Source organism: Phyllostomus discolor, chromosome 2 (assembly GCF_004126475.2).
Source record: "Phyllostomus discolor isolate MPI-MPIP mPhyDis1 chromosome 2, mPhyDis1.pri.v3, whole genome shotgun sequence".
NCBI classification, from domain to species: domain Eukaryota; kingdom Metazoa; phylum Chordata; class Mammalia; order Chiroptera; family Phyllostomidae; genus Phyllostomus; species Phyllostomus discolor.
This window is the reverse complement of record NC_040904.2, coordinates 25,016,310-25,080,748: the sequence shown is the minus strand read 5'-3', so window position 1 is coordinate 25,080,748 and position 64,439 is coordinate 25,016,310. Positions and strand designations below refer to the sequence as shown.

Below are 64,439 nucleotides of genomic sequence, written 5' to 3'. Positions count from 1 at the left end.
AGAAAAACTATTGTAGGAACTGACCTGAAGAGAAGGTGGGAAAATAATGAACCATCAATTATTTGTGTATTTTCTCATTACAATATGTTGTCATTGTTTGATGTTAAACGTTGTATGCCCAGTTCAAGGAAGACAGTATTCTTAATGATTCCATTTGAGTCTCTTAGCGTCATCTCAAACCTAGTATGTCCAAAATACAGATCTGATCTTCCTCCCAAACACTTCTGCAGTCTTCATTGCATAAACGGGAACGTTGACTGCCCATACCAAACATGTTAGTCACTTTGACGGCGCTCTTTGACACTCCCTATCAGACAGCGTATGATATAGGCACCACCTTCAAAAACAGATCCAGAACCTGCGCCTTTTCCTCACCTCTCAAGCCCAGACACCTGGACAGAATTGCTGCAATTCCTTGCTGCTGTTCTTTCAGTTGTCAACACAGTAACTAAAGGACCCCTTTAAGCCAGATCATGTCATTGCATGTCAACACTCCATCCAGTGAATTCATTGTTGCTGTTATCTCTACTTTTGTGTAGGTTTGACATTTTTCATAACTGATTAAAAAAATCTGTAACGACTTCCCCTCCCAGTCAAAGCACCTAGCTGCAGGGCTCTGCTGGAGCAGCTGACAGTGCAGCTCTATTTCCCTTGCCCTTTTGCTCCAGCCAGGTTGGCCTCTTTGCTTAGCCTCACATGACCAGAGAGAGAGCTTGCTCTTCCCCAGATACCAGCGTGCTTCTTTCACTTACTTTCTCCTCTCTGTTCAAACAGCCTCTAGGTGAGATGTTCCCTGACCAACTCTTCTAAAATAGTAAGTTCCTCTGTCTTCTCACGTTACTTCGATTCCCTGCAGAGCATTTCTTACACATATCAAGACATTTAGATATCTGTTGATTGACTAGCAGGGAGAATGTCGGTTCCAGTTCCGTAAAGACATGATTTGGTTTTGTTAACTGCTGTATCCTTTTGCATGTGCAGGGTGCTCAATAAGTATTTGTTAAATGAATGAATGAATGAGACCAAGTGAATAGAAATCAGAGCAAATTACAAGGGACAAGAAGAAAAGCAAAGTCTCAATGATGAACTTTGAATTTACTCTTTGCATATCATCCATGTATTAATTTGCAATAAAGGGTTTATAAGCTGCTTTGATAAATCCATTAACATGGACTATAACTTTAAATAAACATTTTCATTTATACACTTTTAAATAGTCTTTATGTGTATTTGTCTAAAATATAAATTAAATACATAATTATGTAAATAGTAATAAAATTAAGGTTTTTATCTTAAGATAATTATGTTAAATAAAGTGTACCAATTACACTGAAATTACCACTTTAACAAAATTTCCTTCAGTAAAATTTCATACTCATTATGTTTTTCTGTAATTATACCAAGTGTATTCTGAATTATTTTAATATCATTTTAGCCAAAGTAGTCAATTTTTGTTTTCTCTACATAAAAAAACTGAAAGACAGAAAATAAAGCACTGTTTAACTCAATTTTTATGAGTACACATTATAGATTACCTCTGTTAGGTTATAAAGGGGTAAAATATAAAATATCACCCACCTATTTGCACATTGTGTTAATTCAGTCATAAAGTATAAAAATAAAGATAAATTGAAACTATCTTTAGTAACCAAAGATTTGTGTACTTTTACTTAGAAATTGTCCAAGTATCTAAGGATTAATTAACATTTCTAAGGTTTTGAAAAGTTAACTGAGGGTCTGAAAAACTAAATTAAGCTAAAATGTAGCTAGAGCCAGCTTTGCACTGTTAAAAGATAAACAGGCATATTTTTGTTTGAGCAAAATCAATTCCAATGGGTAGCATCAATCCACAAGTGACTAGCAGCTCTCCACCAAGGGCAGCAGCTGGGGAAAGACAAAGAGGCAGAAGCAAAGCAATGAAAGTCTTTGACTGGCTGTAGCTTAAGCCGTTGCCTTACTTACGAAAGCCCTTTGGCTGTTTGTGATTGGGTGTCTTTAGGTTTCGATTCTTCACCTTGAGCCATTACGGGCTTAGGTTTTACTTTGCTCACAGGGGCTACTGAGACATGAAAGCCACTTCAACCTAATGGCCTTCTTGTTTCATTAATAATGCAAATACGAGAGCATCCATGTAAAAGTCTAATGACCTTCCCTCCTTGAGAAGAGAGCTTAAATATAAGGTGTATAGTTAAAAAGCCCTGAAGCATGAAAATAGAAGATTCAACAGAAACAAAGTGTTCATCTTCAGATAAATGACATGGAGGCTTTGCGCCTGTATTTTTTAGTGTTGTCTTCTAACATGCCTCTCAAGGGAAAGTCTTCAACATGTCACAGTTCCCCAAGTGGTCACTGCAAAGCCTTGCTGAAGTTATGCAAGGTATAACAAATCTATTACCTGAGGTAATACAAATCTGTTAGCCAACAAACCCAGGAAGAGCTGTCTGATGTTCTATCAAAAGTAAGGCATTGCTATGCCCACCTCAGGCTGACTACTGACCTGAGAAACATGTGGTTAGAAGGCAACATGCATGGGCAGAAGGATTCTCCCAAAGCAAACTTCTTATACAAAGGCAAACCCAAAGTAAGTTTTCACGGACAAATAAGATGGTGGGAAAGCAGACAGAAGATAGCAGATGGTGTATAAAGCAAAATTCACCAGAGGACACCAAATCTATTAGAACTCTCAAACCTCAGCATGACACTGGGGCCAAAGAGATCATTAGAATGCAGATCACTGCAAAGCTATGTAAAAGGGGCCTTAAGAAGTATCAGATATGTACATTTTCACCACAATGAAGGTCCTATTCTTTGCAGTCTAGGTCGAGCCTCAGGAGAATCTCCCAACTGTCCTAGCCTGATCAGCTTGGGACCACTGTCTCAGTTCCTTCGGGCTGCTGTAACGAAAATACTGTAGACTGGGTGGCTTATAGAGATTTCACATAGTTCTGGGGGCTGGGAAGTTCAAGAGCAAGGCTGGGAGATCTGACATTGTGTGAGGAAATACTTGCTGGCTCAAAGGTGGTAACTTCACTCTTTGCTCACCTGGGAGAAAGAGCAAGGAAGCTCTCTGAGTCTACTTCAGGAAGTCACTAATTCTATCGGTGAGGGCTCCACCCTTGTGACCTAATCACCTGAAGGCCTCACCTCTAAATCCCGTCACACTGCCATGTGCATGACACCAGTTGTACCCCAATGTGCTCCTGGAAATGCCCTGTGACAGTACAGGACAATGGAGTCATGAAGGTCACAGAAACTTATCACTGGGACTTGCCGGCACCAGGAAAACCTTTTAAGTGGCAAGGAGCCTAAGTATGCAACTTGGCCTTATCATTAAGGCCACAGCCACCAATTTTCTAATATTCTTGCATTCCCAGAAGATCCAGAGTTCCAGAAAGATCAATGTTGCCCATTAAGGAAAAAGAATACAATATGTCAACTGCAAGCTACAGAGAGCCTTCTTTCTGATGCTGGTTGACTTCCGCACTATGGTAAAAATAAATTCTGAAAAAAAGACAATGTCAGCATGATGTGAACATAAAAGATTTGACATTTAATCTCTATATGTCTGGTGGCCCCTTAGGAAGCACTGTGGGATAAGAAATATATATACTTAGTTCAATTTTTATTTAATTTTAATGGTAAACAAACTAGGAAGAAAAAAGTATCCATGAATTCTCAAACTTCTACATGATGCACAGAAGTTATACTGTTTTAAGTACAATTATTTATTGAAGTGTTTTCATATTTGACTATAATGATTCCAGTTATCATGAGTATAATGATTTAGGCAAAAGGAGTATAATTACACTGTCTACTCTTGAGGTTTTGCTCTATCAAATGAATTTCTACAAAAGTATCCTTTAAAATTTATGCCTTTCAACAACCACCCAATTGTGATAGTATGTTATGAACACTAAAGTGTGTAGAAAAGAAAAGTTTTAAACATCTTTAATTCTTGTGCACTTTTTGTTATAAAAATTAATTGATACATATGCACCATATCTTAGCAACTAGTTAAAGGCATGAAACAATGACTAGTAAAATCAACAGAAGATGATGCAGAACACAGGAAGAGTATGAGCACAATCACATGATTCTACTTTCCAAGCAAAAAAAGGACGCTATTCGGACTGTAGAGCAATAGTGGATTTTCTGTTTTATTTTTCCCCTTGACACAACAAAGACATAAGGGATAAAGTTTTAGATTCTAATAAAGTTCAAACCTAACTTTTATAAAAAACAAATTAATGTTTGAATTCTAGAATAAAAATGCTAGAGCTGAATTTGTAAATGGTATAATTAAAAAGGGAACAACTGAATTATTAAATACCTTGCTCAAACACACACATCACCTGTCTTAAGAAATTTTGAGACAATCAATCATTTAGGTTTGCAGAATACCAAATGCATTTTTCTAAATGTCACAGGAAGGCTGAGCAGAGTCTCTTCAAGGACACTAACGTTAGGGTGTTAACAGAAGAGACAGATTAAGCTGTTTGTAAGAAAGAAGAATAGAAATGCCTACCTTAAGGAGTTACACAGAAAGGTCAATGTAAAGTCTAATACATGTTAAGAATATAGAACACAAAATACTATATAAAAAACTACAAGAAGGAAATTCATGAAAATTATAATTGAAAATATTTCTTTAAAAACAAACTATTTGATTGTTCATTTTCTTTATCAAAATAATAACTAATTTCTCATAAGACAGTACTAGTATAGTTTTGCTTTACCTTTTAAATAACTCTTTAAGCTGACTGGCTTTACAACACATAAATTTTGAGCTAAATAATTTTAACCTTTATTAACATGACTCTAGTGTAGTGTTAGTGAAAGTCAAGACCACCTTTTAACAATTTAACTTTCTCATAACTAATTATATAAAACTAGTTCCTCATTCAGTCTTGTATCAAAGAATACCTAGCCAATCGGAAAATAACTGGGAAAGCAAAACCAAGCCTGTGGACTTTAAGAACCACGGTGTTTTAAAGAGTTTTACAGAATGTTTGACAAATTGGCTGTGTCATTGAAAATCAAAGTTTTATTCTTCCAGTAGGACAATCATAAAGCTAGCACTTCCATTACATCGAGATATCAGAAGAAAGCTGCGAAGTACAGTATTGATTTAACAACAAGAGATTGGTCTTATGTGTATTCCCCAGCACCATTATTTTCTCTGTTAAAACAACCCAAACTAAACACTTCAAACGCAAGGCTATTTATTTTTTGTTGATTTTCACAGGTGAGCCTTTGATGTTGAGTTTGTCCACAAAAGCATTTGATCTTCTTCCATGTTCAATGGCGGGACTTTGATGAGGTCTCTCCCTGAGAAATGTACATATGAACATTAATACCATTTTTTAAATGGCCAGTGGTTTACAAATCAGTACAAACATGTTTAAAGCCACTGTGAGTTAAGCAAAGATTTATCTTAACAGTTCCTTAACGGCTCTGAAAAACACACGGTGGGAGGGAAGTGGGTTGGGTTGGGAGGGTGGGCTGGAATGGGAGTAAAAGGGAGAAAACTGTAGTTGAACAATGATTAACATAAAATAAAAATTAAAATAAAAAAAAAAAAAGAAAAACACATGGCGGACTATTTTGCTTAACATTTAAGGAAGCGGCAGCTGCCTTCCTGAGGCAGTGTTCACCGTGTACGGTTTGACCACGCTGCCCAACATGGTATATAGCCTTATCATTTATGCTTAAATTAATTAAAATAAAAATTTAAAATGCAGGTTCTCAGTGTACTGGCCACATTTTAAATGTGATTCAGTAGCTACATATAGGCTACATTCTGGGGCAGGAGAGAGATAGAACATTTTCATCGTTACGGAAAATCACTTCAGAAAGTTCTATCACATGGTACTAGCTTACAGAAAGTGCCCCTCGTAGGACCACGGATTTAGAGATCATCCATAAAGAATGTGCTTTCTTTCACTGGCACCTGGATTTCATAGTCAATCTTACCACTGGTAGGTTTTGATCAAGGGACTTTTCAAAGTGGGACAAATATTATCCAAAATTAATATGGCAGCAGATTTTCTATAGCAAATATTAGGGCTCTAAACTCCTAAAAAGTATTTTAAAATGAAAAATGCTAGCACATAAAATTCTGCACAAATTTTCTGATTTACCCACTGGTCCCCCACTGGCTGTGTGAAGCCCTCCGCCCTCTGCACCAGACCCCCCTGTACCTCGGACAGAGTTCTGTTTCAAGGCCTGTTGAGGTCTCTCTCGTGCACACGTGTGATTTCAATAGGTATTAGGTACTGTGTTCTCCATTCCCCCGCCCCAGAGACCCAAATTAAATTACACCTCTAGAAAATACACTAAATGCTAAACATTTATACACTAAAGAGTTATACTTCACAGCTATTCCAAACATAATTCCAAAGGATGATTAAATGTCTAAAAATGCATTTGCTATTAAATACTGCTTTTTGACTTATTAGGAAATTTTTGTGAAGCCTTTCAAATACAGTCCCTTATCCTTTACCACCTCTCTAGGTACCAGTGTCTTTACCTGACATGAAACGTGACTTCCACTCACTATATATCCACATTAAAACCTGTTTCACAAGAATAACTACATTATAGCACGCCACTGTTCCTTAGAGAATTCAGCCCTTATCTTCTGAAGGGTAATTTGAAGTGAGTTACTAATCATGTAATCCTGACATATTATTGGATTTTAGGTATAAAGTTAAATTTGTGTGGTATACCCAGATATAATGTAAAATTACATATTTCACAAAAGATACTGTTGACAACAAGCCACTAGGATGTTGATGAGAACTTCTTGATGACAGAGGTAAAATTACATAACTTTTTTTCCTAAGTCTTCTTCAAATAACACAATTTATTTTAGAAATAATGTTTACCTTCTTTTAAGTTCTCGGAATCCTGAATTCTCATGTCCAACACCGCGCATCCTGCTGTTTTCTAGATTGCGCCACTGTCCCCCTGGTTTGTACTTTAAAACCTCATTTTGCCACTCGTCATCAAAAGCATGAGCATCACCTACATTCAATATGGAAACAAAGGGATAAGTATTAAGGTGTCAATTGTCAGTGAATGCCTTGCTCCTTACCCACTTCACTCTACCCCGATGTTTCCATCCGCCTAACCTCAAGGTAGAGGCAGGAAACTGCTTCAACTATAAAGGTTCTGAGTCAGGGGAATACTGCCTTTTCTGTTTGTTCCTCTCCTGTTCCTACTGACAATTTTGTTTTTGATGATCTGGTTTTTCACATACCTGCCTGGATATCGTATTATTCTACCCAGTGGACCACTTGACCCAATTCACTGACTTACAGTCTTTCCAACTGGGTTTCCCGTAGTGATCACGTTTTTCTCTGCAGGTAAACACTCCACCTGTGGCCAGCACGTCCTATTAACCTCACCATTTTCCTATGCCACTTAGCCTCGCAAACTTCTGTTGTCAGTGTCCGAAGGCAGGTCACCCACCTCGACTGTCAACTTATGTTATTATGAAAAAGCTAATCTATTTTCCATAATAGCAGCAATAGGTAAATGACAATGTCCATTCTTTCAGATTACCTTTATCATAATGTACCCTTCACTAAATTTTTCTTCAACATGTTAATTACGGCGAAGTATTCTGTATATATTTCAACATGACACAATTATAGAGATTAAAATTACAGAAAGGTTAAGACATTGTGGCTTTCACCCCATTACACAAGAATAAGTTAATCAAACTCCAACCCTCAGAGAAATTCTTTTTCTAAAATTATACAATAATTCAAATGCTTTGCTATGATAAAATGTATTTATTCAGGATATTTTCTGAATATAGGAGATGAATATAACTTAAAAACAACAATGATAAGAGTTATGATACAGGAAAGACAAGTTCATGAATGAATATAAAATCTAGACAGAGAAGATTTTCTTGATATACACATAATATATTGTATATTTATAGTACATATTTCTAACAATACCAGATATTAAAATCTTATCTATATAAAAGTTTAAGCATCCAACAATATGGAATTTTTTAAATAAATTATGGCCTACTCATGATAAAACTTTTAGGAAACCATTTAGAACGCTTTGAAAAGTACAGATGACTGTTCACAATCATAGTGGAGAATTAAAATAAGCACAATATAAATTATGTAGATAGCAAAATATTAACTTTAAAAAAGTAGGTATTTATACATAAAATTATTAAGAAGAAATACTCAATATTTTGGATTGAGATTACAAATAATTTTAATTTTCTTCTTTATGCTTTTTTATATTTTTCAAATTACTTCTTTGAAAATCAGAAATATTTTATACCCATTTTGCTTTCTGAATCTTGCTAAATAACAATTCAGAATATTCCATTTCCCAAATAGAAAACAAAAAAATAAATGATACTGAGCATTACCAAAAATTACTATAAAAACAGATCTGTTGTGAATTATGAAATCACAATTACATTACTTTGATAAAGTATTTCCTACACATTCATAAACTACCTCAAAATGGCATCTTATGAAATGTTTCTATGAAACATGTTTAAGGTACACCAGTACAGATGCTACTTTGACTTTAAGAGCAGGAATGCCATCTTCTGTGATAACTTACTTTCATTCATATTGATGAACTCCTGGTTAACCTCTTCATCTCCAGTCTTGTTGTTCTTTGATTTTTTAATGACATGAGCTCGGTCATGGAGATGATGGCCAATAGCCATTTTTTCTAGTCCACTGTCAGAGTCTCTCAATGCCTTTCTAGTTTCCTTTATCTGTAAAAGTAAAAAATAAAAATTAGCTATTATTTATTATCTTTCTTTTACATTTTATTTATTTATTTTTAGAGAGATGGGAAGGGATGGAGGAAGAACAGGGATGAAACATCGGTGTGTTAGAGATACACTGATTGGTTGCCTCTCATGTCCCCAACTGGGGACCCAGCCCGCAACTCAGGCATGTGCCCTAACCTGGAATTGAACCGGTGACCCTTTGGTTCACACAGCAGCACTCAGTCCCCTGAGCCACACCAACCAGGGCAAAAATTTAACTACTATTTAAATATATATAGAATGGATATAATTCTAAACTCTTCAGGGACTGTTTACTGTAAGGATAAGACACTCTAGTAAAAATAAACAGTAACTCTACTGGTCTAAAAATAATGGGTACTCAGTTCCACTACCAACCTGCAGTAAAATTATGGTAATAGTTCTGATATTTCCTGAACTGCTTGAAATTAAAATTTCTAGGACAAATAGAACCAATACAATTTAACCTTTTTCAAAAGTGTAATCAAATACGAGAACAAAGAAAAGCAATGATATAAAACGTAGTGCCTTCAACACTGCCGTTACGCATGTGCTGGACCAGATGGGAACGCATCTAGCAGCGTGCCTACAAGTGAGAGCAAGTAATGGCTGGGCAGTCAGGTCGATGGGGCTGTATCTCATGACTCCCACCTATGAACTCTATGGGTTATTAGAATAGTGATGATAGCCCAGAACTGCTAACATGGTTTGCTGTGGGACATCTCATTTATATTCTGAAGCATGTCACTTATAGCAAGGTGAAATTATGACATCTGAGATGAATTAGCTGCACCATTGCAAAAGCATGATTAACAGGTATGCCTTATATGCAAGGACTAAAAAATGAACCACTCACATCATTGGAAAGGCAAAGCTATGTTTTTAATATAAGTACTAACAAAGATACAGAGAAATGGGAACTCTCATACCAGTTTGTGGAAGCTGACTGTTTCAATCATTGAGTGACAGTAATTTAGTAATTTCCAATGAAAATGATGCAAATCTACAAACCAACAATACCATTCCTAGACCCCTTGCACAAAGAGACATGTTTAAATATGAATAAATAAAAAATTAGAAATACCTGATTGCTTATCAGTAGAAAAATAGATTTTAAAACTGTGGTATATTCATATTTTGGATACTGTTAAGAAGGCAAAGAAACCAGATATACACATATCTACTTGAATAAATCTCAGAAGCATATCATCGAGCAAAGTCAAGTAGCAGAGGACATGTAATGTGAAGCCATTTATATAAAGTTTAGAAACCTGAAAATAATTCCTTATATTGTTTATGAATCATATGTAAATAATAAAATTATAAAAACATGCATAAGAACAATAAATTCCAGATACAGGATAACAGTTGTCTTTGAGGGCGAGAAAAGGAAAAAGGACCAGGAGGGAGGAGTACATTGGAAGCTTTAACTGCATCTGCAAAGTTTTTGCTTCAAAAGAAAATAAAAAAGAGACCATTTAAAGCAAATAGAGAACCACTGCACACAGGTCAGAATGGCCATCATAAACACACCAACAAACAGTAAGTGCTGACGAGGCTGTGGAGAAAAGGGAACCCTAGTGCACTGCTGGTGGGACTGCAGACTGGTACAACCACTATGGAAAACAGTATGGAATTTCCTCAGAAAACTAAAAATGGAACTGCCCTTTGACCCAGTGATCCCACTGCTGGGATTATACCCTAAGAATCCTGAAACACCAATCCAAAAGAACCTATGCACCCCACTGTTCACAGCAGCACAATTTACAATAGCCAAGTGCTGGAAGCAACCTAAGTGCCCATCAGTAAATGAGTGGGTCAAAAAACTGTGGTACATTTACACAATGGTATACTACTCAGCAGAAAGAAAGAAGGAGCTCCTACCCTTCATGACAGAATGGATGGATCTGGAGAATATTATGCTAAGTGAAATAAGCCAGACGGTGAAAGAATAATACCATATGATCTCACCTATAAGTGGAACCCAATTGACAAACAAACAAGTGAGCAAAACAGAACAAGAGACATTGAAATAAAGAACACACAGACAGTAACTGGAGGGTGTGTGGGGGGTAACGGGGAAAAGAAGGAGGAGGGTCATCAAGGAACATGTATAAAGGACCTGTGGACAAAGCCAAAGGCAGGGAGGATTGAGGGTGGGAGGTGGGGGTGGGTGGGGCAGGGGAAAGTGGTGTTGGGGAAAATGGAGACAACTGTACTTGGACAACAATAAAAAACCCAGAAAGAAAAGAAGAAAAATGTGATTTGATTAAACTGGGTGAAAGGAATATGGGTATTTATACTATTCTTTATATCCTTTCTGTCTAATTATAATACTTCATGAATTAAAAAATGTATTTGCTTCAAATATAATATATTAAAAGTAGACATTTATTTCATGAAACAGAGACTTCTTTCAGTGTCTATGCAACTGTAAACATGTAATGGTAATAAACATCAACAGATATTTACATGAAAAAAATGTGAGATTGTGGAGACAAGAAATGCCTCATTGTTCTCCACAGTAACATGGGTCTTCTCCCCTCCAAATGTCCGCAGTACCAGGTTGGATTTTAATAATTAGCATTTGGCACAGGTGCTCTACCATTCCACAACTTTATAAAGCTCAAAGAATGCTTAGAAAATACTCACTCCCCCTGGAGCCCGACGGGTCTGAGTTGAGGCCTGGAAAACCTTTGGTGGTTCATCTCCTACTTTGGAATAAGTCATAACTGAGGAAGAAGTAAACGAATGTCCATTTGGATCCATTGAAAGGTGATCCTAGAAATATAAATTGGAAATCCAGAGAGTTTAGTCAAATATGAAGAGTTGGTGTCAGAGAACTCAAGTAAGTAACAACACTGACTGGAAGTTCTGCTAAGGACACTGCACCATCAGTACAGCATATCCAATGGCACCCCCAGGAGGGGCCTAACTTCCTTCCATTTTAGCCACCAGTTCCCGCTGTCCTCGTGAGGAATAATATGCGATTCACTTGAAGATCCTTAAGTCTTTGGGACCTCAGACTTTCAGCTTAGATTTAAATACATTGTAGACACCATGATACCTTGAGTCAGTGGTTGATGTTCGTGTGCCAATTTGCCTACGTTGAGCCAATCAGCTGTATACCAAGAGTTTATATCTCCTGTGGGTACCAGTTTGCTGCATTACTAAAATTGCTCTGAAATGATCCTTAGATTTCACATTAGATGACTAAAATAATATGGGTCTTTTTCATATCAACTCAAGTTACCGTTTTGACATTAATATTATGAGCAGAAAAGTAAGAGAGTTAGTACTAGTTTTTAATAAGTATTTGAACTATATGAGTCCATTCCAATGTCTGAACACCATTCCTGAAATTTCTATTGTCAGATTTTTTCTTAAACACCCAAACTTAAATTCTTAGATGACACAATTCCTTTTAAGTAGACATGTTATAAAATCATAAAAAAAGTCTCAATTCATATAAAATGTTCCTTTACAGCAGTGGCCTTCAGCAGAACAAATTCTTTAGAGGTTGCATTTTTTTCATTTTGAAAATTAATGCTATTTTTTCAAACTTGTAGGTTGTAAAATCAATATTGTGGGTTGTGACCAAGATTTTGAAAATATGAAATAAAATAGAAAATATCAGCACATATTGTAAATAGTATGATCATTTACTCATGAAATATTTTTCAGGTATATTCAGGATCATGATATAAGATATATTTTTCAACTACTGTGTACTGTAGTTAAAGAGAGTTTGAAAGCCACTTTAAAATCAGGTACCAATAACTGAAAACAATGTTCCCATCAATTTTTTTAGTACTTACAAAGTTTCTTTGTAATTCCTGCATACTGTTTCGCATATTTAACATCATTCGGTCCATGGCCTGAAAAGGGTTGACATCCGTACGCTACAGGGTATTAAGAAGGATGTTATTAACTATAACAGACCAAACAAACCAACCTTTCCAAAATTTTGTTTCTCAATTTATGCAGCAGGATCTCATGCAGTAATTGTCCAAACAAAGATAATTTAAAGACTGTATGATGAAAATGATTTGTTAAAGAAAGAATTAAAGGATACACAAAATCCCAAACAGCCAACTTATAAATGATTAGGAGGCCATAATACTATAAATACAAGCATACATACACACACATACAATTATATCAAAACAGTTTACTCTTGTATTATTATGCATTAACTATTGTATTATTTTCCATAAGAACAACTGCAAACCTACTTTTGCCCCATCCTATACATGCAAGAGCATATAAATATACATACACATATCATTTGTCAACTTGCTCAAAACATAATTTAGTTAATATTTAAACACAGAGTGATGTATTCTGGACTGGAATAGCTCTAGCACAGACTAGTCTTAAAATCTTTCCTTCTTCCCTCTCCTAACACCCCACCACACAAATAAATAAAACTTGGGCATAAGACCCCAGTGTCACCTCCTCCAGTACCACATGGCTGACAGAAGCAGAGTCAGCCCTCCTTTCCATCATCGTAGTGTCCGAGTAATAGGAGTTAACTCACTCTACTAACAGGCCTTGAATTTGCTGCCTACCATCGATGGCTCAGTAGGGCCTGCCTTTGAAGCACAATGTGTACTCTTGTAGGAGGAAAGCTAAGAATCCTCCAGAACAGTGGTTTCTCAACCAAGATTGTGACTCCAGGGGCATTATCCAGGGAAATACTCAGTTTGTTTGTCACAGGTGAGGAGGGTGTATGACTGGCGTGTAGTGCAGAGAGGCCAGGGATACTGCTAAACATCTTACCCCTTACGACAAAAGGGTTACAGGCTTTTTTCTGTGTGTGCTCCCACAGCCTGCTGAACTTCCTGTCGTTTCACTGATGACTCTGTGCTACAACTGCTTCTTTTCGTCATCATTTGTCCCACTAAAAACTTAGGTCAGAAAGGACAAATGTTATAGGTCAAACTTTAAGGAGACAAATAGTGGAAGTCTGGCACAAGAGAATTAAAAAAAATTTTTTTTTCATGAGAATACAGATCCATCCATAGGAAATGTTCCAAAATCATGCTGCTGTCTGCTACTCCTCGGATGGCCTTTACGTGTGTTAGAAACTAGCGTCACAGAAATCAGGACTCCAGCCCAAAGAAACAGGTGGGAGAAGGGCTGGCTGCAGAGCAGGCACATGTGGACGTGGGAAAGAAAAAGCACTGTGAACAAATAGCCAACAGGAAGCAGATGATCTGAGCTTTTCCAGATGTGCCTCTGTCTACAGCCTGGTGCTTTTCCACCCTTTGGAGAGTCACTGTGAGCACGTACGTCTCCAACTTCAGTCCCTTTTGTGCATCAAGGGAATGTTCATTCATCTACTAAAATGTCCTTTTTATTTTTGAAGACCAATTTTATACAGGTTAACAGGACTTCAGAAAACACGTGCCGAAATGCTCTAAAATAAATTTAATACATGAAACGGGTTTTCAGTCCAAATACTAAAAAGCCACTGTAAAAGTGAAATTGCATGCCAATTAAATTTGCCTGAGTTAATGAATAAATATCTGTTAGAAAATATTGCTGTAATTTTTTATGTCTAATGATACGAACCATAGCACCAAAACTGCCAAAAGGCAGAAGAGAACTCCTTGCCTAGAAAAAAATCCAATTAATTTTGGTTATGATATTTATTACATGATAATCCTTGAAAAAAGAAAGAAATGCACTATATGCTCACATAGTTCAGTGCTAATTAAATTACAGAACCTCTTAATCAAACAGAACTCAACATATATTTTTTCAATTCTCTGCTCATTATTCATTGAACAGCCCCACAGCAGCCTGCTGGCCAAACAGGGGAGGCCATATATCACTTTTAAGTATGACCACTCCAGTATTTATTAAAGGCAGTTGAAAAAGTATTTGCTATAGATTAAGACATAGATTTCTCAAAGGAAAAGCAAATTCACATCAATATTAATTAAGACATAATGTACAATAATTAAGATTATATCATCTTTCCTTTGCTTAGCTATTTCGTATTTTTAAAAGGTCAATTAATCTTGCCTGCAACTGATTAAAAATAAAAATTTATCTACATTAATAACACTTCAAAAAATTAGTAGAGGTATTTGACAAAAAATTTAATAAATACCTCCTAAGAACTAATTTGTTCAGTAAACAATACAGACTTCAGAAAGAATCTCACAAACAGATTTAAAAGTGTTTAAGGTCTTTGATAGGCAAAAGAATGTTAAGTATAAGAATGTTAAGATGGAATAATCGAATGTAATAGTTCAAAAATTTTACTCCTCAATAGGTACAGATGAGTAGAAATAAAATTTTAAATATATGTCTATAAATAAAAAACTTTCATTACTTGAGAGTTTCAAATGTTGAAAATAAATTTTGGATTTCTGGGTAAAAGCTATATATAGTCAGTGATAGATAATTTTCTTCTTGTGTAACAATGTTGGAAAATAGAGAAAACTGTTTAAATTAAAAATTATATATCAAATTATTTATACTTATATTGTGTATCTACAACAGTAAATTCCAAACTGTCTTGAACATACCAATAAAATTCTCTTTTTATTTCTTTTTTATTGACTCTGGCACCATCACTCAATCTAAATGTTAGATGTTCACAAGTCACATCTTCAATTATAAATTGCCTAATTAAATAAATTTTAAAAACTTCCAATCAAAATGGTGGTATAGGTAAACATGGCTCACCTCTTCACACAACCACATTAAAATTACAAGTATATTATAGAACAATATCACTCAGAATTGACAGAAATAAAGTTGAATGGAAGTTGGACAACTGTGGAATTAAACCACCTCCATCCAGACTGGTCAGAGAGGTGGAGGTGCGGAACAGGCTGGTCCCACACCCATGTGTGGTGGATAAAAATTTGGGAGGGATATCTCGGGAGTGAGAAGGCCCAGCCCCACACCAGGCCCCCCAGCCCAGGGTTCCAGTGTCAAGAAGATAAGTTCCCATAACTTCTGGCTGCAAAAACCAGCAGGGATTGTGCTGGTAGAAGAAACTTCTGGAGTCCCAAGCATACCTCTTAAAGTACCCACAAAAAACTTACTCAGACTCCCTCCCTCTGAGCTTCAGCACTGGGGTAGCAGCTTGAAAGGCATACAGAGTGGGAGGGAAGTGGCTGGCATCAAAGCAAGAGCTGGGGGACAGCTTTCTCCCAGACAGAAAGGAGGGCAGATACACAGAGCCAGCCATCTGATACCCCATCAACCTGGCTAACACTGTTTGCCTCATCCTGGAAATCCCCTCAGGCTCCATCCCACCCAACTTATAGCTGTTAATAGTAGCTTTTTCCATAAGAATGGCTGGTCTGGGCTCAAGCTTCACAGCTTCTTATACCCTGAGGCCCCAGGGATACCCCAGCCCCCATACATCTTGCTAAGTGGCCCCAGGCAGGGCACTAGCAGAGCCAGCCTAGATTCACAGCTTGGCTTTCCCTGGGAATCTCCAAGCCCAGCATAAGTAGCAGCCATCTCAGATTACTCCATAGCTGAGGCTGGGTGGCCCTGGAAAAACATAGGTGGGGGCTGACCTTGGCCTGCACCACCTAGGAAAATCCAGGCCCTGTGCACCTAGTGGACAGCTACAGACCACACTAGAGTACCAAGACCCTGCCCCTGCACAGCTGATCCTCCACAGAAGGTGGAGGTTGGTGGTCAGTGGTCATAGCTAATCTTTGTAACTGACTGGCCTGGGTAAATCTCTCCCAGTGATCTGCCAACATCAACCAAGTCTCACCTACAAGAGAAGGGTATACTTAGCCTACACAAAAGGCACATATTGAGTACCGTGATTGGGTGATAAGGGAACCTGTGTGACTGGACCCTAGAGGACACCTACTACATTAGGCCACAATACCAAGACAGGGAGTCATAGCAGCTCTACCTGATACATAGAAACACACACAGGGAGGCTGCCATATTGAGGAGACAAGGAAACATGCCCAAATGAAAGAGAAGATCAAAACTCCAGAAAAAGAGCTAAAGAAAGTGGAGATAAGCAATCTATCAGATGCAGAGTTCAAAACACTGGTTATAAGGATGCTGAAGGAACTTAGTGAGGACCTCAGCAGTATAAAAAAGATCTAGTCAGAAATTAAGGATACACTAATTGAAATAAAGAATAATTTACAGGGAAACAACAGTAAAATGAATAAAGCCAGGAATCCAATCAATGATTAGGAACATAAGGAAGCAAAAAACAAAAACAAAAAATGAGAAAAAAAAAACACACAACCAATTGGAATAACAGGAGGGAAAAAGGATCCAAAAAAATGAGGATAGTGTAAGCAGCCTCTGGGACAACTTCAAGTGTTCCAACATTTGCACCATGGGGGTGCCAAAAAGGAGAAGAGAAATAGCAAGAAATTGAAAAGCTAATGAAAGAAAACTTCCCTAATGTGGTAAAGGAAATAGACATTTAAGTCCAGGAAACACAGAGAGTCCCAAACAAGATGGATGCAAAGAGGCCCACTCCGAGACACACCATAACTAAAATGCCAAAGGTGGAAGATAAAGAGATAGTTTAATTGCAGCAAGAGAACACCAGTTAGTTACCTACAGGAGAGTTCCCATAAGACTGTCACTGATTTCTCAAAAGAAACTTTGCAGGTTAGAAGGGACTGCCAAGACATATTCAAAGTCATGAAAATCAGGGACCTACCGCCAAGATTGCTCTACCCTGCAAAGCTATCATTTAGAATTGAAGAGCAGATAAACAGCTTCCCAGATGAGAAAAAACTAAAGGAGTTCATCACCATCAAACCATTACTATATGAAATGTTAAAGGGACTTATTTAGGAAGATCAAAACTATGAACAATAATATGGCAATAAATACATATCTATCAACAACTGAATCTAAAACACAAACTAAGCAAATGAGAAGAACATAGACAGAATCATGAATATGGAGAGCGTTTTGATGGTTGCCAGATGGGAGGGGATATAGGGGAATGGGTGCAGAGGTGAGAGGACTGAGTAGGACAAATAGGTATTTACAGAATAACCATGGGGATGTAAAGTCCTGAATAGGAAATGGAGCAGCCAGAGAACTTACATTCATGACACATGGACATGAACAATGGTGTGGGGATTGCCTGAGCCAGTGGAGGGTGCTGGGTGAAGGGGAGTGAAGGGGAGTAAAAGGAAAAAATTGGGACAACTGTGATAGCATAATTAATTAATTAATTATAATTAATAAATAAATTTAAAGATTGCATTATTTAGTTTTACACACTAACCCACCCAAAATGGAGAACTGCCTTAAAACTAGTCCCATAAAGAAATCATGAAATGAAAAAAAGTGCTCTTAAGACAAACACAAGAATATCACATAGCTGATGCTTCTCCTACTCCTGTGGAGTCTGTTTTCCCTCATAATATGGCTGATGAAGATGACAAGTGTCAGAAAGTGGGCCAAAAATATTTTTTTTAAAGAATCAAGATGTCTATTTTAAATATATATTTTCATCTACTATGCTTAAAAGCATCAGCATAATTTCCTACTGCTCCATCAAAACACTCTCATTTTAAAACATAACTTCATGAAAAGAGAGAAAAGCTTTGCATAAATTTTTATTACAATTTCAAATAGACCATCTTGGCCTGTGTGGCTAAACTGATTGGGCATCATGCTACAAAGTGAAAGGCTATTGGTTTGATTCCTGGTCATAGAACATGCCTGGGTTGTGGTTCAGTCCTGGTGGGGGCGTGTATAAGAAGCAACCAATTGATGTTTCTCTATCACTAGATGTTTCTATCCCTCTCTTTCTCCTTCCCTTCCTCTTTCTCTAAAATTTAAATAAAAATCCTAAAAAATAGGTCAAATAGATCAGGAGAGTTAGCATGTTCAAAAAGCCTCTTGTTTACTTGGCTGTGCTCTTTTCAAACTCAGTGGCACTGTCTTCCATCTTCTGTAGTCAATTTCTAATTTTTGTTTTAAGCGCAAGTATCCAGGAAAGTTAGATTAATTCTATCTCCAGTGGATGGTGACCAGCAAGATTACAGCTGATGTGGATAGGCAGCCTTTATAAGAACCTTACAGCTGAATTAAACACAGATCTCCCTCCTATACTTATGAGGGGATAAAATGGTCACTTCTTGCTTCTTTCACAAAGCTATGAGTAGCTCATTTATGCACATAAATACAAAACCCTGTATATAGCCCTACTCTTTCCTTGCTTTGGTTATAAGCAGATATACAAGATATTTCAATGCTCATGTGAAAAATAAAATTTCAGAATGTCACATTTGATTTTTCTGCCCTCTTTGATAATTTTTCCCTGAATCTTAATTTTAGACACTAACGGAAACTGATAAAAGTCAGTCTCTCTCTCTCTCTCTCTCTCTCTCTCTCTCTCTCTCTATATATATATATATATATATATATATATATATGAACACCACTATTCACTAATTATAGAAAACTAATTAGAATGTGAATAATATATTAGAATATGTATATAAAAATGTGAAGATACTTTTATTTAAATGGCAAATGTAATTCTATCATCAAACTTCTTAGTAGTATTTAAAATATTTTGCTCTATTTAAGATGATTGCAAACAGAAAATATAAAAATGTTTTTTTACTGAAGATTCTGGAGCTTTTCTAATTGACTGATTTAATGTTTACTAAGTTACAAATATCTACATTTCACCTGCAGATTCATCTTCATAGAAACCCCTATGGATTTGGTATTCTAGAACTACCATTCCTGAGGCTCAAAAAGCAATAGAAATAAAATAAACAGAAAATAGTTAAGATATATAACTATCCTGAGGTTTGTTTTTGTGTTGAGTATGTTTGTAATCTTCTAGCTTTGCTCTCAGACAAAATTTATGAAAATACACTGAGGTTATGCAAGACTTTTGATATAGTTAAAAATTAATCTAAGTTTTAAAGGTCTGAAACTTGGATTGACTTTGAAGAAGTCAATTGACTATGAAGATGATTGGATTTCCCTTGTCCAATAAAGATAAAGCATTATGCTATAGCGTTGGCTTCTATTTTAAAGTGAAAAAAAGAAAGTGTTGTAAGGGACAGAAAGGATATTTCTTTGTTCTAATTTAAGACAGGTGAACAATTCTAAGGTTAGGACAAATCACATATATACATATAAAAATAATGCTTTAAGTTTGGCTTATAATACATAACACTGTGACCCAAAAAGTTTTGGTAGCACCGTGAAATGCTACACAGCTACATTTCATTGTGAAAGGGTTCAGCTTTCCAACAGGTCCCTCACTTTATAGAAGAGTTATTTCTATAACATACGCACTAGCCATATCCTAGCCTGATAAATATATTCTTCTTTTTTTTATAATTTTGAAGATTTTTTTAAAGATGTTATTTATTTATTTTTAGAGAGGGAAGGGAGGGAGAAAGAGAGAGAGAAACATCAATGTGCGGTTGCTGGGGGCCATGGCCTGCAACCCAGGCATGTGCCCTGACTGGGGATTGAACCTGCGATGCTTTGGTTTGCAGCCTGAGCTCAATCCACTGAGCTATGCCAGCCAGGGCTTTCATATATTCTTCTATAATACTGCTCTTCAAATTCTGATAGGACCTTCACACTAACATGAAAAGAAAGAACTTACAGTCAGGTGATTTTCCCCATCATCATCATGTCCTGTACGACTGCGAGCTCTTCTTCTGCCATCGGAGATGCTAAGCAAGTCTCTTCCAAAAGGTTCAGAAAAACTTCTCATCATCTGTCGCATACTTTCTCGGTGAGCATGAAAAGAATCACTGTTGAAAATACATATAATCATGCAAGAATAAATGTTGGAATTTGAGCGATAAGTAGGCAAATACTACAAAGAGGTATTTTGAAGAAATATGTTTGTTAAAAGAGACAAAAGGGACAATTGAGGAGAATAGAACTACCTTATAAAAACTTGCTAGTCACGAATACAATTTATAGACAATGGAATTAGCTTATCAAGACCTACTATTCATAAACACAAAACTGTTCTATTTCTTATTCCCTGTAATTCACTTATGTATAATAATAAAAAGACACCTTTACATGCCCCTTATAAAATATAAATGATAAACACAAAGGAACACACGTCTGTTAGCACATGCCTGCACTGAGGGCAATGGCACAGAGACTGGAAAATTCTGCTACCAGGTAGAGACCACCACGGGCAGTCAACAATATAAATTCTAGTCAGCACTGATAAAGAACACTGGCTTATTACTTATTTTTTAAATTAAATGTATTGGGGAGACATTAGATAATAAAGTTACATAGGTTTCAAGTGTACAATTCTACAATAAACCCTCTCTATATTGCATTGTGTGTTTATCACCCAAAGTCAAATCTCCCTTTCACCCTTTACTATAGCCCCCCACCCTCCTTTCCCTCCGGTAACCACCACACCGTTGTCTCTATGAGTTTTTATCTGTCTGGTTTGTTCATTTGCTGCTTTCAGTATGTCCCAAATATATGAGTGAAATCATATGGTTCTTGACGTTTTCCATCTGACTTACTTTTTTCTTGTTCGATTACAGTTGTCCCAATTCTGCCCCACCCCCAACCCCTGGATGCTTTCTCCTGCCTCCATCTGACTTATTTGCTCGGCATGGTACTCTCGAGATCTATCCATGTCGTCACAGATGAAAGTCCTTCATGTTTCCCTATGGCTCAGCAGTATTCCATTGCATACACGCACCACATCTTCTTCACGCAACCGTCTACTGAAGGACACTTCAGCTATTTCCACACCTTGGCCACTGTAAGGAATGCTGCAGTAAACATAGAGGTACGCATATCTTTATAAGTTCAAGTTTTCAAAATGTTAGGGGAGATACCAGAAGATGGGTTGCTAGGTCATATGGTAACTAAATTCTTAATTTTTTAAAAAGATTTTTTAAGATTTATTTTTAGAGAGAGGGGAGAGGAGGGAGAAAGAGAGAAACATCAATGTGTGGTTGCCTCTTGCATACCCCCTACTGGGGACCTATCAGGAGTTCATTCATTTTTATTGCTAGGTCCATTGTATGATGTGTATATGATTATATCACAATAAAGTAACAAAACTGTGCCTAGGTTTTTGCTATTATGAATAAAGCTTCTATAAACATTCATGGACTGGTCTTTGTGTGTACAGTTTCAGTTCTCTTGAGTAAAATACCTAGGAGTAGGACTGCTGGGTTGCACGGTAAAAGTGTGTTTAATTTTATAAAACAGGGAACTGAGAGTTCCAGGTGTGCTACATTCATGCTGACGCTTGGTATGGTCAGTCTTTTTAATTTTAGCTATTTCAGAGGTGTTGTAATAATATCTTATTGGGCTTTATTTTGCATTATTTGTCATTCATATATCTTCTTTGATAAAAATGACTGTTCAATCTAAAAAAAACAGGTTGTTTGCCTTAAGGATTTGTATTCTAGACATAAGTCTTTTATCAGATATATATTTGTATTTTTCCCAGTCTTGAACTTGCTTTCCAATTTTTTAAAAATTGTTGTTCAATTACAGTTGTCCTCATTTTCTCCCCATTACTCTCCCCTGCCCTACCTACTCCCACCTCCCACATTTAATCCTTCCCCCGACCCCTATGCCTTGTCCATGGGTCCTTTATATGTTCCTTGATGACCTTCCTCTTCTTTCATCTGTTATCCCCCTCCCTGTGCCCCTCTGGTCCCTGTCAGTTTGTTCTTTATTTCCATGTGTCTGGTTCTACTTTGCTTGCTTGCTTGTTTTGTTGATTAGGTTCCACTTAAAAGTGAGATCATACGGTATTTGTCTTTCACCGCCTGGTTTCTTTCACTTAGCATAACGCTCTCCAGTTCCATCCATGTTGTCACGAAGGGTAGGAACTCCTTTCTTTCTGCTGCATAGAATTCCATTGTGTAAATGTACCTCAGTTTTTTGATCCAGTCACTTACTGATGGGCACTCAGGTTGCTTCCAGCCCTTGGCTATTGTAAATTGTGCTGCTGTGAACATCGGGGTGCATAGGTTCTTTTGGATTGGTGTTTCAGGATTCTTAGGGTATAATTGCAGCAGTGGAGTTGCTCCGTCAAAGGGCGGTTCCACTTTTAGTTTTCTGAGGAAATTCCATACTGTTTTCCACAGTGACTGCACCAGTCTGCATTCCCACCAACAGTGCACTGGGGTACCCTTTTCTCCACAACTTCACCAGCACTTGTTGTTTGTTGATTTGTTTATGATGGCCGTTCTGACTGGTGTGAAGTGGTATCTCATTGTGTTGAGCATCCTTTCATATGTCTCTGGGCCCTCTGTATGTCTTCATGGGAGAAGTGTCTGTTCAGGTCCTTTGCCCATTTTTTAACTGGATTGGTTTCTTAACATCAACTTATTCAGCCATATAGCCATGAATTTTTGTTCATTTTTTTTTGTGTTCACCAGACTATAACCTTTGTGCAGTAGTTACTCCTAACTTAGTTTTCTATGTCTTTTCTTTCACCTTTGTTTCTCTAATCCCAAATCTTTTTTATATTTTATTTTTCAATTAAAGTTCCCATTCAAGATTATTTTGCTTTGGTTTCAGGTGTACAGTATAGTGGTTACACAGTCACATACTTCCCCCTGAGATTTGAAACAAAAGAGAAACAAATTCATGGATAGAACAGACTGATCATTAACAGGGGATTTGGAGGTTGGGTGGAAAATGGGAAGGAATTAAGAAGTACAAATTGGTGGTTACAAACAGTCAGTGATGTAAAGTACGGCATTAGGAATATAGTCAATAATATTGTAAAATCTATGTACAGTGCCAGGTGGGGAACTAATTCCAGTTCTCATAACATTTTACATATCTTTATAAGTTGTACTTGATTATTTTCAGAATATGAAGAATAAGTAGAGCTTAAAAAGTAAAGGAAAGAATTGTAAGAGGAAGGTAGAAGTAGACAATCTAAGGGGAGTAAGATAAAAGAAAAGAGTAATTTATGTTAATTATTCTATTGTACCTTCTTGGATTTCCCATCTGAAAAGTTAAAAAGTTTCCATTTTTATTTTATATCTTCTAACACGGGACATTTAACTGTAGTATTTTTTTTTTACAAAATGTTCTGATATAATTCAACTTAATTTCAGTTAGGAATAGTATAAACTTGATTATTTAGTCTGCCAGACTAATGAACCTGCCATACATATGTGTGGTAGGCAGCTTCTAAAATGACCCGATGATCTCCCCTCGCTAGTGCTCACGCCCTCCCGTCGTCTCCTTCCCTCAAGCACGGGCTGGACTTCCTGGCTTGCTTCTAACAGAATACAGCAGAAGTGATGGGGTGTGCTTCCAAAGTCAGGTTTTTAAAAAGACTGTGGCTTCTGCTTGGGTGTTCTCTTAGTGGGATGGCTTACTCTTGGAGAAGCAGCTGTCTCTTGTGGGGCAGCCCTGTGCAGAGGCCCACACAAACGAGCTTAGAAGCAGAGTTTTGAGACCAGCCAGCAACCATGTGAAAGAACTTGGACGTGCATTCTACATCAGTCAAGCCTTGAGATGCCACAGGCTTGACTCGCTCTTTGCTTGCAGCTTCCTAAGTAACTGTAAGTCAGAACCACCCAGGTAAGCTGCTTCTGAATTCCTAACTGACAGGAATTATGATATAATATTTGTTTTAAGCTAGGTTAAGCAGCAATAGATCACTGACAAATGTTACATGCCAAAGAGCAGTGCATAGCACATTTAAAACTCCATTCTAAGTGTTCTATTTTGTTGGTTTCATCTAAAGACTGGAGGAGAAATAAACACAAATCTATAAAAATAAGTAGTTTACCAGTAGGTCTGTTTCTGCATCTTAAGAAAATGTTCTATAGATTTTTTCACAGAATTTTAGACTATATTTGGGATCAAATGAATTAAAATATAAGATTCTAAGGCATAAAACAGACCTTATTTGAGGGTGGGGCTGTCAGACAGACTCCGTCTCACTCTAGAGCAGCTGGAAGTGAGGTACGAGAAGCCCATGGAACTGTGGACCGGGACACACGGGTTTCGTGTGTTAAAACACCTGGGCCAGGAAAGAACCAACCCTGGTGTAAAGGAGCACAGCCACTCTCCTGATCAAGAGTCCCTAAGGAAGAAGCTCAGAACTGCGGGCACTGCTCACGATGGAGGGGCTTCTCTCTTGTAGCATGTACGCAGCTGAGTGGAAACTCTATGTAAGAATGGTAAAGGGCTCTCCCCCAAATGATGGAGAGACGACCTGATATACAGGAAGATTCAACAGACATTTGAATGCATACTGTGTGTGAAGCACAGAGGCTGATTACAGGTCTGGAGGAGTTCAGAGTCTGACAGAGAAGTGAGACTTACATGTTTTAAAATGAAGGTTAAAGAACTTGGACATTGTAGTTTACCACTGCTTCTGTGACAAATGACCACAAATTTAGTAACCTAAAACAACACAAATTATTTTCTTGCAGCTCTGGAGGTCAGAAGCCCAGAATGGGTATTTCTGGGCTAGAGTCAAGGTGCTGGCAGGGCCCTGTTCCTTGTAGCAGGGGACAGACTGTGACCTTGCCCTTCACAGTTTCTAGAAAATGCCTGGGTTCCTTGGCTTGCAGTCCCTTTCTCCACTTTCAAAGCCAGCAGCACAGCATCTTCAAATCTCTGACTCTTTCATATTTAAAGGACCCTCCTTGTAAATGGAGCCCACCTAAATAATCCAGGTTACTCTCCTGTATTAAGGTTAGCTGATTAACAACCTCAATTCCATCTGTAACCTTAATACCCCTTGCCACGTAAAATAATGTATTAAATGGTTCTAAGGATTAGGACATGGACATCTTTAGAGGGTCCATTATTCTGCCTGTGACGGATATATTCCTAAAATCACATTATGTAAGAGAATTCCAACAGTTCCTGCCTGTCTACATAAGATAGTCTTGGAAGATTGAAATGCTATGCAATACAGCCTGTGATTAACCTGGCACTAGTACACTGAATGGGATTTCTACGGCTGATGATTAAGACAGTGATAAAGAACATAAACCTGAGTTAGGATAAGCCAACAGGGATTTTGGAAGCATCAGTTCCTGAAGAAGTATCCGCCCCAATGGCAGCATACTCTCTGCACTAATGGCCTGATTTGTAACTGTTATTTCCTGTTACAATTCAAGGGAGCTTTTGAGGTATTTATGAAACCAGAAAATGATTGCAAAGTTAAAAATAAGAATTTATGAACTCCATAACAATAAAAATAACTTTCTGTTCCTAATGTAGCAAAGAAGCTTCTAGTATACATCCCTTTCCTGATACCATCTCCTCTCCTTTATCACTGAGAATAGTCTGTCATTTACACTTGTGTCCTTTCATTCACTTTATTTCTTTACAAGTCCTTTTTCCTTCCTCTCACCTCTGAATTAAAACTCCCCAAATCACCCTAACTTTCCAATTACTGAAACCCAAAGTTTCATTCCTAATCCTTGAATTCTCTGCAGCATTTCTAATCTGAGGAACAATATACTATTCTGAGCCTTGTTTTATACATGTCTCCTCTAAGATCTCCTTTGCTAGTTCAGTTTCCTTCTTGTCCTCGGCACCGCTTCCTGGTGCCACAGACACATTACCGCTGTTTCAAAATCAAAATCTCGGTACCCTTAGCCTTGGGCAGACGAGCAGGGCCTGGACCTGCCTGCAGGAGCCCACGGTCATTTCCCGCCTCTCTCAGTCTCCCCTTCTGGTACTCTAAGGTGCTTTGCAAATGTTTTTTAATTGTGAATGACCTTAGAATGTTGAAAAGCACTGCCTGCCAAAAACATACTTTCTCTGTGGACTATTTCCTTTAATTTGAACATGCTTAACAATCACTAGAGGTACTTAATAAAATGCAGATTCCTGCAGCAGACACCCAGGGATTCTGGGTTCAGCATATCTGGAGCATAAACCTGTAGTCAGGATTTTAATAAGCATTTTAAGTAAACCTAATGCAGACATTTCAAGAGTAAACACTAATGAATAAACACTAATCTACTCTCCTCAACCATTTTATCTGGAACCTTTGCTTCAATTTCTGCTTGCTCTGATGCCAACAGTAACCATTTATTTAACAAATACTCACTGAATAGCGGTGTAAAGGACACTGTGCCAGGCAGTGGAAATGGAGCCCTGACTTTTGGAGGGCCACCGATTTTCAGCTTCCTCTTGGCCAGAAAGTTGTGATACTTGCTAAAGTATTCAGAGTATAAATACAAATAATGATAGACTGATTATTGAACATTTGCCTATTTCTATCCTAATAAGTCTTTAAACCTAACATTTCTAACACTGCCTTTTTCCCTAGACAGCTTTTCCTCTTTGTATCTCCATCTCCATCACAAGGACTGCTAGGTGAAAAAGGTGAAGGGATTAAGGGGAAAAAAACTCACAGACACAAAAAGCTCATAGAGGGAAAGGGGGGTGGGGGAGGGAGAAGAAGGGAAAGGCAGGGGATAAATGGTAATGGAAGGACATTTGACTTGGGGTAGTAAACACACAATACAATATACTAATGGCGTGTTATAGAATTGTATACCAGAAATTTATGTAACTTTATTAACTAATAAATTCAATAAATAACATTTTTAAAAAAGGTTTGTAATATACAGTTGCAAACAAATGAACAAAAATTCATGTATAAACACTTATAAATGTACAGAAAAAAATCCCAGGAGGCTATGCAGCAATTTGATCAGAGTGGCTGTATTCTGGAAGAGTTATAGGTAGTTGAGGGCCAAAGGTGGAAGTCCCTCTTTTTTATATTATTTTGTTCAAGTATAGCACATACAGAGAAGTCCACAGATAATGTGTACACCTCAAAGAGCTTTTCCCCCATCTTAAACATTTTTAAATGTACGGTTTGGTGGTATTAAGTATATATTTACATTAGTGTGAGGAGGGAGTCCCTTAACCATGTAGTTTTCTGTACCTTTTGAGTTTTTTTTATTACATATTCCAAAGATACACCTTTGAAAATGTAAAGTACCTTGGTACTTCATAAAATAAGGTATTAATTGCCAGATTTTGGATGTTACTGAATTTTAAATAACTTTTTTCATTTTTTAAATATATTTTATTGATTATGCTATTACAGTTGTCCCATATTTTTCCCCTTTGCCCCTTCTGCCCAGTACTCCACTTCCTTCTGGCAACGCTGGCCCTTAGTTCATGTTGATAGGTCGTGCATATAAGTTTGCTGGCCTCTCTGTTCCCTACACTATTCTTAGCATCCCCCTGTCTATTTTGTACCCACCAGTTACACTTCTTAATTCCTGTACCTTTTCCCCCGATTCTCCCCCTTTCCCCTCCCCGCTGATCTCCATGTGATCTCCGTATCTATGATTCTGTTCCTGTTCTAGCTGTTTGCTTAGTTTTTGTTCTTTTTTATATTCAGTTGTTGATAGTTGTAAATTTGTCATTTTACTGTTCATAGTTTTGTTCTTTTTCTTAAATAAGTCCCTTTAACATTTCATATAATAAGGGCTTGGTGATGATGAACTCTTTTAGCTTTACTTTGAGAAGCACTTTATCTGCCCTTCCATTCTAAATGATAGCTTTGCTGGATAGAGTAATCTTGGATGTAGGTCCTTGCTTTCCATCACTTTGAATACTTCATGCCAGTCCTTTCTTGCCTGCAAAGTTTCTTTTGAGAAATTAGCTGATAGTCTAATGGGAACTCCTTTGTAGGTAATGCTCTGCTTTTCTCTTGTTGCTTTTAAGATTTTCTCTTTCTTTTACCTTTGGCATTTTAATTACAATGTGTCTTGGTGTGGTGCTCTTTGGGTCCAACTTGCTTGGGACTCTCTGTGATTCCTGGGCTTGTATGTCTATTTTCTTCACCAAATTAGGGAAGTTTTCCTTCATTATTTTTTTCAAGTAAGTTCTCAATTTCTTGCTCTTCCTCTTCTCCTTCTGGTATCCCTATAATTTGGATGTTGGCACTTTTTGAGATGTCCCAAAGTCTTTTTTCTCATTTTTTGAATCCTCATTTCTTCATTCTATATTGGTTGACTGTTTATTTCTTATGTTACAAATCATTGATTTGAACCCCAGCTTCCTTCCCTTCACTGTTGGTTCCCTGTGGATTGTTATTTCACATATTATAGCCTTCATTTCTTCCCTTATGCATTTGCTGTACTCAATGAGTTCTCTGAGCATCATTATAACTGATGTTTTGAACTCTTGCATCTGACAGGTTGCCTATCTCCATTTCACTTAGTTCTTTTTCTGGAGTTGAGATCTGTTCTTTTATTTGGACCATATTTCTGTCTCCTCAATTTGGCAGCCTCCCTGTTTGTTTCTGTGTACTAGGTAGAACTGCTTGGACTCCTTGTCTTGGCACACCTATTACTTTGTAAGAAGTGGAACCTTAGGTATCAGCCAGGGTATGGCTACCTGCTTTGCCACCTTGTGGTGCTGTATGTGCAGCAGGGGCTGAAGAGGGAACAATGCTTCTTATTGGAACTTGTCCTGTTTCCAGTCACTTTACCCACTCCCTGTACATGGTTGGTGCCCCACTTGCAGCTTCCCTGGTGGTGGTTCCCAGAGTGGGTGGGTTTGCGTACGTTCCAGGACAGTGGGGGCCCTTTGAATGGACTCTCCTGAGAGACTGGTGGTTTCTTCCCCTAGCCCAACACCCACTGGTTTTTTATAGCCAGAAGTTATGAGGCTTCATTTCCTGGTGCTGGAATCCTGGGCTGTGCAGTCTGGTCTGGGGTTGGGATTGCTCGCTCCCCAGGTGTCCCTCCCAGTTTTTATCTGCCACACGTGAATTTAAGACTGCCCATTCCACTGGACACTGCTGCCTGGCTGCCACCACACCAGGTCCTTTCCCCAGCCCCCCCATCTCTGCTCCTCCTACCCGTCTGGATGAATATTTCTTCTTTAAATTCTTGGTTGTTGGACTTCCATACAGTTTGATTCTCTGGCAGTTCTGGTTGTTTTATGTTTTGAGGTTGGTTGTGATCCTTCTTACGGCTGTGCGAGGAGGCAAAGCATGTCTATGTATGCCTCCATCTTGGTCAGAAGTCTGCGCCTCATTTTTTAAAGTCTTAATAGTGCATGTATAAATATGGAAAGTTAAAATGGAAAAAAACTCCTGTAATTCCAAATCAAATGCATATGTTCAGTCCAGCCTGTAAAATTTTTTCTTTTATAACAGTAACAAAGATTATTTTGTGGCAACTCTAACTAAAATGCTATTAAAAATTATGCCTATTTATCTCATTCAGTGAAAACTGTAACGTATGTTGGCTTGTCAAATTTCAGTGTTCACAATAAGATGCTACTAAGTTTTGTTTTGATAAATTTCGTATTTCCCAGCTGTTACTAATTAGGCATTAGTTAAAATATGCTAAGGTAGATACTGTACTCTAAAAACACTAAGTGGTTCTGAGGCCTTATTGCCTTAAGTAAACTTTAACATAATTACTGAAAATTGAATGGATAAATTTGTTATGTAGAATGCTTCAAATGATTAAGTTGATTTTATCATAAATTGTGTAAAGTTATGTAAAAGATTTTTTCAAAACTACTGAGGTCAACTAAATTAGATTGCTGCTGTGCAGTTCAGAAACGTAGTACCTCGGCAGCGAAGTTTTACTAAAAATAAAGAACAAGGAGTTAACAGTTCAGCAATCATAATCTAGGCTTTTACTCTGAAAGCTGTGTCATTTCCTAGGTACATCTGAAGATATTACAAAGTATTAAGACAAAACAATAAATAAAAAGATGAGCATTCTCTAAATAACTCTAATAAGGAGGTTGTATATGAGGGTCTCCTGACTCTCTTGTTCTACAGATCACTTTATTCTTGTGCTACACCAGCTGTTTTAAAGGAAACTGTTAAGTAGAAAAAGAAACGTAGTTATGAAACATCGAAATAACTAGCAGGAGCTCTGCATGCTTAACGGGATGACCATGTCCAATCACCTCTGCATTAGGACCACTGCTGGTGGTCGATAGTCCACATTTAAAAATTTTTAACATGTCAGTACTCTCGCTCCTCCATTTGTGCTCCTGCCACAGCCCTTTTGTCTCTTTTATACTGACCCACGTGGGGACACTGCTCTGACACTCTCCAGCCTCCTTCCTGCTTACTGAAGATTTTAGGCAGAGCCATCGAAGGAAAGAGTCCACCAGTGACTGCAGATTAAGGGTGCTCTCTGTGCAAGGGGACAGACAAATTTCAACAGGAATGCAGAAATTAAATCATTCTTAACTGAATTAGTAACTGGGTCAGAATGAAGGGACTCTTCAGTTGAATGTTGGGTATTAACTGGAGAAACATAGTTGTATTAAATTCAGTTAGGAAATAAAGACACAAGAGCGTTTGGTTTATTTAGATATTATATTTTATATCTTTTTCAATGAGAAACATACTCTAACATATTAAGGAAGAAACAAGTATGGATATTATACATGCAATGCATAAAAATATAAATAGGTTAATTTTCCATGAATTCTTGTGGGATTTTTGGTTTTGGATTTTTGTATTATTGATAGGAGTGTCAGGCACCAAAAATTTAACAGACTACCATTCCTGGATCTTCTACCTGTTAAAAATTTAAGAATCACTCTTGCAGCTGAATCACAGGTAACTTGCATTATGGGAAAATGATACACTTTAAAAATTAAATGGATCAGTGGCACACAATGAGCAGCTTATGTTTTAGGGCACTTCTAGAAAACAGGAAGTTGTTTTGTGTTTTTCTAAGTCACGTTCTGAAGATCAAAAGTTACTTTAAAATTAAGGAATCAGAATTTGGTGTATCTCCCTACCTTTTACATTAAAAAAAAGTTTCAAGTAGTTCTAAGACCCTAACTGAGTTGTCTAAGAAACAGTTTCTAATTCTTACCTCTAAAACTAGATTATTCCAAAGTATTTCATATCTCAATGATAATGTCAGATGATACCACGCAATTGGATTCTTGTTAATTTTGTTTGATGTGATTTAGTATTGTGGTTATGTAAGCAGATGACCATATTTTTCACAGATCGATGTATTTGGAAATACACAGGGACATATGGGTGAGATGAAAAAGAGTCTGGAATTTGCTTTTAAAACACTTTGGAGATAGCAGCAGTTATAGAGATGGATTAGCAGGTATAGATTTTGAAATTCTGGATATTTAATACATAGTATTGACACAGTTATACTTTTGTAGTATATCTTTAAAATTTTTATTATAAAAATATCTTTAAAGAATAAACAAGAAACAGAACTATGGAGAATTAAAGGAAATCATAACCACCTGAGATATTTTAAGTTTTTATTTACTGATCTTAGAGCGAGAGAGAGGAAGGGAAGGAGGGAGAAAGAGAGAGAGAGAGATGGGGGGGGACATCTATTTGTTGTTCCACTTCTTGATGCAGTCATTGCTTCTTGTATGTACCCTGACTGGGGCGCAAACCTGCAACCTTGGTGTGCTGGCAGGACACTCCAACCAGCTCAGCAACAGGGCCAGGGCCCCACCTGATATTTTAAAATGAACCATTCAAAAGAAAGTCCTTTTGCTTAGAGCTCTATAATCACTGGATATTTAGAGCTTAGAGCATGGATACAAGGATGGAGATTAAAATATTGAAATGTTCATTCTTATTAATATGCAGTTACTTTTCCCTATAGATATATGGATGAGATTCAACTGCAATGAAGAAAGATACTTCAGGGAATACTAAGTTTTATACTATGGATAAATGAGTATAAATAGGTATTATTTTCCTATAGAAACATAAAATTTAGTGAGATTTATTTTTCCAATTGCATTACAGTTGGGCCAGAAATCCTACAACTAAACGTGGCTAATTTAAAATGTTGCCCAGGTTTCTCTTTATTTGAACAGGAGTAGGTATATTTATATGTAGGGCAAATGCTAAAAAAAAATTCTTTATTTTTTGAGTGACATGAACAAAAGGCTGCCTGTTGGAAAAAGCATTAATATAAAAGTGAGCGTACAGCCTGGCTTTTGCACCTGTCTGAGCCATTCAGGAAGAAATCTGGCTGGATGGACCCTTAAGTAACTTCAACTTCTGTCTACCTAGAACAGCAACGGCTTAGAGAAAAGACTTTACGATTTCTCTTATTCTAGCCTGAATTCTTTTTTATCAAAACCAAAAATCTCTTGTGGTAGTAAACAGTTGTTTTAATATGTTTTTAATTTAACCTAATACAGAGTTTATCAGGTAAGAAGTTAATCATTTTCTATGTTTCTATCTATTCATATTGTTCTCTTTTGTAAATTAGTGTCTCATTCTTTCAAGAAAAATTTACTTATTGTATTATGATGGCCACACTACTTTTTGCAAGACACAAACCATAGCCAAACATAGTGACATTTGATACTAAAAATAGTTTTTCTACTCCATATTATTAACCCATGACAAGCTAGAAAAAATTAATTATTGTTCCCTCCCCCCACAAAAAATTTTAACTCCTAAATTGATTCTGGGTCTTTTAGGAATTTCAACATAAAAATTTTTTAAGGGCTGGTATAGTTTCACTTCAGAATAAGTCCCATTTTTAAGACTCAAATACATATATGTACATATGTATGTATCCACATGTACAGATATATTTGGTGGGGGCAGCTTACAATTTCATTTGGCCTGTACAAGAATATAGATGTTTATGCTCCTAAGTAAAAACCATCATGTTACTTATTACATAAGGGTCTCAGATTGACATGGCAGTCCCATTCACCAGGGAAAAACCCCTTCCTTCCACTCACTATCCCTAGTGTAGCAAAAGCTTAGTCAGCAGATTAAGGCTCTCTGGATCCTAACGAAATGCTCTCTAGTTTCAGTGAGGTGTATGGGTCCATGAAGGAAATGCCTCTGGTGATCCAAGTTTTGAAGATAGAAATAACACATAAATGACTCCTAAGAAAATCTTGAGGGCACAGGCCATAATTCCTACAAATATATGTTAGAATCCAGAGGGCTGAGCATATGGTAGAAACCTAAGTAATACTCAAAGATGAATTACATTGCTATAGGCAATTCTGTTTTCCCAGTGATTAGAAACACAGTTTAAAATGGTGGTCCAGCATAAACCTTTGATACTAAGTGAGCTGCAGCAACAACTATGGCCCCCCTCCCATCCTGCAAGTATCCCCTACCTTTGTGTGGATATTTTCAATGGTTATGGATATAACCAAGCATTATGATATGATCAGGTTCTATACAATGGCATTCCTTGGCCCAGCAACTATGTCATCAGTATGTTGTGCTCCTTACTTACCCAAAAACTGCCCCAAATCAAATCTACCTTAGAAATTCTTTCAGTTCAAGGTTTATAGTGCTTCATTCTATCATATGTGATATTCTGAAATATGCAAAGTTCACTTACAAGAAGTATCTATATAAAAATATTTCGGAGAACAAATTTTTAAGTGCTAAAACTCACAGTAGCTGTTAGGAATCTTAGCATAAAAGGGATCCTGAAAATCAAAACTTTAAATTTTGGCTGAGTACTCTCAAGCTACCTTTATTAAGTGATTATAATTAGAATACTAATTAGCACCAAACTAAATCATCTTTATGGAGATTCTACCTCAAACTATGTATATGTCTGAAAACAAACATGTAAGTAGCCTCAAACATTATTCACAAAAACTTATCTAATAGAGTAATTTTGTCTTATTTCCTGCTATGACAATATTATCAATGAAGAAAATATCAGTCAATACCTTCCCTGTACATGGAATACAGTTACTTTCAACTCAGTCAGTGACTATGCCAAAGAAGTGTTCTCAATTACCTCCAAAGTGCAAGGTAAGTAAAAATTTTTAAAAATTAAATAGAGATTAGAGAAACAAGTTTTAGCTTCTGTGGAGACCAAGGAGATGGAAAAAGCAACCTCCTATGAATATACGCAGTTCTTTGACCAAGATACATAATGATTTATGATTAAAAACAAGGCTGGTTGATATGTAAACCTGCTTCTGAGCCTTTAATGTCTAATAGCGTGTAAGTGGTAACGTAGGTATTCTTTGTAGACATGTACAAGCAGAATTCCATGTCTGCAGCTCAGAAGACTCGTGTTTCTGTACAAAGTAGAAATTTATAGGTTGTACTAGATATACGTAAACTTTTACAGTAAATAATCAACTCTTTTAAGGTTTACAATAGACACCAAAATCACTTTAACCTCAAATCAATTTTCCTGCCTATACATAAGTACTTTTACTTCTAACGGGAGGGGAAAGTAGTATTCTTGAGTAAAAACTGCATGCCAGGAAGTACCAGGGCTTTTTTTTTTTTTAGCCTGTGTATTTTTTAACCAAATTACAAGTATTATTTATTTACAAGGTATATATAAAGGTGTGCTGTGAGTCAATTTTCACTGAAATAACTTCAGCTCAGAAACACAAAAAGATGCCGATATAAAAGCCCCAAATATATAATAAAACAAACTTTAAAATATCACTTTTAAAGTTTCTCTTTAATTTTCTGATGAAACATTTAATACGTGTTATTATGTGAAGGTAAACATTAAAATGGATATATTTGAATTCAAAACCACAGTTTGTTTTTTCACTCAGATATTTTAAGCATTTGACAATTTGACCACAGTATTTCACCAGTCTCAAATTATTTAATAATTCTAATGTTACATCTAAGAAGTATATATAGTTTTCATCTCACTTTTGAATGATTAGTAAAGTAATATAGTATTACTTATATTGATATCCTTGATTCTGATGGGTTATTTAGAAAATGGCTGTGTTTGAATTGCAAAGTGCCAACATCCACAGTGGCATCTGTTGAATGCAAATAATCACTTTCAGCAATAAATAGCAGATTAACTAGAAGACAGAAAGTAAACGACACCAGGTTGTTATTACACAATATTTATTGAATATTTGCTACATGTCAGACATTAAACTACCCACTAAGGAGCCCAATGACCAGACACACAATGTCAGCAATAGAGATAATGTTTGTATAAGGGATGGGGTGAATTCCTTATGCTGGACTTAAGTAATGTAAAATCATTTTGTTTGAGGTTGGGGGGCAAGGGGTACGTCAAATGATATCACTTGAAATAACTATAAACTCACCTTCTTTTTCTTTCTAACCTCCCCAAAATATGTTTACTCTCTACATCATTAATTGTGGAACAATGAAATTAGTTAACCATGAATCAGTTTTATAAAGTTCAGTACAATAATTGTAGCCTAAATTTTTATGAGATAGCTCCCTACACTTGAAGAAGGCTAGAGAGAGTGACGACTGAAAACCAACAGTCTAGTAACTGATGGTCCTGCCCAAGCTGAGCCCAGGGGAAGAGTGTTCTTTGATGCGTGCCTACTATTTGTGGTCTGTTACTATTTCTGACCCTGACTCTTGGGTTCATTGCCTTAGCTCAAAAAGAGTTGCCCAAGAGTTTAAATTACACTTTTGCTAGACATTTTAAAGAAGGTACTAATTATACATTCACAGTTCAGTTAAGGCCATTGTTCTTTTTGATATAATCAAGGACATAAAACAGAAAAGTTGTCTATCATAATCTTCTTAACGCATAGTACTGCTGTCACAATTACATAAGAACCACGCCTACGGCTCAACTAATCTATGGATATATTTAGTCCTTACTCTCAGGGGCTTTTAAAAGATCAAATCATAAAACAAAATTTGAAATCTGTTAAAATGACACACTGATTGTAAATGTCCCAATGGATTGTAATCAAGTGAACTAAAACAGCATAACTACTTGACCTGAGTCCATATACACCTTAACTATAATGAATAACCTTTAGAATAAAATATTAATAATTTTCTTATTAACAATTTTATCTATTCTACTTTTAATTATTCTTTCAATTATTACCTTGATGTTATTTAGTTTTAAAATAGTACTGATACAATTTAAACCAGTATTTTCCTTTAAAAAAATCTATGTAGTAAGTTGTTAACATTTTAACCTTAAAAAAATCCCTAAGTTACCTAGAGAGAGAATTTAAGCAATCAAATTAAATTAGGACACCTAGTCAAAATTCAAACTGGCAAAACATTTGGGCAAAAGTATCACATATTTTCCTGTCCTAAGAGATGTCATTAGATCATTATTTTTATATAATCGCCAAAGGAAGAATTAAAAATAAACAAACCAGAAATCTAGATCATAACGAAACAAGTAATTAACTTCTGAGTATCATCTTCCTAAGGCATCCCATTATTTCTTTCATTTGGAACCGTTCACAGAGTTGGCACTTGTTACCTGCGGTCTTAAATGCACCCTCTCCCTACTTCGCTGACCTATTTGTACTTCTGACAGAAAGCAGAGTCCCTTCCCAAACAAGGCTAGCTTTGTAACAGAGCAAAGAAAGAAAACAAACATTGCACATGGCAACTTCCAAGCCCTTGGAGGCGAGAGACAGCACAGTTCTCCAGCTCCACTGTGCTCGCATACAGACTTTTATTACTAAAAATGTTGTTTTAAAAACTTTTCCCTTTACAAAGAATTGTAATCCTAAAGGACATTCCTCACCCCTCATTGGGAACTAAAACAGGTGTGGAAAGGATCCTGCGAGCATGCAAAATTCTCACCAGAAGTTTCACCGAGGTGGCAGTTACCGTCACCTGCAAAGTCCTTGCAGCTGCGAAGGCGTCACTCCGAAGGCGGAAAGCAAAGTGGGGTGCGTGAGGTCTGGCCAACTTGAGAGCAGCTTGGGGGGACAGGGGAGAGCTGCTCGGGTGGGGGGAATGGGCAGGGGAGGGCTGCTCGGACCTCTCCTCACGCGCCCCCAATCCTTCTCGCCCCCTCTGCCATGTCCCCAAGTTCTTTCCCACCCCGCGCCCCCAAATCCTTCTCATTTCACCCCACGGCCCCAAACCCTCCTGCTTCACTGCGCCCCCAATTCCTCCTCTCCCTTCTCTCACACACCCCTAGTCTTCTCCTCTTCTCATTCCCCAAGTCCTCCTCTTCCTCAAGTTGCCTCCTGGAACCCTCCGAAAAAAACTCTCGCCCTCTAAAACTCGCTTTCCCCTTAAAATAGCTCCCCTCGAAAATCCCTAAATTCCCGCGCGATCGCGGGCTACGGCCCCTGACACTCACGAGAAGAAGGGATCATCCTCAAAACCGCTGCTCAGCATCCTGAACATCCTGGCTCCGGCTCCGGCGGCGGCGGACGCGGACAGATTGGAAACGGTGTAACTCGCCGCAGCCGAGGCTGGAGCGCCTGCCCGCTCGCCCCGCACCGTTCACGCAGCTCTCTGGACGCCGAAGGCGGTGCCCGCCGGGAAAGGCGGAGCGTGACGCAGATCTGCTTTCCCATTGAACGCTGGTTTCCTTACGTCACAACGACGAGGCGGGGACAAGAGCCGCTGCCATGACAACTGCGATCAACAAGCAGGTGGGACTTGGGCCCGGCGCCAGCTAGGCCGCCTTTTTTCAGCTTCCTAGGGGGTGAGATAACGTGTGCTCCCGCCTGCAGGAACGCGAAAATTAGACCGCCCACCGTGTGACCTTGGGCGAATCGCCCTCCGCCTGGAACCCCCAAGTCTCTTTTCAGGAAAGTGGAGATGGGTCTACATTTGGGCTTGGTGTATCCAAACACTCGCCAAGTTTTGTAACCCACTGGAGAGAGTCTTATATCCCGAGTATTGTCTGTGGTAGTTGGTCAAAGCTGTGCGCAAATAATGAGGAAATATGTGCAAAAAGTCTTTGAGTATAGTTAGTAGAGTACTGAGTACTTGAAGGAAATGGCTGGATGGCGTCTGTCAGAATTCCACAAACTTGTTAGGTCTAAAACTCAGAGCAGCATATCCCAAAGTGGGAAATGCTTAAGTTATATGCACGCACGGTACTTAACAATAAGATGAGAAAACTGCTTTCTTGTTGGTCCTCTTTCCAGACTCTATTATTCAGGGGTGTCCAACCTTTTGGTGTCTCTGGGCCACTCTGGAAGAAGAGTTGTTTTGGGCCACACATCAAATACATTGCGACACATAATCACAAAAAACCTCATAATGTTTCAAGTATTGGGCTGCATTCACAGCCATCCCGGGCTGCATGTAGCCCCAGGGGGTCACACGTTGGACACCCCTACCGGTCTATTTCAAGGAGCAAGTCTCACCGATGCTGGCATGTCCTCAACACTCCTTCACCATCCCTTAACCTAGCAGAGCAGGACTCAGGCACAAGGCTTGCAGCAAGCGACCCTATCCAACTCAAATTCCACTACTATACACTTTTTGTTTTAATTATGTGTGAGTCTTCTTTCTATGGCAAGTGAAACTGGTTTTAAATTCAAAGCACACATTAATAAGTAGTCTTTAAAAATTTAAGTGAAAAGTGAGCTAACTTAAAGAAACAGTGCAGGTGGAATTTGAGCATGGGGGCAGAGAGATCATGACAATGGTGCTCACTGAGTTTTATAAAACACGGTCCTGCGGGCTTCCAGGAAACTAGAGGCAGGTGGAGGAGAAGAGGGAGGAGAGGACATTAAAGAAAGGATGGTAATACTGTAAGAAGAGACAAAATGCACCTTGCACATCCACCTCTGATTCATTGTACTCCCTGACCTCTGTGGGGTGCTGTTCTGTGGAGACAGAGGGTCATCCACAGCTCCACGGGGCTTCCTGGGATGGAGCCAGAGAGAGGCACTCAGCCAGCGTGAAGAAGCGTGCAGGGCCTGATTTGGAGGTGGCAGCAGTACTTAGGGGTTATTTTGGGACCTGGAAATTTAATCCTTTGGACTTTTTACCTCTCCACCGTTTGCCAAGTTCTCTGGTAGCCTCCTTTTTTTTCTGAGACTGGTGGCATGAGGTAGGGCAAACTTCACAGTCCAAGGGAAGATAGTATAGCTCTTCCAGGGAGGGGGATATTTTCTTCTCCTCTGACCTCAGAAGGAAGCTCAGGAAGCACGCACACATTATGTAATTTCTAAATTAGTTTCAAGAAAAAAAATTGTTTTAGAACACCTGAATTATTTTCTCTTTAAAATACTGCAACCCAAGATGTTAAAGAGGCCACACATGGAAAAAAATAAACAAGATGGAGTAAGTTATTGGTGATCGTGACAACATTAAAAATACAATGGAGCCTTGGTCCTTGAACTTAATTCTTACTGGAAAACTGTTTGAGAAGTGATTTGTTCAAAAACCAAATCTCCTTTGTTTGGCACCTGAGAGACGCGTGAGTGATCATACAGGTATCAGCATGAAAGCGTTGTCAGGTAGAGAATCAACACCTGAAGTTTTGTTAAACAACAGAGGCATTTTTCCCATGAGCAACTTGGTCGAGAACCAAATTGTCTGAGAACCAGGACAGTCGAGAACCGAGGTTTGGCTGTAGTTCTGGATTAAGGTCAAGTAAAGCAACTTGTGAGAAAATTTCCCCTGTTGTTCCCACAAGGATTTATCTTAGAACCACATGGTTAAAGCATGAAAGCTTTAGTGGCACATGTTAATCGGGGTTACCTAGAGCAGTTTGGACCTAACAGCAAATGCTTTAAAAAAAAGTGGAGGAAATGGAGTTGAAGCTGAAGAGACCTCATCCATTTCAGATGTGATGGTTAGGAGGTGGGAGCTAACAGAAGGGGCCAGTCAGGAGAGGATGAGTACAAAGCAGGGGAGAACAGAGATGCAGAGCAGGACTAAAGGGGAGGGCGCTGGACTTGCCTGTACACAGAATCACAGTAGCTAGTATTTATTGAGTATGTGCCAGGCACTGCCGTAGGCACTTCATGCACATTAAGTCATTGGATCTGCTGACAGTGACCAGAGGGGAGAGGGGAGAGAATTTCAGGGGAGAATGGGAAGGGTTTACAGGAACAAATATAAAGGGCACACGAACAAAAACTAGGGGGTGGGGAATGGGAGGGAGGTGGGGAGGGATGGGTGGGTGGGCTGGAATGGGAGTAAAGGGCAGAAAACTGTACTTGAACAATGATTAAAATAAAAAATGGGGAAAAAAAGATTTTTAGGGAGTGGGTATGGTTTTTATCCCCATTTATAGATGATGCAACTGACACACAGAAGGGCTAAGTAAATTGCCACAGTCCACACAGCTGGCGATGGGACTGGGCTGGCTGCCTGGAGCTCTGCCTCATGTGGGCTGCTTGCAGGGAATGGGGATGACGGGCCATACTTAGGGAATCAGCAGAAATGCAGGTAATCATTTCTCAGAACCATGCTGACAAACTCAATCATGGGCCCAAGCTAAAACGTATAAAATTCAGTAAGAGTATATTCAAATCAATTCAAGTTTGACAAATACTGAGTGCCTAACCTATGTCAGGCCCTGATCTAGACACGGTGGCACTGGTAAACAGAACAAATGAAAATCCCTATTCCCATCATTCATGTCCTTGTGAAGGCAGAAGAAAATAAAGGACACCGAAAGCAGGATGTTAGAAGGCGATAGGTGTTGGGGGAGAATCTGAGTAGGCTAAGGGAGATGGAGGTGTGCAATTATGAGCGGGGCATTCTGTGCAGGCCCTATTACTAAGGTGAATTTGAGCAGACGGACTGGTAAGCAGTGGATGTCTATGGGAAGAGCATTCCAGGCCAGCGCAAAGGTGCTGAGGTAGCACATGCTTGGTGTATGTAATATACGGTCTACTCATATGTCCTACAACTTGCCTTCAGAGGAATGAGATAAGCCACATAAAGAGAAAATTACTTATTAGGATAATAGTCCTGCCTACACTTCCTTGTTGCAGGCATTGCATTAAGTGCCTTACAGATGTTTTCTCATTAAGTCCTTGTAACAACCTTGTATATTATGTTTATTCCCATATTACATAGGAAAACACTGAGACCCAGAGAAATTCGGTGATTGTCCACCCAAATTCAAAAGTCAGTTCAAATCCAGATTAGTCCTACTTGAAATTTTATATTCTTCCCACTACCAAACTTTGCCTCCCTATAAAACGTTAAATTAACCATTTACTGAGCACCTCTACGTACTAGGCACTTTTACATATACGAGGTCCATCCAGAAGGTATCCAGCCATGTAATGTGAGAAATAGAGACATTTATTGAAGAAGATATAAGATATAAGCAATGTTGAATATAGGACAATGATGCTTCAGTCCCCTTCAAAGTAGGCACCTTGGGACCTCATACAGTTCTTCCAATTGCCACCAGCTGCCCCATTGTATCTTCCTCAATCTCATTGATGGTCTGAAATCTCTTCCCTTTCAAACATGACTTTAGTTTTGGGAAAAGCCAGAAGTAGCAGGGTGCCAAATCTGGGCTGTAGCAAGGCTGAGTCACCTGGGTGATTTGATGTTTCACCAAAAAAACTCTGCATGAGATATTGTCATGATGAAGCTACCAATCACCAGTTGCCCATAGCTGTGGCCTTCTGAATCATCCAAATAGTTTCTGTGGAGGAACATTCAGGTTTAACGCAAAATTTGATGCAGATCTGTTGCTCTACTCAGTCATTTTAAATGTGACAGCCGCACATACATGCACTTACTCAATGGTGTCTACCACCCCCTGACTAGTACAGTGAAGTCATCATTGTTCAAGTCCATTCCCCTTTGCTGCCAGATTACATCCATGTTGAGCAAACCGTTCTCCTTATATTAACAATGCCTGGACTTTTTCTGGACAGACCTTGTATATTCTATAACCGCATTATGACTTATGATTTGGAAAGTCACTGACCTTGTTAAGAGAACAGAGAAAAGCGTGAAACCCAAGCCAACCCTACAGTTCTATTAAAAACACCAAGAATTCAAAATGTCAATGAGTCTCTTTTTTTCATTCATTAGTTTCAATATTTATTGAGGCCCAATTACATACCAGGCACTCTTCTCCTTATCGAGAACACAAAACTCTCTGGCCTCTTGGAGCTTACATTCTACTGGCCAGCTCCTTCACCGGTCAGTTCTGTGGTTGCCCTTGGTACAGCCCATCAGAATTTTCCAAAGCTTTGGAGGACATTATCTCAAGTGCCTGAGAAGAAATAAACAGGCTCTTGAGTGCTGGACTTTCAGACTTAATTATAGTTCTACAGAGCCATGGATGTCAGGCCATTATAAACACCTACGCTTCAGTTCATTTCAGTGTGTCTAGGGTTTCACCGTCCTGATCCCTTTGCCTTGAACTGCACGGAGGTGGACTGGAAGGGAGCCGTCACAACAAATTCACAAGCGACACCACAACACAGTTAAACTTTTTGAGAGAAATAGAGAAACTTGATGTCTGTTGGACATTGTGCAAACTCCTGCCTTGCCATGGTTCACATATTTCAGTATTAGATTGTGCTATATTCCTTTAGATGATATCTTATCTTTGGGAAGCTAGGTGTTTAAAAGTGGACATGGTGAAGAGGAAGTAGCTTGTGAAAATCAGCGTGGACAGGAGATGCTGCTGGCAGAGTTCAGTCTGTGTACAGAGCTTGAGAAGTTGAGCTGTGCTCCACCTGTACACATCCATGAGTTAGTGTGATTATTTAAGAATGATATATATTTTATTCACTTACATGTATTATTTTTTACAAGGCTACTGAGTTTTTAGAACATAAATACTTAAGTTGTTTGGACCTTCCTACATAATAAACACAACTATTCAGTCTTTCTTTGGTCCTAGGAGTACCGTGGAAATATCACCGAGGCACTAACAGTTTGGGGGCCTCTGTCCTCATCCCGTGATCTTTTTTTCAATTAAAAAAAATAAAGTATCATAAATCCATTTTCTCTAAAAAGATATGATTCATTTCCTCTCCAGTGTTTCCATTTTTTCAGCTAGCTATCTTACCATTCCCCCAGCAAGGCTGCATGGTGCCTTATGGCAGATGGGGAAAGGGGCGGAGCAGTTGCATGGCTGATGGACGACAGCATAGGTCCCAGGGGCTTCCAACCCCCTGTCAGGGCTGCCTCTAGTCCACATGGCATCTTTGTTCAATTAGGAACAGGTGCCTTTTCACAATGCCTTCATTAATGGGAATGCTTGTCTAATAAATGTACAAATCAGCAATGTGTATGATATGCCTGGGGCCCTCTCAGGTCTTGCACACTCATCCGTGGCAGCCCCACTCTCAAGCCCGAATTCCTTTCACTAACAGAAGGGTGTGAGTGCCAAATTCCATCCAAACTCATGTGCAAATATGTGCTTTTATTTTCCTGCTAATGAACTTAATTTATATTCTTGGCTCCCATTCCATTGGGAGTGACACCCCTCCCCCTCACCCGGACTATGTCAAGGTGTAGTTGGTTGTCAGTCACACTGCATCCCTGAAGGCGTCTTTATCTCCTCAGTGGGTGGAGCCCAGGACCCTGAGCCTCTCTCAGGGTGGGGCACCGGCTGACACAGTGAAGAACTGTCTTGTCCTAAATGCCAACAGCACCCCCTCCCTTGAGAAGCGCACTTTCTAGAGCTTGTTTGCCTCCAGTGCAGTGAAACTTCCAAGCAGATCTGAGTTCACAGAGGGAAGTGTCCCATATACATTCTCCTCTGTGGTGCCTGCCACTGAGGTGAGGGCCGGCAGTTGTGTTCACAGCAAACCGTGACGGAGCAGCAGACTTTCTCGGCCGTGCTGACTTGTACAGCTCATTTTCTCCGTGGCTGTGCATATTCGTGGCTGGGAGTTGATTTCGCACAAATTGTAATTGGATCATATTTTATTTGGAATCATATCAGAAAATGTCGCCTTCTAGGGTGTTGCTGATGAGCTGGCCTTTGTGGAAAGATGCTCTAGGCAGCCTCTTGGGGGCAGACGCCCGAGGCTTCAGTGACTCGGGCGGGGTTTTAACATTCAGTGGCAGAGGGAGGTTGGGAGGAGAGAAGCAGAGGAATGCTGTGCTCTAGAGGTGGGAGGCCGGAGAGGGTGGGGGTGCTAGAAAACCTGAGGAGGAAGTGAGGACCCACTGTGGGGCCACAAAGGGCCGAGTCAAAGATTATATTATGGTTAATGAATATGGTCCAAAAGTTTTGGCCTTTCCCACACTTCTTAGATGTAAGTAAACCTTTGAGGCTCAGACACTTTGGGGCACGCGTCATAATCTTTTTAAAAATAAAGATGTTGATGCATGCTCACTTGCATTTAGTAATAATTTCCATTTAAAAAGTGTCTACTGAGATTTTTACAAACGTTATCACAACGGACGCCCTCAGTAGGGCTCTCCATTTTGCAGGTGAGAACCCAGAGGCTGAGGGAGCTGGAGTGATTTATTCGCCAGGGTTCTCTGGCTGGTGGGTGAACAGTAGAACAGGGCCTGGCCGTGACCCAGCCCTGACCCTGGCAGGGTCAATTTTTGTCTCAGAATGCCCGCAGTGAGCACTCACGATGAGAAAGGACAGATGGTGTGCAATCCCGTAAACAGGAAGCCGTTGGGACTGACCAAACTCGGATGCAGATTGTTTGGTTTACATATATGAGGAGGTTTTTGAGTTTTCCTGAAAAACAACAACAAAAATGCTCTTTAAAGACTAAAACCACGGCTATTGCTCCAAAGACAAAGAATTTGAGTGACAATGTAAAATGCAAATATGCTATCCTTACTTTCTCTTAGCAACAAAACTCAGACTTTTCACAGAACCCGTAATGGGGCCAGGCGTAGCTGAAAATCCACAGGTAAGGCCTGACTAGTTTTTTAAATTAATTTTTAGAATGAGTGATAATTTAGGTATGGTAAAGCCCATTCACCTTACGTGTACACTGTAATACATTTCTGCAGGCGCATAAACTTATGTAAACCCTGCCCTGTTGAAGATACAAGGTATTTCCAAAATATCCCAGAAAATTCCCTCCGGCTGACTCCCAGTAAGTCTCTCTCAAAAGTGGCCAGTATTCTGAGACTTGCTCCTTCTGCTTAAATTATGTCCGCAAAGTTCATTCATATTGTTGCATGTAGTGGTGGTTTATTCTTTTCGGTTTATGTGTAGTATTTCATTGTATGAATTCACGCCAGGTAATTTGCCCAACTACAGTTGATAGATTTCTGGATTTTTTTTTTTTTTGCTTTTACCTGTGACCATCCTTCTGTGTATCTTGATTAGTTTTTAAAGTTGGTCTAACATTCAGCTACTTTAAAGTCTTTATTGCCAGTAAGATTGGAAAAGCTTTTTTTCTGTAGACAATTTCATAGAGAGGATTTTCTCATCGCATCAACACTTTGATGTCTGTGACTGTCCACATTGCTTTCATGTATGAAATAGAAGAAACACTTTGTTGCTTCTTTAAAAAAATGATTAACGTTGGAACCACAGCGCCTAAAACAAGTTGAGTAGTAGAAAGCATTCTTTAAGAAATACTGTTGAGGTCATCTGTCTCAGGAACTATTTGATGTGATGGTCTAAAGCATTATTTTAAAGGTTATTTTTAAGTCTCTGATAAGATTTGGAAAGAATTCAAGCTGTGGGTGGATGTCCCACTTCGAAGGCAACCATCGGAGAAGCCTGTGCAGAGAATGAGAAAAATTATTTTAGAAAACGTTAAGAACTTAAAACGCTTTCATCCTTTGTCATATGCGTAGATGCTTTTACTATTTGAAATGGCAGGGAAAATCTGCTTCCATCCTGGAAGAACTGTTCTTAATTTCAAGGGCATGCGAGTTTTAATACTATCTGGGGCATATATTTTGGGTTAACAAAGGGGCAATGGGGAGAGAATAATGAGTAGCTTCAAACTATACTTGGTTTCCTTCTAACTCATTTCTCCTGAGGCCTGGAACTGCCCCCGCCCCGGGACACGGGCTCCTGCAGGCTCATACCGCCGAGTGGCCCTGGCAGCTGAGGCCTAGGGTTGCTGGTTGGCAGGAGAATGCTGTGGTCTGCTGTGTTTGTTAATAATAATAAGCTAAAATGTACTATGTACTAGGAGTGTTGATTCACAAGAGTCCCATTACTATTTTATGGAAGTAAACACAGACTTCAGAGAGTTGTTATTTGTCTAAGGACATATTTATAGGAAGTAGAAGAGTTGGGTTTGGAAGCGAGGCTGCCTGGCTGTAGATTCTCGGTTACGCATCAATACACCCAGTTTGACCCCTGCGGCCCCACTGCACACAGCAGACAGACCAGACATCTCCTCCACCTCCCCCTGGGGGCGGGGCTTTGCTTAGAGCCAGAGACCAAAACTCAAATGGCACACAGGTAATAAAGGTGAGGGAAATGGGAGAGGTAAGACGATAAGGTTTAATAATAATCAAAATAATATCAAACAGGCACAGTTTCCCTGTGAGGGACATGCGCCTTGAACGCTTTAATTCCCTTAATCCCCAAAACAATCTGATGAGATAGCCACCATTATTACGCCCATTTGACAGGCGAGGAAGCTAAAGGTCAGACAAGAGACGCCTCTGGCTCAAGGTCACACATTCCAGGAGTCTGGCCGAGAACCTGCTCTGTTACCCCCATTCTGTCTGTGTGGACACAAGCCTCCGGAAGGGTGAGCACTCCGGGGGCACTGGAGGGGGCTTGACTCGAGCAAAGGGGGGCAACTGCTATTCAGCTCCAGGTGATTGCCCTGCAGAAGTTCACGTTCACTGGTAATAATGGGATTTCACATACTAACTTCCAATTTTTTAAAGTGAGCAATTAATTTAAAACAAAATATCTGAGCAGGCCAAACAAAACAAGCTCCTGGGCCGAGTCAGGCCCACAGGCTTCGCGTGTGCGATCTAGTTGCTGCGAGCATGAGTTCCCACGGCATGAGACAATACCCGAGCCCAGCAGCATCCACAGATGGGCTTCCGAGTGTAATTCAAAACTGGGTTGATGGCGAATCTGAGCAGAAGGGTTTTGTGAGTGGGCACCAGTCACTACCTCCTTAGTGGCCGTCCATATCTTAAAATAGGAGGGCCATTAGGTAATAGTTTCATTTCTGTAGGGTATTTAGATTATGAACTATTGTTTGCATCTGATTTGTGGTTTGGCACAAGTTTATCTGGTTCTGGGTATTATATTACCTTTCTTATTCTGTCCAGCGTTAAAGGGGACCTGGAACCACCTTGCCTGTGCTCTAGGATGCCTGCACTCCAGATTTGTGTTTACTGAACACTGTTCTCCCTGGATGGCTTTGGAAATAGTAACTCTCAATGTAGACAATAAAATATCAAAAGCCTACTTACCCATATAAAAACAATCTATTAAACATAATATGACCACATGCTTCCCAGATTGTCCTGTTCCCTCTTAATATTTGTCACTTGTTTACTGGTTACTCGTCTTGTCACCAGCCAGCAAGCAAGCACGGGAGAGCCATAGGTTTTAAACAGAAAGTTACCAGGCAACATTTTCAGAATGTTGTTTCTTGTCCTTCATTGTTTCCCTTCCAAGCCTTTATGTGTATACCAGCCACGTGCTCGGGGTCCTTAGGAAGACATGTTTTAGTGTCATGTTAGTGTCTGGAGGCCGTCATAACAGCACCACAGAACGGGGGCTTTTATGGCAGAACTGGACTGTCTCTCAGTTCTGGAGTCTGGAAGTCGAGCTGCTCACAGGGCCAAGTTCTCTCTGAAGACTCCAGGTGTCCTTGCCTCCTCCTAGCAGTCAGTCTACAGTGCTCCTCGGCTGGCCCCTGTGTCCATCCAACCTCTGCCTCTGTCATCAGGCATCCCAAAGCCTTCTCCCCTGTGTGCCTCTCAGTACAAATCTGCTTCTCTTCTAAGGACACTAGTCACTGGATTGGGGGCCCACTCTAATCCAGTATGGCCTCATCTTCACTAGATAACATCGGCAAGGATCCTGCCAAGTAAGGTCACAGTCATAGGTTCCAGGGAGACATGAATTTTGGGGGGTACACAATTCAGCCCAGTGCATGCATCTATTAGTAACAGGTACAAAAATAATAAAATAGGTACAGGACAAAATTTTCAAAATCATGAACCAAAAATCAGATGGCAAGCTAGGAAGCGTATAACTTCACAGAGCTTTACGTTACGCACTTTGGAGATTAACCTCAGCTCTCGGAAGTTCTTCCTGCCTTTCTACTGTCACTCTCTCCTTCACCCTACTTTCTTCATTGACTCTTTGAAATTTCTCTTTTATCTGGTCGTATTCCACGAATATGTGTTTATAAAACACTTGATACTTTCCTGGAACAAAGAACGGTGGAAAGAAATAAAACAATAAAGTAACCGCTGTTAATTTGATGGTAGCGTTGGGCTGTGGGCCTCCACTGGGGAACAAACTCATTATGAGGTGCTTTCTAACGTGATAACATGCCAGTGTGGATCTCGGAGTGCTGTCTCTAATTGCCTAGACCTTTTTACATTAGGTATCTGCATGAGTTATAACGCTTTTGTGAAGATAAAAAGGCTGCTGCAAGAAATCGCCCCAGCGCTGGGAGGGCTGTCGGACTGGAGGGCATCTCAAATGAGATTAATGATGTCTGCCTTAATATCAGAGAAGATTCGGCGTAACCAAGATTAGGGATTCGATGGAAACCTGCCAACACTCATTTATTTGGAATAAATATTATTTTTAATTAAAGTCCTAAGGTGGGTTATTCCTGAACTAATGAGATCTACAGTGATTTCCTTTAGGAATTAATTTTCTTTCCTAATTCTCAGTCACTTTAATGATTACAGCTCGTTCAATCTTACTCACGGCAGTCGGCTTTATAGGACGTGCCGATTGCTGGCTAAAGGCCCTAAATAACCCTGTATTTGTTTTTACATGGCACCCTCGTTTTCTAATTATATTTGTCACTTAACCCAAACACTTTTATAGATCTGCCTGTCCAACTTACCTCTATTTGGTGGGTTGGCGTGATCAAGTAAGATGACTCACAAGAGTATATACATATTCATGACGTAAGGTCATGCAGCCTCTCCATCCGCAGTGGCGTCACCCAGCTTTCAGAAGAACTCGAATAAACATCAGTGTTTACCAGTATGTGCTTCAAACAGGTTTGCAGTGACTCGGTAGGGTTGGTGTTCTGGTCACTCTTGCCTTGTAACAAACACCCCAAACTTTGTGGTCTAAAAGAACCATTTTCTTAGGCTCGTAGACTCTGTGGGTGAGGATTTTAGACGGGGAAATGGAGACCGTTTCTCTCTAAGGGCCTCAGCCCGGGAGACTGTCAGCTGGAGGAGCCTCTGCTCACGTGCTGGTTGACTGGAACCTCAGGTGGGGCTGGAACACCCATACGCAGATCGACTCTCCCCATCACCCGGGTTTTCTTAGAATAGGACCGCCCCACAACAGCTGGTCACTGTATATGGCAGTTTAGGGCTCCAGGGGTATCCCAAGAGAATTAGGCATTAGCCGTTTCTGAATTCGCCTCGGAAGTTATGATGTGCCACTTCTGGTGCATTCTGTTGGTTATAAGAAAGTCACTAAGAATGGCCCAGATTCAAGGAAGGGCACAGCGACCCCACCTCTCAATGCAAGAAGTATTAAAGAATTTGTAGACATGCAAATCGCAGTGGGTACCAAACACTCTACTACACGTTGTTTCTTGTGGCTTAGATGGTGGAGTGGGAGTTCTTACGTATGTCCCTTGTGGGACCCTGCCTGCCAGCTCACTTGGTTCCCAGAATTAGAAGCATGCCCAGGCAAGTGTGCCTCTACTACCAGCTGGGGGTCCTGCCCTCATTCCTAGCTGATCTGCTCCCTTGATAAATTGGCAGACTCCCTTCAACCTTTCCTCCTAAAGACCGAGAGAGCCAGAATATGCCTATCATTTACCTTAGACGGGTTCTCTTGGCTTTTCAGGAACAAGAGCAGGCTGAAAAAATTCAAATTTATTGCTTCACTCGGATGAGATCATGCACTTGGCTAAATCAATCTTCAGTAAATTAAAATACTTGTTGACAGGAAGACCCTGCTGGTGGAGACAGAAATCATTGATCAAGGTTGGCTGACAAATGTAGAATTATAATTGAATCGAGCATTTTCCATGTGCTTACAATATAAGATCAATGAAAGGTGGGCTTTTTTTTTTTTAACCTTTAAAGGATAAAAAGTTGAATAAAGACATGGAAACTACTTAAATGGAAGAGCAGGTGATGAGGCACCAGGGTTAAATTGATGATTTGGTGCCTCCTTTCCCCTGGGGCCTTCCCCTGAGACAGACCATCATGACATGAAGGCGAGCTGAAACATTCACGCCAGGTCCCTCTAAATGTGGTATGCTCAGGGTCAGAGAACACCCTTAACTGGTTAGTATGGACCTGGAATAGAGAGCCGAGGAGAATGGTGATTAGGAATTCCCAGGGTCTAAATGCCACTGGCACCACCTGGAATGTTTGCGCACACAGCCATTGTGGCTGCTGCTTCACACCACCTCACGGAAAGGGCGCCTGTCTAGCAGCCTCTGGAGGGCCGAGAAAGGGCCGATGCCGCCCAGCAGTATTCCATGAAATGGTTTTCAGAATTAATGAAAATTTGAATGGGTAGATGTGCTATATAGCTAGGTTTCTTCAGGATTCGACTTTATTTTTAAAGGAAGTATTATCTTATGACTCACAATTAACAGGATGTCTTCTGCTGTGGTGAGCTGAAACACTGCATTCCCCCCTCTCCCTGGCAACAGAGGAATAGTCATTTGACCAAGTTCTAGCCTGTGAGGTACAGACTTCCAAATATCCTTTTTTTATTTTAATATTTTATTTATTTATTTTTTAGAGAGGGAAGGGAGGGAGATAGAGAGAGAAACATCAATGTGAGGTTGCTGGGGGTCATGGCCTGCAACCCAGGCATGTACCCTGACTGGGAATCGAACCTGGGACACTTTGGTTCCCAGCCCACGCTCAATCCACTGAGCTACGCCAGCCAGGGCCCAAATATCCTTTAATTGTAACGTCTGAGCCTTCTCAAAAGGGAGTCCATCCTTCACGCAGCCTGGAATGTGGGCGTGAGGGCCGCAGCTTCAGCAGCCGTCCGCCACCACGCGGTGGGAGCCACCCACGGAGGACGGTGGAACGGGAGCCTGTGCGCCTGACACAGGACCCCACCATACCTGCCTTTAAAACTTTCTCTCGAGAAATAAACATTTTTAAAATTTAAGCCGCTGTTCACTGTTGCTGCTATTGCCATTATTTATGAAAACACGAACTGGTATACTTAATTAACCCTAACTGATACACTGAAGGTAATTTCATCAGCATCTGTCTTGGCAGTAGACGATGTCATACTCAAAAGGCTGACGAAAGCACTGCACACAGGGATGTGGGCAGGGTGAAGGCAGGCAGTCAGGGACCAGCTGTCACAGGAAACTGTTCCAGCCTCCAGGTGGGAAGGGGCAGAGGCAGCGAGCTGCTACTATGACTTGGTGAGAGCAGTATCCCGGGGGAGGGGCCAACCCCCAGGAGTTGCGGCCTCAGGAAAGCAGCCACCCAGGAGACATGGCCCAACACGGGGACAGAGGCCCAATTCTCTCCCCTCTGCTTTGCGGCCTGAGCTTCCCACCAGCTGGACCTAAGTGGAAGCAGAGGGCAAGGAGGACTGGGCGATGGCCTCTGCAAAGGTCAGCCTCCTGGAGCACTACAGAGGGAAGAGAAAGTGGAGAATGACTATGAAGGGCGATGGAGAGAACTACCTACATACAATATACACTAAGTAAAAAATGACCTTTTAGCTTTTAAATGATTTAGAGATTGATACAATCTTACTTTGCATGAAACCATCTATTTGAAAAGTTTACCTAGCCTCGCTGTTACTGACTAGTTTACGTGTGGAAGGCACATACCCTACAGCTCAGCAGCTCCACTCTTAAGACTCCATGCGCCATTACAAAGAGTAGAGCGCCGTCTGGGGAGTCACCCGAGGCTTAGGCCCAGGGAAAAAAGTTAAAGGCACACGTGTGTTTTCATGGTCTGGACAGAGAGCCCACGTGTCAGTATCTCTCGAGTTGCGTGTGTTCCAACACAGGGAGAGGGTGGGAAAGGCAGTGGCCGCCCAGCACAGGACAGAGCCGCAGAACACGAGGGGCAGGCATTCCTTTGCATTCACAGATTGGTTACGAGTCCATTTATTTTCCTTCTGTGTTTTTATTATTTTCCAATGAAAAAAGAAAATGCAAATGAGAAAATGATGAAACCAACACATAGAGAGCTTAATTCTTGATATAACTTTTATTTCATCAATTCTTCCATCAGGTTGCCTGTGTTCACACAAGGTGAGCAAATGAGTGGATTCAATAAACTCTATGTGGTCATTCGCTGCCATGTTCATGTAATTTCCTACGAAATGTGTACACAGATATTGAAAAGAATGTCGAAGTGGTTAGCAGAAAGAGAATTAGTAAATGGTGGCCATTCATATTTAATTAAAAAATTGCACATCTGAACTGGAATTCAATATTCAAACCCTCAATGACATTTAAATTATATTTTTTGTCATAGATTGTGGGAATTCTAACATGGGTTTTTAAAAAAATAAGAGAAAAAACACAATATTTTTATAACTAACAGCTTTCTAAGGTCTCCGTAAATGCCTCTCATAGGGATTTAGAAATTAGTGGAACAGTATCTCTTGGGAATTACATTGCAGTTTTTATAGCAAGATAAAATATTTAGTGGGATGTTAAGGGCCCCAAATAGAAACTGGGTCTCTGGTATTTTTCTAGGCTGTGGTGAATGCTAATCTACTGACCAATCACTTGTCACCTTTTCTTATTAATTATGAAGCAAGTGAAATAAAAGTCTCTGAGCACCTTTGCTGAAAGCAGCACACATGATCTTTGGAAGGTGTGGTCATTGGAGAACACGTGTTAATGTGAAAACGGTTTTCTCCTTGAAGGTTCAAGTGCTTTTGGTGGAACAACTACTAAGTGACATGGCTTGGGATGCTACTTATGCTCTATGGTAGGTGTATACATTTTTTTAAATGAAATATTTCAACATAGAGATAAGTATCTTTATCAGAGATTATAAATTTGTATGACTTTCCATTTTTACTTCATATAATGAGATTGCAGCTGATTCAAATACACAGCATTTCAAAAAAAATATTTTCCCCCAAATTATTAATAAATGAGTTATCATGAGTTATCTTCTGCAGGTCAATTAGACTTACCATAGTAGGAGGGGAAAGAGAAAAACTCCAGTGGGGCTACATAAGTAATCCTGTTACAGAATTTGTTTTTTAAAAAACTCACCCAGTCATTAATATAGTCATTTGATCTGTGGTGCTGGTATTCAGAAAACACGGATTTCTCAAATATATGTTTTCAACTTGGTTTTATGACAATTTTTGTGGAACATACACAGGTACACAGACTGCAGTTTTGGGTTTTATTTAGGATGTGGGATTTTAGCGGTTCATTTTAAGTGATTATGAAGGTTGGGTGCACCGCACTAGGTTTTTTACATGGTGGGGCTGAAGCCTGAGCACCATGTTACCGGATGCTAATGAGAGGGTCAGTTCAGTTCATCATTCTGAGAACTGCAGCGGGATCATTTTGCCATTCCTTTTCAAGACCTAAAAATAAAACAGTACATTGTTGCGTTTCAAGTGTTGTCTTACAGTATTGGTAGCCTTTATTTCTTGAAAATGGACCCATGGCTTGCAAGGGAGAACCGCCTCCCACAGGAGACAGTAGGTGGGCCCTGAATGACCACGTCCACGTCATCTGAAGTATTACTTACACAGTGAGAAAATCAGGCCAGAAAGAAGGCCTGGCAAGAGCAGCACCAGCCGAGTCTAGCCCCCATCATTAGTCCCGAACGCAAGACAGAAGGCACGCCATCCTCTGTGTGTCTCCACGACGTCCGAAGGTCTTTGTCCGCTCAGGGTCGTTTGGGGATACAAATCAGGGAACCCCAACAGACTGGGCTATAAAACTCATCTATTTATTTATTTTATATATGTGTATGCAATTTTACATGTTTATTGTAGTAAAATACACATGAAATTTTCCATCTTGACCGTTTTTAAATGTGCAGTTCAGTGTATTAAACACTCACACTGTCATGCAGCCAGCGCCCCCAGCCGCCCATGGCTCTTTCCTCTTGTAAAACTGAAACTCCGTCCCCACTAAACAGTTAACTCCCCCTCTTCTCCTCCCCCAGCCCCTGACAACCTTCATTCATTACACTTTCTGTCTCTATGATTTTGACGACTTACTTTAATTAAGTAGTGACGGGATTATTCCACTTGGCATAACATCCTAAAGGTTCATCCATATTGTAGAATAATTTCCTTCCTCTATAAGGCTGAGTAATATTTCACTGTAGATATGTGCCGTATTTTACTTATCCATTCATCCAGCCATGGGCATCTGTGTTGCTTCCATGTTTTAGCTACTATGGGTAATGCTGTTTTGGACATAGGTGTAGAAATATCTCTGCAAGACCCTGCTTTCAATTTTTGTGGGTATACATACACCCAGACACCTATTTATTTTTGCACTGGCTCCAAAGAACTTGAGTTACTTAACCAGACTGTTAAACAGACTGCCTGTTTGAGATGAAGAAATCCACTCTTCTTTCATTGAAAAATATTTATTGAAAACCTTGTGTCAGGCATGGGCTTGATTCTGGGGATACAAGAATAGCAAAAATAACTTAAAATATTATGACAGAACGTTTTCTTTGATTTAGGAAAAAACCCACCCAAAAGAGCTGAATACACTGACCAATGTCCACCCCCATGATGAAAGATGGAGACGACCTGAGAATCCAGTTTCCCTCTGACCTCCGTTTTCATTCCTGTTCTGCTGCACAGACTCGGACATTTCTTATCAAGGTGATTTGTTTTTCCATTTACTCCACAAGGGAGTTCCGAAGAGTAAGGCTTACACTTAAAGGATGGCATTTAGACACTTGCTAAACAACTCAAGCACTGTATCAGTTGAATAATGGCCAAGAGTTGGTTTAAAATCTCTTCTGTAATACTCACCAGGAATATGGGGGCTGGGAAATGGGGGGACAAAGGAGTAACATGGGTATAAGAATTCTAGATCAGTTCATCCATGGTTTGGGGACCAAAAATCTCCCATGTGTTGTTTCATTCTTAGCTTTTGTTACTATCTCATTTGCTCACTTAACGATTTTCATTGATGCCCAACCAAAGGACATTTACAGAGGGACCTCGGCATAGGTAAGAGAACTGGGTCCTTCAGCTCCCCACTGATGATCTGTGTAACACACAGTAGGAAGACAAGGAGTGCCAGGGAACATGCCATGGTCCATGTGGCTGTGCAAGGCCTACTGGCAGATGTAACTCTTTCCTAGAGGCACTGAAAATCTCCTTGCACCTACTATCACTCAGCTCGGCTCATGTCATCTCGGCTGACAAGCAGTAGTGACCCAAAGCCTGCCGATGCCAGTGGCCAAATGAAGGGCCAGCTTATTCAGCTGATTCTCTACTGAAAGGAAAAAGTGATCAGAGAATGCCAGAGAGTGGGAACCTAAATTTTTTTCTGGATTTTTAATAAGATTGAGAGGGAAGGGACATTCAGGTTTTTTATGAAAGGGACTCTTCCCTGGGTTAGAGCTGCAACAGTTCCCAGCTGCCTAGAGCAGGTATCGGGAAGATGGGATGGCTGGGTGTGAGTGCTGGTAGTTCCAGGAGCCGCCTTTTCCTTTCAGGTCTTCATTCAGTTGTGGTTTCTCCATGGAGCCCGCCTCAATTTTGTAACTTGGAATAATTCCTTTCCTCTTTGCAATCATGCCCTCTCCCCTGCCACTGAATATTTTCTCTCTTACATCACACATATGCTGGGGGCTTCACAATGAAGCCTCTGTATACCCAACTGCCCTTATTGTGCCTAGAACAAGCTAGGTATTAAAAAAAAGTTTAAAAAGTGGGTAAATCTGACCAAAGAAGACCTGAGACTCCTCAGGTGAGTTGGAGCAGTAACTGCAGACCAAATGGGGCTTCTTGTGGTCTGGGCAGGCAGGGGGATCAGGGGCAGCTGGGGACAGCGGGAGGAGGCCTACTGGCCCCCACTCAAACACACGCACAGGGAGCGAGCACACTGCGCTGCAGCTGGGGCGCAGCGTTTTCAGTCGTTTTCTGTGCAACCGTTTGCTTCGTACCGCGTTAGGATGGCTACCAAACCCAAATGTCCCACTGGCATAAATAGTAAACTTTTTCTGTGAAGGGCTTTCTTTTAGGTTCTTTTACTGAAAAGTCAAAGTAGGCAAGTCCATAATCAGTATCCTCATTCCACACGTGGGGATGCGGAAGGCAAGTAGGTTAATGACTCAAAATGTTTTGTCCCTAGATACTTACATACCTCCCTCCCCTTAACTAGGGAGAGCCAGAAAAAAAAAAAAAAAAGCGTTCTTACTCATTTTTCCTGAGAATGACTCACTTCAGGAATGAAAATCCAGCTTGTATATAATTAGTACTCATCATTGTACACAAAGTCAACATTTCAGAAAACACTTGGAGGTCTCTTTAAATCCAAATTACTGTCATTATGCAAGTGACATGAAAGGTATTGCTCTGTTTTACAGGCTCGTTATGTTAGGATACTAGAGGTATGTTAGGATACTGCACCACTGAGCCCAAGTTGGGTGATATGTTTGATGATGTTCTATGAAGTCTTCCTCATTAAATTTGATTTGGCTTGTGTGGTAATACTGTCGTCTTCAACAGGAATGGAGGTAAATGCAGCTAATAATGCAATAAAGAGAATCATATTAGAAAGGAATCAGGAAGAAGGGAGAATAGTCATAGAGTTCCTGCAGGGACTACAGTTTAGTTATTAAAAAGAAAACTGATTCTCTATCTTCATGAAAAATTTAGCTTTAAAATACAAATCTACTGCAGTTCGGGCTTCTGTATTTTGGGCCACTTGCCACAGGAGAACGCTGGCACTGCTCATAATTAAAGCAGATCACAGGATTCCCCCCACTGCACGGGTGAGGAACATCGGCCGCTCCGAGGAAGAATGTCCAGTCCAGGTTCTTCGGAGAATCTCTCGCGGCCCCAGTGACAACCCATATTCTTGCCACTAAAACGTACTTTCCAGAAGGGGACAGTGCTTTTACTGTTCGCAAATCATGCAAAGAATGAAATGCAAAATATTTCAGAAACTGTGATCTTTTTAAAAGTCACTAAAAATTTATATATCTGGATTAAAACCCATACAAACATGAGTTCATACCAGGCACTTACAGTCAAGGAAAAAAGGGCACTGGCGTCTATTTAAAATGTGAAAACCCCTGTACGTTATCACCAGACTCTTTTCCATACCTTTTGCAATTAAGTGTAAGCTCTTTATTGTTTTCATTTTAAACGGGAATTAGACTTTGAATAGTTTCAGAAGTATAAAAAAAGGTATCATTAGATATCTCATAGATTGGCCATCCTATCCCCCAAAATCTTCATGTTCATCTCATGTTCTGAGGGAGAGTCCTCACAGAGACTAACTGAGAGTGAGGCCAGGCGACAGAACAAACTAGGAAAGGGAAACGTTTAGGTCAGCCGGTGAAAACTAGTGTTGTAGCACGAGGCCTCAAAGTCCTCATCTCTGGCACGTTCAGGATGGAGTGTGCGGCTGATTTTCATTCGGCTCCTAGAGAAAGGCATTCTTCAGTGACAGACAGTCTTCGCAGAATTGCAGGTGGCTGGCTTGCTCCACCAGGGATGGCGGATGGTGCAGTAAGCCTGAGGTGAGAGCTCTTACCTGCTTCCTCAGACGTGACTTCCCTATCGCGGGTGTGCGGCAGCTGGTCAGGTCTAGCAGGGACCTGTGATTTCTACAAGGATGGACTGAGCTCTGCTAACATGTTGAAAGGAAGTGCTTAGTAAAACCTGATCTCTAAGCCATAAATCATCAATGTATTTGATTTCCTACAAAGTTTTTCATTAAATATATTATTCTTTTAATATTAACATGCTTGTTTTGCTTAGATTGTTAAGACTGCTTTTTATTGGGCCTAAAATTTTCCAGTAAGGTAAAATAAAAGATTCAAAATGCTCTCATAATACATGGAAGATGAAATCTCATATTTATAGTATAGTTTGATTCTTATATATGCATGATTAATCAAAACTATGTCTTTAAATGACAACTTGACATTTTAGAAATTGTACTTAGAAACACTACTGTGTGCTATTTATTAAGATTGCTATTTTTTGGATTAGCTTTATTAACAGTAGGATAATTTCATGCATTCCTCAATCTTATACTAGTTTTAATATTCACAATGTTTAAGTTCAAATGAACAAATATTTAAGCCCACATGAGAAAAGAATGAAATGAGATTACCTTTTTATATAATTGGGTCAATTCTTTTTACGAATAAAAAGTTAAACTGGGATTTAAAAGCCTAAATTTTAAATGTTACTGTTAATTCAACCACATATATTATTTAGGCCACGGGACTGCCCATTAGCCTTTCTTGTCGAAGAGCAATTAATCTCTTGAACCACTTTTCCTCAGCATCAGCTTTCTCAATAAATAGCTGAAACAAAATAAAGAAAGAGAAAATGTTACTGTCTGCCAATAACTTGGATTTGACCTTATATGACACAAATTGCCTTTATAAAATAATCTTTCAGTATGAGATTTGGGTACTGTTTTAACTCTTGATGACTTCTTAAATGAAGATCATCTGTTTGGAATTAATAATGATCAGGCAGTTGTGGAGTAAAAGGACTAATATCAGCATCATAGGTTTACAACTTTATACCTTATTTTGTGAAGTGTATCTCCTACAGTCTTTCTGAGAGACACAGTGAAAAGACACCGTTTGACAGAGGACGCAACATATGTCAGTGACGTGCTTGTAGTCAATGAGTCAACGAGAGCTGAGCCTGAATTAGATCTGTCAGTGGCAGATTAAACACAAAACAAAACTCTTCTTTTTGACACTTTTTCTTAATCATAGAAAGACTACTTCTAAAAGTCAGGCAACATGTGTTGGACATACCGTATTCAAATATATGCAACAGTTCTAAGGGCTGAGGGCCAGCTGCCTATTTGTTTATTATTGTTTACTGTATTACAGTGTCCCAATTTTTTCCTCTTTGCCCCCTTCCACCCAGCCCACACCCGCCCCCACAGTCAGTCCTCACACAGTTGTCCATGTCCATGGGTCATTCATACATGTTTTCTGACTAGTCCCTTCCCCTTCTTTCTACCATTCTCCCTCTCCTCCCTGCCCTCTGGCTCATCTGCCTGGTTTTTTAGCAGATCAGAACATATGAATCAATTTCCTTCAATGGTCTTCTCGTCACCAGTGCAAAAGGACCATAGTATGAATTAATTTCAGTCAACTAGACTTCAACTGGCAGTGTTAAGGATTAAGGATCTTACATTTGGATGAGCCAGAGAATTGTCGTCTTGGTACTTGATGGCAGTAGGGATGCTGTTAGGGTCTATTTCTTTTTCACTACTGGGCAGATCAGCAACCACCGATGCTGGTCCTGATGTTGCCGCTGCATGCTTCACTTCACTGGGTTCTGCCGACTGAAACACAAAATCCATATTGATTGCATCATAAGAAACAGAATTTTGCGTTAATAGTATTTCTGATTTTGAATAACAATTGCACAATAGTCTCATTTGAGATGATACTAATCATGAAAAAGCCTGTGATTACTAGAGAAGAAATAATTATTCCTAAAAGAAGCAAAAAATCCCTCCAAAAAACACTGGGAAAATGTTTATCATTTCTTATGATCAGCATAATTTTCTTAAGAAATTGGTACTTATGAGTCTATACTATTGAAAAAATACTTCATATATGTCAATTCTATCAGAAAACAAGCTTGCAACAAATCTGTAGCACTTAGGTGGCCTCTTTAGGTATAAAAGGCAAATTCATAGGTTATTTTTTTAAATAGCAGTCTTCCTGAGATCTAATTCACATATTACAATTATGGAGTTTTTGGCCTGGTCATAGTTTTGTAACCATGACCACAAGCAACTTCCGAACACTTCCACATCCCTTAGAAGCCACTGCTCCCCCTTCTCCCCAACCCTCCCACCCTAGGCAACCACTAATCCGCTGTCTCTCTCTATGGATGTCTATTCTGGGCACTCATACATAAGAAACCATACAGTATGTGTGTTTCCTGTGACTGGCTTCTTTCATTTAGCACTGTGTTTTCAAGGTTCATCCATGTTATGTCATGTATCAGTACTTCAGCCTTTTTATTGCTGAATAATGTGTACCAGGCACCGTGTTAAGTGCTGGGGACAAAAGGACTAGTGAATCATCGTTCCCTTCCAGAAAGAGCCAGTGGTATGTGCTAATCTGGGCTAACTCCAGCATTTCCTTCCCTAAGAAAGGAGAAAGCCAGGGAAGTAGCTGATTAACAGAAAAATTTCAGGGGTAATATAAAATGGATTAGATGAGAAGTTGAAATTAAAAATTAAAATAAAAAGGCAAGACAATTGGGAGACTAATTCAACATATTAGCCTTTTTTCTGTACCTAATATTTTTAAGTTTCCATTTCCTTTTTGAATTCTACTTCTGAACACTCACTTCTCTGAATGAAGTGCTAAACAGATTTCCCTGAGAAAATAATATAGAAAGTGAAATATGCACGAAAGAGTTAATCCTTTCTTAGAATAACTTACCTTAGAAAGAGGGATTCATCTAGTTAATCAGTGTTTACTGAGCACTACTAATTGCTAAGCACTAGGTACACAAGGCAGAGTGAAATAGTTGTGTTTCCTGTTTCAATGGGAGCTTGCATTTTGCTAATAGGACCGACAGATTGCTAACAAATAAATACTAAAATAAATACAGAATCACAAGTTGTAACAAGTGACATAAAAATATTTAAAGAAATATTTGTTGAATTTGACTTGGCAGCATTATTCTGATATTTTGGAGTAATACCGACCCCCTCCCCTCTCCATCCCACCCCACCCCACCCCACCGTGCCAAGTGTCAAACATGTCTATGCCTCCAGCATACGGGCCTGGAAGACTCGCAGCCCTTCCATAAGTGGTATTATACTGGCTCTTTAGAAAACTGAGGACATATAACAGCAAAGCCCAATATTCTGCACGGGAAAAATGGGAAGTATCCTAATCCAGTGGGGTCCAGGGCATCTTTTGGTAGCCTGGCGCTGCGCAGAAAATATAAGAGCACGTCATTCTGCGTGTTCAGCTGTTCTGATAGGACTTAGCTAGAAGACTGGCTGTCCGTGTAGAACTGCCTTGAAAAATTGTGGACTGCTGTTATTCTAGTTGCCAAATGTATGGCAGGGATAACATTTTATTATAAAAACCAAGCAATCTCATTATATTTTTACCTACAGTCCCTACTTCTTTGAGAAGTTCTTACGTACACATAAGTGAAGTTCTCAGAGGTCTGAGTCAGAGCATGGAAGTTATTCAACAATGCGTAATTAAAAATGTGTGAGGAGAATCATTAACTGCTTCTTTAAGTTAGGAGAATTGTTGGAGAAAATCTGACTGTTAAAACCCCTTCAGCATGGTCACTACCATGCATCAGGCTTTGGGTATTACAGCCACCAGCTGGCTCAGTTTAGAAAAAAATTGTTTTGTAACTGTATTTCCAACTTAAAGAACAAATTGCCCTCTTTTTAAACATGGGTGGATATCTGCCAGATATAACAAATTTTAGGGCTGAATAATTGGAAATAAGCTTATTAGGGACAGCAGGTTGAAAACTGGCTGCATCTCGGTTCCCGAGGTTGATGCTGCGGCAGGAGCTATCCGATTATCTACTTGCAAGAGAAATATGATTGCAGAGGGAGAAACCAGTTAAATCGATACGTGCCACACACGACACAATGTCTAGCATGTCATTAGTAATAGCCACTTTTCTGGTAACAGCTCCCTAGCTTAATTAGTGGAATTAACAGAGATAAAGAGTCTACCACCTGAAGAGGTGGCTCGTATAGAAGAGCCTTTATCAAAGATGCACACTTTATAGCCACGAACGCAGAGCTCTCCAGGAGAGGAAGATGTTGAAGTCTGGGTCATGGGTAACTTAGTCCTCAAGAGAGTCTTTGCTATGTGTCAGGGATAGCCCATCCTGTCTCCCCATGATCTGGATGAAACAGTCTTCGAGATAATTTACCTCCCTGTGCTAAGTAATCTCCTAATAAATAATTCAGCTTCTTGGGCATTCTGAATTCCTACCTTATACTGTAGACACAGACATTTTAGAAACTGAAAAAGGATATCACTTTCTAAACTAATAAATTGGCTCTCTGTTTTATATTACAGCGGAGTGTGGATTTACTCATTGTTGGCCCATCACTGCTCTTCTGATCATTGTGAAATGCAGTGACTAAGAAAAGCCAGCGTTTAATGAAGTTACATAGTTTAAGGATGCACAGCCAGTAAACGGTGGAATCAGAATGTGGCTCCAAGCATGTCTTACTCTACATTTCCTGCTCCTGGCCACTGCTTCCTCATGGCTAAACCCTAGGTTTCTGTAATTCGGTTGTGATTTTAGAGGGAGGTAACAAAAATGCTGGTAAGATATTTTAACTAAATACATTTATAACTGGCTCAACTCACGGTGCTGAATTAATGTTTCTAGGCAGTTTTTGCTTCTCTGTCATACTTATCCAACCTAAAAACTAGCTAATTCCGGGCTTCCCAGATTGATTTTATGACTTTCTATGATTTATAGACATAAAACATTTTTGAATAATTTGTAATTCTACTATGTCTTTGTTATATGTATGTTACTAAGAATTACATGTCTTTCATGTAGAATGCCTTCTCCTATAAAAGGAAAAAAAAAGCAGCCCCAATGGTGACTGAAAGAATAAACAAAATATTCAACAGAAAAAAAAAATGCCAGTGAAAGCCCCGTTTGCTGGAGTTGAGTAAGAGATGCCCATCTGGGCAAGAGTGTAGATATGTTATGATACTATCTGGATTATAATTTTATTGTTAGAGCCCTTTTCTAGTTTTCCCCTACCAACGTCGATTCAAAAAGGAGGCATGTGCACCCGAACAGGAAGCCATGCATGGATGCCCATGAGATGTGTGTGACTGCCACGGAACTGCTGGGCTGACATTTTACTTTGTCTCTGCAGTGAACTTTAGAATAAAAATGGCATCGGATACGTTTCTACAGTACATTTTTGACAAGTTAAACTTAAACTGATTCTCACTGGTTCATTCTCTCTCTCTCTCAATAACATGCTGACATGCTCTCACCCTACTTCATCTATCTATTAGAAGAAGCACTTACATTTAAGTGAAATCCATTAATAAAACATCTCTTCAGTTGGAATCTAAAGGCTTATTCATAATGCCTGGATGAAAACTTACCTTTTTGACTTCTTTACTTGATCTGAATGTCTGCTGAACAAAAGAATCACTTTCAATGGCTTCGATTTCTTTGACTCTTTTTACTTGTTCTACCAGGGTGGTTTGGTCTAAAAAGAAAGTACAATGTCAGTGTATGGTGGCATATAAGCTTGTTAACGCCACTATACCTAAGCAGTGCTCTTTCTTTCTGTGAAGTAATTTTTGCCTTACAAAATTTAACTGCATGAAAAGACAAATATAACTGGATGAAAAGCTATAGTTATGGTTAAGCTACAGCAAGAAACTCTCCTTCCCCAAGTTCTGCAAATATAATGTCCCTGCACACTAGGACTCCCCCCTGGAACCTACGACATTGCCGAGAAGGCACTGCTGCGGTGACCTCAGCTGATCGGGCCTGATCTGGCGGGAGAACTTAAAAAACAAAGCAAACCAACAGGTAACCCCCTCCCCCTTATTCTGAACATACACATAAAAAAACCGCGCATAATAGATCCACCTGCAGTCATCATCCAGCTCTACAGTTATTAACTTTCTGTTATTCTTAATCAATCATCCCCATTTCAGTTTTTTTGGTAG

At 39.5% G+C, this 64,439-nt stretch overlaps 2 protein-coding genes across 5 annotated transcripts in view; both read right to left on the bottom strand.

Moving 5' to 3' along the window:
* Positions 1-4,131: 4,131 nt before the first annotated feature.
* On the bottom strand, positions 4,132-38,032 carry MLF1 (myeloid leukemia factor 1). 4 transcript variants are annotated; one of them, XM_036017605.1, is made up of 8 exons: positions 37,840-38,005; positions 20,421-20,571; positions 14,381-14,422; positions 12,622-12,705; positions 11,456-11,584; positions 8,608-8,767; positions 6,888-7,026; positions 4,132-5,328 (listed from the first exon to the last, which is right to left on the bottom strand). In XM_036017605.1, exons 1-8 carry the CDS (start codon positions 37,884-37,886, stop codon positions 5,223-5,225), a joined length of 858 nt encoding a protein of 285 aa, XP_035873498.1. In that variant the 5' UTR covers positions 37,887-38,005; the 3' UTR covers positions 4,132-5,222. The 4 variants fall into 4 exon arrangements, with proteins under 4 accessions (XP_035873498.1, XP_035873499.1, XP_028360341.1 ...); XM_036017606.1 differs by lacking the exon at positions 37,840-38,005 and adding an exon at positions 37,332-37,450; XM_028504540.2 differs by lacking the exon at positions 14,381-14,422 and having other exon boundaries at positions 37,840-38,032.
* A 20,466-nt stretch (positions 38,033-58,498) lies between these two features.
* The window catches only part of RSRC1 (arginine and serine rich coiled-coil 1), a 333,501-nt gene continuing 327,560 nt past the window's right edge, over positions 58,499-64,439 (bottom strand). Inside the window, exons 8-10 of the mRNA XM_036017604.1 lie at positions 63,864-63,970; positions 59,906-60,058; positions 58,499-59,051 (exon numbers count right to left, since the gene is read on the bottom strand). Of these exons, the coding sequence (XP_035873497.1) occupies positions 58,959-59,051; positions 59,906-60,058; positions 63,864-63,970 (353 nt within the window). The 3' untranslated portion in view covers positions 58,499-58,958. The remainder of the gene's footprint in view (positions 59,052-59,905; positions 60,059-63,863; positions 63,971-64,439) is intronic.

Bases quoted from the DNA above. Each gene is read 5' to 3' on its own strand.
- MLF1 (XM_036017605.1), bottom strand. From the start codon at position 37,886: ATGTTCAGGATGCTGAGCAGCGGTTTTGAGGATGATCCCTTCTTCTC. The intron at 12,706-14,380 runs GTTCGTATCATT...AATACCCTGTAG, and splicing joins TTGGCAGTTTTGGTGCTATG to CGTACGGATGTCAACCCTTT. The intron at 7,027-8,607 runs GTAAGTTATCAC...TATTGAATGTAG, and splicing joins GTTCATCAATATGAATGAAA to GTGATGCTCATGCTTTTGAT.